The following is a 72,089-nucleotide window of genomic DNA, read 5'->3' as shown; positions in this document are numbered from 1 at the left end:
GAATTCCGAACATTGTTGGTCCACAATAACCTACCTGACCTGGCGGAGACCTGTGCTCCGAGGAGTGCTTTCTCTAGTTTATTATCAATCCAATCAGACTACAATCATGTGGCCAACTACTTTGGTTACTTGAGAAAAAAAATATGGTTTGCCTTATGACTAGGCACAAAAACACCCAGTTCTGAATATTACCTGTTTCTGGCAGTTTGGTGCAACATTTTCTTCCAAAAAATATATCCTCTTAACTGGGATGAGAACTCGACGAGAGTGTATACCACCGCATCGCTGCTCTGCCCCTTTACTGTTAAAAGGATAGGCTTTTTTGTAACACAGACCATTTTAAAATATTGATTCCAACATAAATTAGTTGTGAAAAGCTCAACCTTGCCGATAGCCTTAGTACTGTGGAATGTTCTACCCTGCTTCATCCTCTCACTGGGCTTTAAACACAGTCTGACTGGGGCAAAATGTCAGTAGACAGGCCTCCTCCTGTCTCCTTTTCCAGACACTGAAGAAATACCAATTTAGGGGGTTCACAACATGAAAATGTATGAGAACCTATCGATCCTTGTCTTAGTGATGATTCCATCCATTATTTTTTAATTAATTATTTATTTATTTTATGTATCAGCGAATCAACTTGAAGTATTTTTTTTATAACAGAAATTAGCGATCGACAAGCTCACAATGTGTCGCATTGTGACACACTGTGAGCTTTTAGATCTACTATTTTTGCTATATAAAAATAGACATTTGAAGGGGGGAAAAGAGCACATTTCTCCCCCCAAATCAATTATTTCTAATGAAAGTCTAGAATCGGTAGTTCTATGAACTGTTGCACCCCTACTCACAACATACTCATGCATCTTCATGCATTCAACATTGATTTAGAATATGAAAATAGGAAATATCTTTGCAAATTTCCCATACTGTTTGTAAAGTTCAGTGGTGGAAAAAGTACTCCCATTCTTTACTTAAGTAAAAGTTTCAATACTACAATGTAAAAAATACTCTGTTACAAGTAAAATTCCGGAATTTTCCTGAGTAAAAGTACAAAAGTATTGGTATCAAAATGTACTTAAAGTACCAAAAGTAGAAAGTACTCATTATTCAGAATGTCCCATTTCACAAGTTTTCAAATGTATAAAATGTATGCAAATATTTTGAAAATAGCAGATCTACAAGCTCACAATGCGTCACATTGCGACGCATTGTGAGCTTGTAGATCGGCTATTTTCAAATGGCCGAAATGTATATAGGGCTGAAGTGGTTAATGGAGTAGAAGTAAAAGTATTGAGAATTGGATGTACCCCATTAAAGTCAACTCAACATTGTACTTAAGTATAGTAGTTGAGTACATTATTTTATACCACTGGTACACTTTACTACCGACATTTCAGGAGAGCAGGACTGTTGCTTCTTTGGCTGTAGCCTGGAGTGCAAAAGTCAGCAAGACAGGGCCGCAGGAAGGGTAGTGCGAGCGTTGCGGCCGCACAGGGCCCCGCACTTGGAGGAGCCCTGCAAAAAAATTAATTTAAAAAAAAAATGTAGTGAACAGAATCACATTTATTAAGAGTTAAAATAAGTTATTAAGCGCAAATAACCACCAAAAACTCGAAAATATCCGCCCAAAACCGCAAAAAAAGCTCGCGCGCGAGGCTGGGGGGCGCGCACGCGCGAGGATGGGGGCGCGCACGCGACTTCGCACAGGGCCCCGCATTTCTCCCAGACGGCTCTGAGAGACCAGGACAGATGTCACCTAGTGATCATCACACTGGCAGACGAGCAAACATAAAGTCAATATACTGTAACCTTGATAAGAAGCATGGTTTGTGACCAGTTCTTTCCGGTAGAACATACTGTGTTTCCCCATTATTATTTTTTGAAGAGGACATCTGTCATGGTTTTTGACAGCTTAAATGATTGCACCGGAAGGATTGTATTGGAGCCTGATATTGAGTTATATGGCCGCTGCACCACTGATCCGATCAATGGAATTATGCCCATGTATTTATCATAATTTGACCAAACACTTGATACATGTATGGGGTCTAACTTAGAAAGAGCAAACCTGTCCTTTTAAGGAGGTCTTTTATGCTTTTACATCTCTATAGTGAGCTCTGAAGTTCATCTTAGGTTTGCCTCACATTTCTGTGGTTTTGCCGTAGTACCTTATAAGGCAAATCTACAAAGCAACTAGTGGGGGGAAAAGTACTCAAATGTTTTACTTCAGTAAAAGTATCAATACTGCAATGTAGAAGTACTCTGTTACAAGTAAAAGTCCGGAATTCAAGATGTACTTGAGTAAAAGTAGAAAAGTATTGGTATCAAAATGTACTTTAAGTACCAAAAGTAAAAGTACTAGAATGTTTTAAAATAGCAGATCTACAAGCTTACAACGCGTCGCGATGTGACACGTTGTGAGCTTGTAGATCGGCTATTTTCAAATAGCCTAGGTATAAAATAAGGCTAAAGTGGTTAATGCATTTTTTATAATGTAATATATATATACAAAGTAAGTACTAGTAACAAAGTTTTCAAATAATTGTAGTGGAGTAAAAGTACAATATTTGCCCTTGAGATGTAGTGGAGTAGAAGTAAAAGTATCGACAATTAGAAATACTCTGGTAAAGTAAAAGTAGCTCAAACTTTTACTTAACTACAGTACTTCCTCTGGGTGTCTGTTTTGTTTAGGCAGTAGGTGCTCAGATATAAATATAACTTTAATCAAATAACACTGTGGAAAAGTGGCGGCACTCGGCAAAATAAAGGATGCAAGACCGACTCAGATACACATTCTCATTTATTGGGAACGCTTACACGTTTGGGCCTCTGCCTTCCTCAGAGCAGATTAAAAAACGTTTTTAATCTGCTAGTTACTTTACACCACTGAATGTGGAACATCCATCCATTTTATTTATTATTTATTTTATTATTATTATAGATTTTTTTCGCTGTAGATAAGGTGTCCCTTTGCAGTTCTACGAGTTCTGAATTCTATGACTCACTAGCAGGCAGTGGTGTGTAAAGTAACTAAGTACATGTACTCAAGTACTGTACTTAAGTAAAATTTTGAGGTATGTTTTACTTGCTTTAGTATGTACAATTTTCAATACTTTTACTTCTACTCCACTACATCTCAGAGTAAAATATTGTACTATTACTCCACTACAATTATGTGAAAACTTTAGTTACTCTGAGTCGTTACTTTGTAGATTTTGATTATTATTACAAACACATTACCCACGTCAGCCCTATATATATTTCGGCCATTTTAAAATAGCCGATCGACAAGCTCACAATGCGTCGCATTAAACATACAAGTAAAGCTTGTAGATCAGCTATGTACAAAAGATTCTTCATACATTTTGTACTTGTGAAATGGGACATTCTGCACAACGAGTACTTTTACTTTATAATTCTCCTATAAATATTGATACACATGCACTAGCCACAACTTTCCTTGACAGAGCGCCGAGAGGAATAACCCTCATGTTTATCATTTGGTAGTTCCAATTAAAATGAGGTTATTAAGCTGAGCAGTGGAGATCACACCTGCATGTGCGTGGTTCAATTTGGAGAAATTGGCTGATCTCCTATTAAGCATTTTCCAGTTTTTTTTTTGCTAAAAAGGCAACTTTATATATATTTTTTGTTGGTGAGGTTCATTCAACAACCAAATGGGTTTTAGTTTATTTATTTGTAATCCTTGTAAATAAAGATGCAGCTAATAGAAGCAGTGGTGGGAAAAGTACTCAAATAGTACATTGTTACAAGTAAAAGTCGGGAATACAAATTTTACTTGAGTGAAAGTACGAAAGCATTGGTATCAAAATGTATTTAAAGTACCAAAAGTAAAAGTACTAAAATGTTTGAAAATAGCAGATTTACAAGCTCACAATGTGTCGCGATGCAACGCGTTGTGAGCTTGTAGATCGGCTATTTTCAAATAGCCTAGGTGTAAAATAGGGCTAAAGTGGTTAATGTATGTTTTATAATGTAATAATTTATATCTGCAAAGTAACTAGTAACTAAGTTTTCAAATAATTGTAGTGAAGTAAAAGTACAATATTTGCCTCAGAGATGTAGTGGAGTAGAAGTAAAAGTATAGACGATTGGAAATACTAAAAGTAGTTCAAAATTGTACTTACATGTAAGTACAGTACTTGAGTAAATGTACTTAGTTACTTTACACCACTGAAAGAAACTTTCTTTAATTCACTCAGTGGAGAAACGTATAAAAAATTTTTTTAAAGGCACCTTACAATGTGCAATAGTTATTGTTTTGTATTTTTAGGAGAAAAAAAAATACTGCCACTTATATTGTTATTTTATTGTTTTGTTGTTGCTTCAGAGTGAAGGAAACTCTCTTATACTTATACAAATAATTGGATGTAACAAATAATGTTGAAACTTGAACGTTAAGCTGTCAGTTTTTGACAGATTGTTTTTCTCTCAGTCCCGTATCATTTGTGTGGGAGGAAAATGTGTTGAATAAAACGCTGCCTGGAATTTCACGTCAAATATTGTTACTAGTATTAGATGAGGGTTGAAAAGAAAAGGGCATCGATGTGGTGATGACTATAAAACTCTGCTTTTCAAATGAACAAAGGATTAGAAGAGAAAAGGGAAATATTCAGGTATGGAGAATCACACTTTGAACTGTTTATCAAATAAATAGAATACAAAATGACTGCTTAGCAGAAGATACCCGTGTTAACCTTTATTTACTTAATATGTCGGTGTCAGTGCATGGTGCATTGGTGGAAAAAGTACAAAACGTACTTAGAATTCCAAAAGTAAAAGTACTCATTGTGCAGAATGTCCCATTTCACAAGTTTAAAATGCATTAAAAAAAATCTTTTGAAAATAGCCGATCTACAAGCTCACAATGCGTTGCATTGTGAGCTTGTAGATCGGCTATTTTCAAATGCCGAAATATATAGGGCTGAAGTGGTTAATGTGTGTTTTGATAATCTAAATCTGCAAAGTAACTAGTAACTAAAGCTGTCAAATGATTGTAGTGAAATACAAAAAAATCCTCAAAAGTGTACTTAAGTACAGTACTTAAGTAAATGTACTTAGTTACTTTACATCACTGAGTGCATGTAGAATGCTTTTATATGGCATTTCTATTAAACTACAAAAAACGCCTTTCAACAATATGTTTAAATCACAGAGGAGGTCCGTCCGGCGTCTCGTCTCTGGGTGATTGTACAGTTTTAGGCATTCCAGATGCTATTCGTCATTGTGACATTTTATCAGCCTTTAACGTACAACAGTTGAGACGTATAATACAAAAAAGAACATTGCCGTAAGCGAAACATACAAGCTGTGGATCAGACGCCTTCTCATGTTAGTGACATCACAGCAAGATATGGTATAAAACAAGACACAGAATCTAATAACGCTGCGGCTTCCCAGTGCAATTCAATTAGTTTGTATTCCACTGCGCTCCGACCACCTGCTGTGTCGTCCTAGTAGACTGTTAACATTTTCGGACGGACGAAAACATGTTGTATGGAATAGCATGATGGATTATTAAATTAACTCTTTAACTGACAGACTTATTTCTGGCTGCGTGCAGCCACTGCCAGCGATTTTTCGATTTTCTTACCTTTTCAAGTAGTCACAGAATATTTATCTATTCTACAGTATGATCGATCCCCTGATTGTTGGTAATCACGGGAGATTTCACTGTGCTTCCGTGAAAGAAAAAAAAAGTCATTTCGACCCTTTGCGACGTTCCCCAAAAATACATAGTTAAACACAGGAGGCCAGATACAGGCGATTAACCAAATACGTTAACCAGGAAGTGAATGGAGCAGTACATCTTGGGATCACGTGTTCTCCTGGTTCTGCGTGCATCTGGGGATGAAATTGTCACTCATGTGTTAGCGAAGAGTGCCATCTAGTGGAAACACCCCAAAATAATCGTCAAAACTGTCCGTGGCAGTGTGGGCCTTTGGAAAAAAAGTCGTAAAATTAATTTTTAGTGAATGAGTTCAAATGTCAATTCATTACTGTAGTGGGAGCATTGCTTATTTTCATCATTTTATATTGGGCTACAGTGATATGCATAATGAACAATGCCTATCGTGACCTTTGTGTGCTAACGTTGCTGAGCTGTGACTGGTATATAGGAGCAATCAGCTGAGCTGTGTGGTTCGTTGCATGCACATGGCAACATAAGGCCGTCTCCCCACAAAAGTTGACCAATCCCAGCACAGCTCACGGACGTGAGCAGTGCTGGGATTGGTCTACTTTTTGTGGGGACAGAGATACAGCATGCCAACCCCTCTATTTTGACTGCTGGGCCCCTTCTCTGAACATTTTTAGGCGGCACACACACTCTAAAACATGGAAATGTCTTTGTTAAGCTGAAATATCCCTTTAACCCATTCAAACCGGGAAAGCTTTTGTTATTTTAAAGTGGTTATTTTAACCATTGTTTCATACTTTGGCTATTCAAAAATAGCAGCTCTACAAGCTCATAGTGCTTCCTGTAATGGCATAGCATAGATCTACTGTACCATTTTTGAAAAATGTTGTGCAAATCTTTGAATATATATCTTTTTTTAAAGCGATTTTTTTTTAACTCATCTTTCATGAGGGTCCCTAGAAGAAGAAGAATATTTTGAGATGAGGGTCCGCGGCCGAATACCTAATATATAATTTGAGGGGTCCCTGACATTTTTAGAATCGGCCTCATGCAGGTCTTAATGAGTTAAGAGGGAAATGTGTGTGCTTAGCATTCGAGTAAATATATGCACTGTCTCTCACTCATTGGAATCTGTGAGGTGTGCTGAACTCTCTCTCTGCTGCCAGTGGGGCTCTCTCTCTCTCTCTCTCTCTCTCTCTCTCTCTCTCTCTCTCTCTCTCTCTCTCTCTCTCTCTCTCTCAGGTGTAGCTGAAGGATGGTGATGGAGAGCTTGCATCAGCAGTTAGTATATTGCATGTGTTCTCCTCCATCTTCTCTGTCCTCACACTCAGTTCCAGTAAAAAACAAAAAAAGGAAAGAAAAATAATCCTTCACTCTTCACACTATTCTCTGAAGCTCCTCAGATTAACCCATTAAGACCTGGAACGCATCTGTGTCATTTTTAGATTTCTTTGGCTATTTGATAAATAGCAGATCTACAAGCTCATAGCGCGGCACCGAGCTTGTAGATCTGCTATTTCTGAAAAATCGTGAAAATGTGTGCAAATCTTTGAATATATATTGTTTAAAGCGAACATTTTAACTCTATTCTTTGCTTCTGGGGGTCCCTGGAACAAAACATTTTGAGATGGGGGTCCGCGAGCCAAATACATAAAATTTTGGGGGTCCTTGACATGAAAAAGTTTTGTTCCGGGGACCCCCCCAGAAGCAAAGATTTGAGTAAAAAATGTAGTTTATAAAATATATATTCAAGGATTTGCGATAATTTTTTTACGATTTTTCAAAAATAGCAGATATACAAGCTCATAGCGCGGCACTCGGTGCCGCGCTATGAGCTTGTATATCTGCTATTTTTGAATAGCCAAATAAATCTTAAAATGACACAGATACGTAACCAGTCTGAATGGATTAATTGCTCTGAATAATAAACAGAGTGACGTAAACAACAGAGGTCAATGCAGTACATGCAGTAATTTATCTTTTTTTTTTTTTTTGCTGTATCATCATAAAGTGCCAGATTTGAAATAGCAAGCAGATGCAGTAATTAAGAGATGCGCTGAAATAAAGACATTATGGGTTAGATTTACCCACTCATCACTCTGCTATACAAAGGGGAGCCCAGGTTCCCCAAAACACATGGCAAAAACAATGTGTTTTGTCTTGTTTTGTTTTTGTTTTTGTCAGCCACTCAACCGCCCAGACAATAACCATGCAAATTCACTATTGTTTATGGAGGAGAATGAAAAAGAATGGACTGTGTGTGAGCCATCAGTATGTGTTCCTATTATTCACCACCAAGATTACAACTCCACTACTACTCCACTACTACTGCTACTACTCGGTGGAAAAAGTCATACTCTGTTACAAGTAAAAATTCGGAATTAAAAATGTACTTGAGGAAAAGTACAAAAGTATCGGTATCAAAATGTACCAAAAGTTGAAAGTATTCATTATGCAGAACGTTTCAAGTTTTCTAATGTATAAAATGTATAACAAATCTTTTGAAAATAGCAGATCTACAAGCTCACAATGCGTTGCATCGCGACTCATTGGGAGCTTGTAGATCGGCTATTTTCAAATGGTCAAAATGTATATAGGGCTTAAGTGGTTAATATATGTTTTGTAATAATAATAAAAATCTACAAAGTAACTAAAGTTTTCAAATAATTGTAGTGGAGTAAAAGTATAACATGTGTCTCTAAGATGTAGTGGGGTAGAAGTAAAAGTACAGAAAATTGGAAATACTCAAGTAAAGAAAAAAATACCCTATGTAGTACGTACACTTGAGTAAATGTACTTAGTTACCTTACACCACTGCCACTACTACTACTACTACTACTCTGTATTTGAGCTATACCTTTGGCAGGACCCAAGGCCAGCTGAGGTGAATTTCATTAGATTTTAGTACCGTGCGGCTTAACATTATGTGTTATTATTCATTTGAAATATTTGCATGACCTAATCTTTCAAACTCTTTCATACATTTCCTCCCAAATCTTATGAGTGTATATTGAACTGTCCAAATACCCCAAAATAAATAAGAGTTAGATCTCCTCACACTCCTAGCATGTAGTTGGAATGTTTTGGCATTTTGTCAATGCCTGACAAACAACTCAACATCCTCACCGTGGGCCGCGTTGACAGCAGAAGTGTTCGTGTGGAAATAGAGGTGAAATACCGCTCAATAATTTCAGAGGAGTAATATGTTTATGCCGTGCGGTCGGTGCAGTGAAATGAAAAAATGTAAAACATTACGTTCTGAACATTGTCTCGCATATGTAGTCCAGTCAGGTCTGGTTTGGCAGCACTGTTGTATTAACCCATTAAGACCTGAGGCCGATTCTATAAAATGTCTTCTAAATACTAACAGTTTTTTGAAAAAAAGCCTATGTTGCTACATCAGTGGTTCTCAAACTTTTTCATGTCAAGGACCCCTAAAATGATATGTATTTGGCTGTATTTGGCTGGGCCGTAGCGTGACGGTCGCGGGTTCGACTCCCGTTCCCGACGACCTCTTCTGCGTGATCACTCCCCATCTCTCTCACCATTTCCTGTCAGCCTACTTTACCTATCCCTCTCTAAAATAAAGGCATAAAAAGCCCCCCAAAAAAAAAAATATATATATATATATATATATATTCAAAGATTTGCACACATTTTCACGATTTATTTTCATATTTTCAAATAGCAGATCTACAAGCTTGTAGCGCTATGAGCTTGTAGATCTGCTATTTTTGAATAGCCAAAGAAATCAAAAAAATTACACAGACGCGTTCCCGGTCTTAATGGGTTAAGTTGTAGCTGGTTCTGAGGATTAAATGTTTAAAAGTGTATGCACAATGCACATCCTATTAATATGAGCAGTGGTGTCATGCCCATGAAACTGATGGGGCATTTGCCCCTCAGATATTCATTTATATATTTAATAAGCTCAACAGACCTTTAATAAGTCGCATTGTGAGCATGTAGATCGGCTATTTTCGGCAAACATTTCTACTTGGTGTAGAGGGGGGAAAGGAGGGATCCAAGTATAGGACCCTGGGGCACCCGTCTCCGGACAACAATTTGTACAGGGTTTAAGTGGTTAAATCTTCTTACAGTTGGCAGGCTTGAAGTTTGAAAGTGCAACTTTAGAAGTATAATTGTTCATAGTGAAAGTTGTGAACTGCACTATTGTGGCCGAGCAAATGTATAAAGTTTAAATACCCAAATAAAGAATACATAATGGTGTAGTGGACATTAAGATGTCCAAGCACTTTGTCCTCACACAAAGACAGCCATTGTTCCATTGAATCTATAAGACTTGATATAATCTCTAAGTAAAGTGCTTCACAGCCGTCGGAAAATGTGAGAGTTCAGGTTTTTGTTTTACTTTGACTTTCAGTTCACTAAAGCCAAGCGTTTGTTCTTTTGTCCCCCATGGCAGCTTTCAATGGTTAGCTTAACGTTAGAGAGACTGGCAAGTCTTTGAATAGGACCAACATGAAAGGGAGAAGGATTGGTGATGCATAGGCTACTTATGCTGCGTTCACAAGGGCAGATACAAAGATACAAAGATACACAGGATATTTGTCGCTCTGTCGCTTTGTAAAAGATAAAAAAATTAAAAACATCACTTGAATGCACCTGGGACGTATCATCAGTGTTTTAGCCTGGGGTCATCGGGTGTTTCGGGTCTCGCAACATACACCCTCGCCCAGGTGACCCAGCCAGGGTTGATCAAGCCCCGACTTACGTCCCAGTAGCTACCCACGGTCAGTCCTCTTAGGGCAAGACATGGCCCCTCAGTCAGCTTCTCCGGAACTACTCTGCCAGGACCGGGGGAGGCTCTGGCACGTGGAGGGACTATGGCTCTGTGGATGGCCTCCTGTACGGGCCTGAAAGGTCCTCCTTAAAGGCCTCACCGTGGGTTTGTTGGGCTCCTTCCTCACGGAAGACACAGGCTGGGGAGCCAACCCATACTGCTCTCTGGTGCCGTCTACATTCCGGCTGTCAACCGTCTCTCCGGTGGTCACCAGACTGTTCCTGGTTGTCACGTTGTATCTGTGTTGTATCTGTGTTGCTCAACACGGTCGTTTAACGTCATCAAACGTGCGTCTTGTCGAGCTACAGTTGTAGTTTTCTATCTTTGTGGAAGTTGAACCCAGCTCAACTTCAATTTGTTGCTTTGTATCTTTTGTAGCAGCTACAAACGTCGGATGTTGCTTTGTATCTTCATGTCGCTGGCTTCCATTGAAAATGAATGGTAGACTGTATCTTTGTATCTGCCTGTGAACACAGCATTATCCGCTATGCATCACCAAGCCTGTGTAACTTCACTGTATACTTCACTTGAACCCTACTTCACTGACCGGGGTCCAACAGGGCTCTATCCTTTGGATAAAAGCTATATAAATGCACCATTTACCATTTACCATTTAGTATTTCAAGATGCTGAACAGCAACAGCTTTCTTTCTTTCTGCAGTAGCTTAATGGGCAATGTGAGAAAATGCCAAGGAGAAGCATCTGCTTGTTTGTTTGGGGATTATGTTTGGAGAGAGACCACAATAGGGTCAAATCTATTATTCGACGGCGCACAACACAGAATCCCAGCCACCCATGCATCACTAGAGGAAAAAACATGCAAAGAAATCAATATGGTACTCACGCACCTCCCCTCAGGGATACTCTCTCCTCATTCTACCACTAATACACTCTTATCAACCCACATAAATGTGTCCTGAAAGCTCTACAAGCTCTACAATGCGACGCACTGTGAGCTTGTAGATCAGCTATTTTTGGGCAAAGGAGAAGAGGAGGAGGACCACGTACGTACGGTCACCAGACACCAGTCAAATAGGTTTAAATGGAAATTAAACTAAGGAAATTGTACTGTTCTGTACAGTGGTGGAAAAAGTACTCACACCTTCTACTTAAGTAAAAGTATCAATACTGCAATGTAGAAATACTCTGTTACAAGTATAAGTCCGGTATTCAAAATGAGTAAAAGTAGAACGTATTTGCATTAAAATATACATTTTGCACAATGTCCCATTTCACAAGTTTCCAAATGTATGAAAATGCTTTGAAAATAGCAGATCTACAAGCTCACAACGTGTCGCTATAGCGACGCGTTGTGAGCTTGTAGATCGGCTATTTTTGAATAGCCTAAGTATGCATAGGGCTGAAGTGGTTGTATGTTTTGTAATGATAATCAAAAATCTACAAAGTAACTAGTAACTAAACTTTTCAAATAATTGTAGTGGAGTGAAAAGTACAATATTTGCCTCTGAGATGTAGTGGAGTAGAAGTAAAAGTATTGAAAATTGGAAGTACTCCAGTAAAGTAAAAGTAACTCAAAAGTACAGTACTTGAGTAAATGTACTTAGTTACTTTACACCACTGCTGTTCTGTTTGTTGAAAGCTAAAACAAGACGGGCAATAACGGCATGGCTTCTTTGTGAATGTCTTCAGGCTCAATCACTCCTGCCCAAATGAATGTGCAGTTGTGCAAACATGTTTGGTATTGTTGTATTAATGCAGCAGACAAGTAGCTCTTTTGTTTGTTTAGGACTTTAGCCCTAAACAGACTTTTTGAAAGGTTTGCCCAATTAATTTGAACCAGTGCCACTTCTGAATGCCACAAATTGTATTAAATTGGAGCTCTCGTGAAAGCCAACACAGAAGGCTTTCAAGAATTGTTCATGCATGTTCAAAGAAACTGTCATAATAAAAAACCCTTGCATCAAATCATCAAATAAAATGATGTGATATTTTCACACAAAAAAAAACATTACTATTATTGTTATACATTTTTTATGATATGATTTTTCCAATAAACGGCAATCTATTAAAGTTTTGCTGCTATACCATGGTAGAAATAAAAAACCTACAGTGCCCTCCTTGCCTAATGCTGATTATACTGAGTGTGGACTTTAATGATTTATTTATTATTTATTTATTACTATTTTAATTATTTAAAACAATATTTGCACCAAAGGAGCTTAAAAGGGCTTATTGCTGCAGAATAACGTTCCAGCTGGTGGAGTTATCCGGGTGATTTCACTGCCAAAAGTTTGCTGAAGCTTAGTAAGCTAGTTTGGACTTTACAATAATGGCCAATGTTTACATAATGAGATGAGCTAAATGTGGAAGTGGGAAATTAACACGCTAACTGAAAGGAGGTGCACGTGAACAAGTTAGAGAGTCAGAGAAAGGAGTTGCATGTGAACAAGTTAGAGTCAGAGAAAGGAGTTGCATGCGAACGTGTTGACGAGAGTCACAGAAAGGAGGCCTCATGTATTGGGCTGCAACTGTCAATTGTTTTCTTAGCAATTATTCCTTTGATTACTTTTTTGATTTAATCAGAAAAACGACTCGATTAACCAGATCTACAAGCTCACAAAGTTTGGCGATGCAATCCATTGCGATCTCGTAGATCTGCTATTTTCAATACAAATGTAATGGTTTGAATCCTTTCGCCAATAACGACGTGCCCATAATAGAGATTGATTACTAATAATATTATCTAATTAAATTATTGATAATTGATATTTTTTATATAATCAATTAAACCGATTAGTGCTATTAACTGTTACACCACTACTCTCATGCCAGCATCCCTTTTGATTGTAAGTGCAAAGTTCAGGCTCGAAGGATGTCCCATGACCAAATTATATTTGGGACAGAGAACACTAAATATTACAAATGTTGTATCAGGCAGTTTTTTGTCAATCGTATCCTAACGTAATAAAGTGACATTGTCGCTTGGTATCTTCAGCTTCAGAAAGCAGAAGTTTGGTTTACAGGCCATGTTGAAAAAACACTTATCTCACAGTCTGCAGAATTAGTATTAGAAATGGGGCGCTTGCATAACATTATGTTACCAAACTCCTTCCGATCCACAACTGACGGATGAGATTTAATACCCTAGCAACTTTCAGCTGCTGCTGAGTTGAACATAGCGCTCTGTCAACTAATCTTTCCATCTTCACCTCAATAAAATCGCTTCCCGTGCCCTCTAAAGTTTACTTTTCGGCTTATTTCACATGTTCTCAGCTTTACGCTGTACAAATGCTATACGCTGGTCTCGCATATAGCCAGACTTTCAGCAATCTCCGCCGACTGATAAGTCTGGTGACGTTCTAACTCTGTGTTCGGCTACAGGTAGGTGGCAACAATTCAGAGATAAAAAATAATAATAAAAAAAAATGCATTGGAGAAGCAATGTGAAGTACAGAGGGCGGTCTTTCTTAATCTGGGTGGAGCCATTCAGTCGTGTGGTAAAGGCGAAATGTTTTACTTAAGTAAAAGTAACGATACCACAATGTAAAAATAAAAGTTTCAAGTGAAAGTCCGGTATTCAAAATGTACTTGAGTAAAAGCACAAAAGTATTGGCATCAAATTGTACTTAAAATACTAAAAGTAAAAGTACTCATTGTACAGAATGTCCCATTTTACAAGTTTTCAAATGTATAAATTGTGTAAAAAAAACTTTCTTCAAATTGCCAAAGTATATATATACTGTAGGTCTGAAGTGGTTTCGTGATAATCAAAATCTACAAAGTAACTAGTAACTAGAGTTTTCAAATCATTATTGTGGAGTAAAAGTACAATATTTGCCTTTGAGATGTCGTGGAGTAGAAGTAAAATGATTGAAAATTGGGAAATACTCAAGTAAAGTTAAAGATACAACATTGTACTTAAGTACAGTACTTGAGTAAATGCACTATAGTTTGCTTTCCACCACTGTAAAATACTGGCCGTATCTTTGTCTCGGGTTGCTTTCGCCGGGCGCCCAAGTCCATACAATGACTTTAGATCCAGAAGATTGGTTGTCTGGCTATATGTGAGATTAATGCCATGTGTACGTTAAACCCATTGAGACCTGGAACGCATCTGTGTCACTTAAGATTTCTTTGGCTATTCAAAAATAGCAGATATACAAGCTCATAGCGCGGCACCGAGTGCCGCACTATGAGCTTGTAGATCTGCAATTTTTTGTAAAATTTTGAAAATATATTTTTTGTTTTTTTCCAAAAAACATTTTAAAGAATCGCCTCAGGTCTTAATGGGTTAACTGTAGATATGGCCGTGGTGCATCCGGCTTTGTCCAGTGATACGAACACAATTTCCCCGTGTTCGGGGGAGGGGAGCCGAGCGGGGGGAGGGTGATATTGTGTGTATTCCTACGGCCTGGGGTGGCACCTGTCCGCAGGGAGTGATGGGAGGGAGGAGTAGGATGGAGGCTCTACGTCCTCCCAGTGGGGGCTCCTCACTGGCAGGTGAGTCAGTATGATACAGCAGTGACAACACACAGAAATGAGGGCAGGAATGATTTGGCCTAACGACTAAATTGGGGAGAACATTTGTAAAAAGCTAAAACGACATATATATATATATATTGATCCAGGCCCGGCGCCAGGATGAAATGACTAAGGGTGCAGTTGAAAATTGTGAGGGTGCACACCAGTGGCGACGAATGCACGCGCTCGCTCGAAAATTATTCGGTGGATTTGGCCGTTTTTGGGTGTTTTTTTGTTACTTTATTTCGGTTTTAGGGTTAGGGTTAGGGTTAGGTTAGGCTTATGTTATTTAAGTCTTATTTTTGCCTGATTTTACTGATTTTTTTATCAAAAAAAATAATTATAAAAAAATACATTTCCATTTTTTTATTTTTTTTTAAACATAAACTGAGGGTGCCAGGCCCCCTCAGGCACCCCTGTGGCGCCGGGCCCGTAATGATCCCCATGCATAAGAAAAAAATATGTTTTTGTAATGCATGGGATCAATATATTTGCCTGGTTCCAGACAAATCTGCCATTGCAAAAAACATAAAATAAAAGAAGCCCTCAGCAGTGATATTGTCTGGCCTCGCCAGGCTAGATCAATATATATATAGTTTTTCTCCCCAATTTAGTCGTTATGCCAATTAATTCCTCCCCTCATTTCTGTGTGTTGTTATTATGTAGATATAGATGAGGCTATAATAGTAGCAGTCTACCTTCTGTCACCTCTGCAAATGACAATGAATGCACACATTCTCTCAGTCTGCAGCTGCTTCTTTGTTTCTGTGTAACCACATGAACCATAGTGTCCTTATTCTGGGCTAGAATAGCTCCAATCGGAACCTCTCCCTCCGCCGTATAGCTCCGAGATGAGGTTCCACATTCCCGGGTGCCGTTAGGTGGCGACACCGGCGAATATTTTCCGCTATGCATATCATTCTTACCCTTTTCCGCACATCGTATCCAACAAGTAAAGGTCAGCCCCCCTGCTCTCAGATGTTTTACATTTTAGTGCTCAAGAAATTTAACCGACATGCTTGGAACAAACATTTAAATCGCTTTTTTTGGTCAGCCTGTGGCATATTTCCCCACTAAATAATGATTTAGTCAGTTTAAATTATAAATAATGTAAACGCTTGTTTCAACCCGTCGCTTAGATTTTCTTGGCCATTCTGCGAAAATAGGTGAACATTTTGGCAAACATTGCCGATTGGTGTAGAGGTAGAGGGGGGAAAGGGAGGGGGACAAGTACGGACCCCTGGAGCACCCTGGTCAACAAAGGGTTTTAACCCATTCAATCCCTGGAACCTCAGGTCTCTTATGGGTTAAGTACTGTACTGTACAGTACATTCACAGATGCATACAGTGCTGTGTATGAATCTCTCTCTCTCTCTCTCTCTCTCTCTCTCTCTCTCTCTCTCTCTCTCTCTCTCTCTCTCTCTCTCTCTCTCTCTCTCTCTCTCTCTCTCTCTCGCTCTCTCTCGCACACACACACACACAGACGAATATTCTAATTTTCCCCATGGAATCATTTTGCATCACAGGGCCATTTTCATTTTCATTTGTTTTATGTCTCTTACTTGTCATTCTCTTTTATAAATGTGCCACCATATACCATTGTTTTCCTCTTTGAGGCATGTTTTCATTTAGCCGCTGTTATCCAATTTAGTTTTGTTTTGCCTGTCATTTTGATTCATTTCTCATTTCTCGTTCGGGGTGAGATGGTGTTTATTATAAGCATTTTGGGATTTTTGCATTTTAAAGATGAAGCGAAAAATAAACAAAATAAAAACCCAAGTCATAGTAGACATGACTGTTCTCTCTCCATTGTCTCCCCTGGGAGCGGAAATTGTCTCCCTTGTTAAGCAGAAACCTCATATCTACCATATTTCAACTTTTTCGTAAATTAATGCCCTACTTCAGGGTAGTCGCACAAAAGTAGGGAAAATAGCAGATCTACAGGCTCACAACAACGCATCACATTGTGACGCGTTGTCAGCTTTAAATCATCTATTTTCATATTATACAATTTTCTTTTAAATAGTAATAAAAAAGGAACGGTTTTGGACACACAAGGTTTCCTCCCAACAGTGACGATATAGTAGTTCTCTCAGGCATCTTTCAAACGAGCTTTAAAGCTGTTTGCCAAGACCTATGAAAACAGCACCGCTAGAATAATTCATATCGTTGCTGTCGGGTGGAAACCTTGTCCGTCCAAAACCATTCTTTCTTTAAATTATTTATTTTAACCCATTAACTCATTCAGTGCCACTGGCCAAAATTAATTGTAAAAAAAGTGCCATTCAGTGCCACAATCAAAATTCATTGTAAAAAAAAAAGTGCTTATGAGCCGAGATACAGCCTTTTTCAGTAAGAAGTTAAACAAGAAGTGAATGGAGCAGAACATTTTCAAATCATCATATCTTGGGTTCTGAACAAAAAAAAACAAAAAAATATTTTGTTTACGTTTTAGACGTCCAGTGGCACTGAATGAGACCCATTAAGACCAGGAGAGGCATCTGTGTCATTTTTTTATTTGAGCTAAAAAGCATTATTTTACACAGATATACAGATATACAAGCTCATAGCGTGGCACCGAGTGCCGCGCTATGAGCTTGTATGTCTGCTATTTTTTTTTCATCGTGAAAACTTGTGCAAACCTTTGAATATGTCTTTTTTTAAAGCAAACATTTGTAACTCAAATCTTTTCTTCTGGGGGTCCCTGGAACAACATGTTTTGAGATGGGGTCCGCGGCCAAATACACATCATTTTTGGGGGTCCTTGACATGAAAAAGTTTGAGCACCACTGATATAGAAACATACGTTTTTCAGAATACTTTTGGGATTTAGAAGACATTTGTGGAATCGGCTTCAGGTCTTAATGGGTTAATACCATGAAAAATGTTGCATACAAAAAAAAAATTGGGACACAAGGTTTCAGCCGGACAGCAGAAACCTTGTGCGGCCCGAACACCTTCGTTGCACCGCCGATCCGACTGATATGGCTATATATGGAGATTTCTGAGGCAACGACTGTCGTCTTATTCGTATCCACGCAGCTGTGCAACTGGAAAATGTGACGCATATCGCGTAGGAGCACTAACAAGTATTGCACAATAATGTAGTTATATAGGATCGCTAATAAGTATTGCGCACTAATCTAGTTTCATGCAAATACAAAGTGTACAGTAAATATGACAGCATGAAATGTAGTGTATTGGATTTCCCATGGCATGCATTATTATTTGTGCATAGTGGAAACGGGTATACCACCTTCAGCTAACCTGGGACTACAGTTATGCACAGTATATTTCTTGTTTATTTTGCAATTAGCCACTTAATTAGTTGACCAGGGTCCCCCAGGGCCTCTATGCCTCCTGTTCTCGCTCTACAGTAAATTTCTGTAGTGAATATATCACAGAAAATAGGCAATTCACAAGCTCACAACGCACCGCGTTACGGCGCGTTGTAGATTGTCTATTTTCACTGAACTTTTGCCCCCGGAATAGGGATGCTGGGGTTTGTCCACATGGCCTAATTGTGCTCAGGATGTGTATGTTGTGCGTCATGCTTGTTTGTCATCATAACAGTGTGTGTTCTACGGTTTAATGCATTCCCACTGGAGCAAACCCAATCATTTGCACACCATATATCACACCAAGAAGCAGTGTAACTAAAGGTCCCTTGTTATTGAGTCATAAATTAAGTGCCCATTTCCTCAGACAAAATTCCATCGACGTTATGAGCAGAGCCACGCCGTGCGATGCGTCATGGACGTGACAAAGTCAGTAAATCAATTTAAGGCAGTCTGAGTCGTCTTCCTCACATTGACAGAAGATTAATTTATTCATCTGCACGTATGGCCATGTCTGCACCCCTCCGACTGAGATCACAGTGGATTTTAGTATCACCAACATGCTGATGGAAAGACTATTTTATTAAGTCCATAAGGGGAATGTTTGTTGATGAAAGGAAGTGCAAGTGGCATTTTTTGTTTAAGATAAACTGTTAAAGAACACAACTCAGACAGTAACCATTGATATATAGAGAGGATTTACACTAGTAAATCCTGAGGAGAGTTGACACAGAGTTGAGAGCCAGTTCTCTACATTGTAACTGCTTTCACTTTGTTTACAATTTCCCCATTGTGATGAATGAGAAAGCATGTGACCTGCTTGCCAACATGAGTATAGACGCAGGGCAGAGTCAGTGTTTGCTTCCAGGCAGCAGTAGGTTAGTCATTGTTACTGCGATGCGTCTGATTCACAGGGCAGATGGAGTATGAGGGTATTCTGCACTGACTTCTCTTCTTTTGTTGACCTGATTCTCTTGGCACTCCATGCAGAGTTCTTCTTCTATCTCACCTTGCACCGTGTGCTCTTCTGGTGCATTGTGGGTTGGTTTGATGTCAAGCAGTCATCAAATGTTTCACATGGGCTTGTTTTGTGTATTCAATCAACTCTCTTTACTGTACATCCTCGCCTGCGTGCGTGCGTGCGTGCGTGTGTGTGTGTGTGTGTGAGAGAGAGAGAGAGAGAGACAACAAGAGAGAGAGAAAGAATTCGACATGTGTTCGGTGTGTGTGTGTGTGTGTGTGTGTGCGCACACATTTGCACGTGCATGCGTTTTATTAATTTCCGTAAATGACTTCATCATAACAAGAGTGTCGCACAAAATAAGTGAAAATAGCCAATCTACAAGCCCACAACGTGTCGCACCTCGACACGTTGTGAGCTTGTAGATCGGCTATTTTCACTATTTTTAATTAATAAAAAACAACGGTTTTGGACATACAAGGTTTCCACCCTAGACACCAACAATACACAAAAACAAAGCAGTAGCCGTGGGACTGAGATAATGTGTGCATAGTCATGTTGTGCAACAGCAGGTTGGACTGCTTGGTAGTAGCAGCAACAGCAAACCAATCAGCCGCAGCGGCGGATGTTTGTCCAGATGTGGACACTTCCTCTGCCAGCCTCTTTGTGTGCGAGGACGCAGTAATTACTGTTTGCACCAGACCAAGCAATTGACTGTTGGCCACTCTTCACCCTACGATACTAACTCTGCCTGCTGCCCTGGCAGTGTTTTACTGTTATTATCAGAGGTGGAAAGTAACAACGTACATTCACTCCAATCTGGGAACCCATTCGGTAAAACCTTTTTTGTGTAGAAACAAGAACTTGGTTTGAATCCTCCCTAGGTCTGTCACGATTACACATTTAGGTTGACGATTAATTGTCATTCAAATAATTGCGATTAACGATTTACTTGTGTGTTTGGCCATTGAACACTGGCCTTTTAGGCTTCCTTATCAAAAATCGCACAGGGCGGACAAATAACATAAATATAGAAATAAATTATTGACATATTTAATAATGTTATACATGTACAAATAGCATAAATAGCTGATCTACAAGCTTAAAGCTTGTAGATCTAATTATATTACAGAACATGTATTAAACAATTAAGACATATTTTATACTTTGGCTATTCGAAAACAGCCGATCTACAAGCTCAACACACCTGTAAATGTTTAGTATATTTTTATGCCAATCATTTTGCACTTTTACTTAATTAAATACAGGCCTTTTACTTGTAATAGAGTATTTCTATATTCTGGTTTTGCTACATTTACTTGAGTGAGAAATCAGAGTACTTCTGTCCACCACTGACTGTTATTGATAAAGTTGATAAGGCGATGCTTGGGCATGCGTCTGGAGGATTAGGTGTGAAATCCCCCCGGGAGGAGCAGCAAGCTGACAGCATGCTGCACACCCCTGACTATCAAGAGTTCAGGGACAAGTTGGCTCCAGAGCAGGACCGCATGGGGCCACATGGGGATAGTGATGTTTTTCTCCAATTGGACCCTTGCAACCCTATAGACCAATTATTTGTTTACAAACATTGAGACTGGACGCACAGGTGACTGTTTCATGTAATCAATTCCCAACAGATCCCCAAACATGTTGTTTTGGGGTGCGCTGGTTTCAGTTCATTCAACCCCCTCTTGTGTGTTCGCTAGGGAGGTGCGACCTATAGCGAGACATACTATATACTTCACCCCGCAGCGGTATTGCGGGGTGAAGAACAGCTGACATGCAAGCTCACAACCGCGTCGCAGATGCGACCGTTGTGAGCTTGGAGGTCTGCTATTCTCGGCCGATCACTGACTGACGTCACATCACGGGTCAAGTCCATGGCGGACAGGCCAAGCGTTGTGTGACATTTGTGCAGCTTGTACTGATATAAGCAGTAGAGCTCACAAAAGCAAGCCATTCTTTTAGACAACAGACGTGGGTATGATCTTGTGTGATATGTTGCACTGGACGGGCCAACTGGAAGCACCGAGGATAGACTATCATGTGTCTGTCGCAGTGGGGCACAGGGTGTTCTCTTTCGGAGGGTACTGCACCCACATGATCGACACCAGTACGACGATTGATGTGCATGTCTTCAACACTGTGTCTTTGCGCTGGGCGAAGTTGCCCCCGGCTGAAAATGGAAGAGAAGATGTTCCCTCCATGCGCGAGAGACACACAGCCGTGCTGATAGACGATATTGTCTACATCTGGGGTGGGGTTACTTACACAGTGAGGTACTGCAACATGCTTTATGCGTTCGACGTCAACACCCACAGATGGTTCAAGCCCAGGATCTCCGGGACTGCTCCAGAGGCGAGGTACAATCATTCAGCTTGTGTCTTGGAGAAGGTCATGTATGTCTATGGAGGATACATCCAGCTGACTGGATTAACCGGTGGCATTCACAGGTTGGACACCGCCACAATGGTCTGGTCTTTAATTAACACCGGAGGCACCCTGGCACCCGTTTCGTTATTTCACTCTGCCACCATCATCGGGACAAAGATGTTTGTGTTTGGGGGACTTTTTGCGAACAACAACATCACTGTGTTTGACACAGAGACCAACTGCTGGCTGAGTACGTGTTCTGCACAGCTTCCTCCTAAAGGATGCAGGGGTCACTCAGCCTTCGCCTACAACGGAGAGCTGTACATATTCGGCGACTGCTACCTGGACCAGATCTTCAATTACCTGTGGAAATTCAACCCAGAGACCTTCTCCTGGAAGAAGGTTGAGCCCAAGGGGAAAGGCCCGCGTTGGATGACTAGGGTGTGCTGTTGCCTGGTTGGAGATTGCGTCGTCCTCCTCGGAAGAAACGCGAACAACGACCTGTACGTCTTAGACTTAAGTCCTAGTCTGAAGACGTTGTGCAAGCTAGCAGTTATTCAGTACCGTCTGAAGCAGTCAGAACTCCCACATGACATCAGGTGGGAACTGGCAGCCATGACTACCAGCAGCAACAGAGACAGAATAAACAAGACCAGGAGTCTGGTTCTGCCAGACCCAGAATAAATTCCTAGTACGTAACACACTTTATAAGTTGAAATCTGAAGATCAGAGCACTACGTCACGCTAAGCTTGGCCAATCGAAAAGAGGGACCGGGAGGAAAAACATTGAACCGGGAGGAAAAACATTGAACCGGGAGGAAAAACGTTGAGAGGGACAGACAAAGCCTCATGTAGCAAAAACATAGACCACTAAACAAATGAAAACGCACATTTGATGACAACGGCAGAGAACACGTTACAGGCAATAGAACAGACCAGAGGGAAAGACCAGGAGATTGCCTCCCTTGAAGGGACAGTTCACCCCCAAATTGACTTTTTTTTTCCTATCGATTACACACCCCATGGAGACAGATACTTTTGTTTTTGTCACATTCCTAAGCCAATAAATTGATGACCGTGGCAGCGGAGACATCAGCATCTTTCTGCAGGTCATCAAATTATTGGCTTAGTTAGGAATGTGACCAAAACAAAGAAAATCTCTTAATTCAAGGCTTCATGGGGTGTGTAATTGATAGAAAATGAGTATTTTTTGGGGGGTGAACTGTCCTTTTAAAAGGGGGTCTCTTCATTCAGCTGGGAAAGAAAACAGGGCACGGAAATATACTCAAGTGAAACTCACCAGGATCTAAGCAGCAGCATCATAAAGGAGAATAGAGCAGTGATTCTCAGACCTTTTCAATTCAAGGACCCCCAAGTTTACAATACATTAGGGCCACGGACCCCCATAACTCTCAGAGTGTGTACACACATTACGGGCCCATTTGGTTCCATCTGTATACACTCTCAGAGTTAGCAGTCATTTAGGTGGGGTCGGGGACCCCCTGGAAACCTCTCAAGGACCCCCACTTTGAGAACCACCGGAATAGGGAACTCTTACTACATGGCTAATGAGAAGATCTCTATCAGGAATTAATGTTGAAGCAAAGTATGCTTTTGGGCAAAGGAACATATCCACAGTTATGGAAGAGGACTTCACTAAACACGTATAGCCATACTTTAAAAGAGAAGAAATGGGAGTGGGAGACCTTTTTATTTATATATATATATTTTTTTCTTCTTCCTATATCTCATGGAATAAATCCCTATTACCCTTTTTTTAATAAGGCGTTTCATGTCTTCATTTGGTTTAATTAATTCATATCTGACAGACAGACAGTGAGCTGTATTTACTAGAGAATTTAAAGCTATCAGCCTGTCACTCTGGTTTTACCATAATGATGTGATGAAGGACAGTCCTTCAGCCCTTTCACCATTGCCACGTCCCTTTTTCATGTACGCACACAACCCCCAAAACATTGGCATCATGGCCCAGACAGACAGAAGGATGGAAGGATGTACAGAGAAGAAAGGGTTCCTACACTTTTCAGGCCGCGACCCCCCAAAATAATCATATTTGATTGGTTCCACAGATAAATACCCGAACTACAAGCTCACAAGTTAACGCCTCGCACTGCGAAGCCTTGTGAGCTTGTAGATCGGCTATTTTCATAACGTTTGCCTCTTTCTTACGTAATTTTTGTAGGCCAATTTGGGTTTAAAGAGGTCTTAAAAGTCATTAAATTGTCACTTTAGAAATGTGCAGACACCCTGTATACACTTATACTGTATGTTGGGGTTTGTTTACTGTTGAGTGAGAGAACAATGTTGCACATTAAGCTAATCATCTGGGGACCCCCCTGGGCCCTGGTCCCAACCCCCAGTTTACGGAACCACTGCAGTGGTTTTGGGCTGCTCTGAGTGCACTCTTTCTAATTGTGTTTTGCTCAGGAATACTGCTTTAAAAAATGCTATACTGATTCTGAATGCAGGCTGAAAAGTGACTTTTAGTTTAAGCACCACTGATTAAATAAATACTGTCGTTATAAGAAAAAAAAGAGGGAAAAAAACATTAATTATTAATCGGCGTTAAGCGTGTAAGGTGTGGGTTTTATGATGCATAAAGTGCAAAATCCTTTAATTCCCTCCTATGCTTGTGCTGTGTGATTAGACACCTGTGCACGCTTTATAGAAATTAATAATTTGCCAGCAATTAATCATGTATGAAGTTCCATAATAATAAAGCTTCCATGGACAATCCGGTTATAACTTATACGTACAAATCCCAGCATTCCATGGAAGGGAAAATATTGCTAATAATAATGCTGTAGGCTAATATAATTTACATACTGTACTTTATATCGTCTCTGTCGGGTGGAAACCTCAGATGTCCAAAACGGTTATTTTTCAGGATTCAAATTCAGAAATAGCAAAAGTAGCAGATCTACAAGCTCAAAATGCGTCGCTTTACGCCCCGTTTCGAGCTTGTGGATCTGCTACTTTTGATAATTTTATACGACGCTGTACTATGATCCAAGTAGTGCGTTAATTTACGAAAAAACACACAAGTTATAATACGGAGATAAGAGGTTTCTAACCCCGACAGCAACGATATAATATACATACTGAATAAAATCTCACTTCACTAAACACTATCTTTATACTGTCACCATTTGTACTATAGTGTTACTACTTATTCTGTACTTATCCTCTACCCTTCCCTTTGTTTCATCTTTACTGCGGTGCTGCTATGACAACTGCATTTCCCTGGGGATCAATAAGGGTCCATCTACCAAAAATATAAAGATGATAACAACAGGCATTTTGTTTTATTTGTTTATACGTGTTTTCTTTTGCTATGAAGCATACTTAAGCCATTCAATCCGGGAACGCACCTGTGTCATTTGAAGATGTCTTCGGGCTATTCAAAAATAGCAGATATACAAGCTCATAGCGCGGCACCGAGTGCCGCGCTATGAGCTTGTAGATATGCTATTTTTTTGAAAAATCGTTAAAAAAATCTTTGAATATTTGAATATTTTTTTAAAGCGAATTTTTTTTACTCCAATCTGTGCTTCTGGGGGTCCCTGGAACAAAATATTTTGAAATGGGGGTCCGCGGCCAAATACATATAATTTTGGGGGTCCTTGACATGAAAAAGTAGGAGCACCACTGCATATAGCGACATACTGTTAGGATTTAGAAAACATTTCTAGATAATGTATTTGGCCGCGGACCCCCATCTCAAAAATATTTTGTTCCAGGGACCCCCCAGAAGCAAAGATTTGAGTTAAACATGTTTGCTTGTTTAAAAGATTTGCACCAATGTTCAAGTTTTTTTTTTAATAGCAGATCTACAAGCTCGTACAGTATATCTGCTGTTTTTGAATAGCCAAAGAAATGTTAAAATGACACAGTCATTCCCAGTCTTAATGGATTAAGAGAGAATATTTGCTTATGCAAAGAAACAGCCGCAATGGGACTAAACATGGTAAGTAGCTTGCTGATAATAAACAAGAACTCTCCTCTCTCTCCTCTCCTCTCCTCTCCTCTCCTCTCCATAAGGAGGCTTGTGTTGGAACATTACTCAGATTGGAAATTATGCACTACTGGATATTGGATAGCATCAGACGGCTGTCTGCAGGAAGCTTGATGGTTGTGCGGGGCGAGGAGCCAGGTGAATACGTGGGGTGTAACGCGGGGAGGGGAGGGCGGCGAGGTGGCAGGTGTTGAGTGGCCTGGCAGAATGACCCTGGGCTGTCAGTCCCACTCTTTTATGAAGATCCCCGCCGTTTGATTGATGGAGATGTGACGGAGGTGCACCGGAGCAACATGCCGGTCCTCGGAAGAAAATTAACTTTCTTTTGCCAGGATGAGCCAGCGCTGCTGACGTCTACGGCTGAGACGCTGACGTCTGTAGCTGAGCTTTACACATAACACATGATTACTTGCATGATGCCTGGTACAGTTCTTTGTGAGTCACAATTGTCACATCGAAAGTGTATATGGACATGATGAGATTTGTTGACTCAACGTCAATTCTGTGAGTTAAATTTGGTGAGGGAAGACTGTCACTTCAGAAAAAGTTCTCAGATATTTGACTTAAGTAAAAGTATCAATACTGCAAATACTCTGTTACAAGTAAAAAAAAAGTCTGTAATTAAAAATGTACTAGAGTAAAAGTATTGGCATCAAAATGTACTTAAAGTACCAAAAGTAAAAGTACAAACATTTTTGAAAAATAGCAGATCTACGAGCTCACAACGCAGCTCACAATCAATACTGCGATGTAGAAATACTCTGTTACAAGTAAAAGTCTGCAATTAGAAATTTAAGTTTTTATTTAATTTAAGAGTAAAAGTATTGGCATCTACAAGCTCACAGCGCGTTGCGACGCGACGCGTTGTGAGCTTGAAGATCGGCTATTTTCAAATGGCCTATGTATAACATAGCTAAACGTTACATCTACATACTTAGTCGTTGACGGTTGAACTAGCTTAGAATATTAGTCATCATGGGCTTTCATCAGCCCTGGCAAAACTCAAGCCCATATGGAAAGACAAAAACATCAGTCTGGCATCCAAGGTGAGACTACTGTGCTCACTTGTCATCTCAATCTTCCTGTGTGCTTGTGAAACTTGGACCCTTACAGCAGAGCTGCAGAGGAGAATACAGAGCATGGAGATGAGATGCTACAGAAATGCATAATGGGTATCTCTTTAGACTTAAAATGTAGGGCTAAACTGCAAAGGTAAATGGTGCATTTATATAGCGCTTTTATCCAAAGCGCTTTACATAGATTGTGCATTACATTCAGTCACCCATTCACACACCGATTGGCGGAGGAAACCATGCAAGGCACCAACCTGCTCATCGGGAGCAATTAGGGGTTCAGCGTCTTGCTCAAGGACACTTCTACAGTAACGCTGTGGGAGCCCGGGATCGAACTGAGAACCTAGAGCAGGGGTGGGGTAACTTTGATGATGGAGAGGGCCACTATATTTCCACACTCACTCCAGAGGGCCACATTGCATATACTGTCGGGCTAATCTGAGTTCCCAGAAGTTTTCGCCAGGCTCTCGCATACAAACGGGAGGGGCGAGGAACTTCTGGGCCAAAGCCCTGGTATTTGTGGGCGGGATGTAACTTTACGCTCAGAATCTGAGCGGACACGCCTCTTACCGGTCTGAGAGCTGTGCAACTCGTCTAAAAAGTCCGACGAGAGGCAAACAGCAGTACACAACAATGGCGGCCGCAATTTCTCAAGGGGAAATTGCTTCCCGTCGCTCCTATTTACATGCAACACCCACTGCATGTGGATCCCGCCCCCTTTTCTTCATTGGCTGTTGATTTGAATCAGAAAGCAGTGGCCGCGCCCCCTTTTTTATAGGAATCCTGAAAAGTAACATTTTTATTTAATTTCAAATGCTATTATACTTATGTTAACTTTTTGAACTTAATTACAAAAGACAATAGCATTTTAATACTAGTCATTGAGCTACTAATATAGACTGAAGTAATCAAAGCGGGTCATGTTTGGAATTGTAACAGCTGAAATCAATGATATATCAGTAATCCGATATTAACCTGCGGGCCGCATTAAGTGAAGGTGGGGGGCCGCATGTGGCCCCCGGGCCGCCCGTTTTGCCCATGTATGACCTAGAGGTTTCCATCCGGCCGCTCCACCCCTGAGCAACTGCCAGCTCGGTCGCCTCTGGACTATAGTTGTGGGCTCAAACAGGAGCAACTGGTCGGCCAACCTCAGGGCCCTGGCTGGGGTGTATGGCTCTATAAGATCAGAGAGATACTGGGGGGGGGCAGCCCATTTTGGGCTTTAAAAACAAATAATACAATCTTAAAATCAATTGTAAATTTGACGGGTAGCCAGTGGAGTGAGGCGAGGACCGGGGTGATATGATCGATCGCGCTTCCTTTTTGTAACTTCCTCGGGCGCTACTTCCGCTTACACACTTTTTGTAGCCATTCTTGCTCAGTGTTCATACTCCAATCACTGGTCTTCTACAGGTGAAGATGAAGCTGTTCCATTTTGCACCCAATCCCCCTCATTAAGTTGTATCATATTAGGACCAGGGCTGGGAAGAGGCTCAGGTGAGCCGCGATAGAGTAAGCAATTAAGTGTGTGTGTGTGTGTGTGTGTGTGTGTGTGTGTGTGTGTGTGTGTGTGTGTGTGTGTGTGTGTGTGTGTGTGTGTGTGTGTGTGTGTGTGTGTGTGTGTGTGTTCGTTCATATGTAGCATACATACACAATACCCTCCTGTTGGCAAATGGCTTAAATCCATCATGGTTACAGCTTCCAGTCCACAGATTTAATTTAGTATCAAAGGCACCGCCGCTGAGAATGGTTCAGCTAATATAAACTTCTCTCCCACACAGAGAATGATACAATCACACGCACACACTCGCATGCACCATGCATGCATGCACACACACACACATGCACACACAATTTGCTACTAGTAAATAGTGTGGATCCTCAGCTGATTACACCCGTTCCCTACTAAACTACATTTCATTATAGCCTTCTATACCGTTAACCTGACCTTGATTCTGACCCTGATCTTGGGGTGGGATTAGACAATTTATAATCATCATAATTACTGCCCTTTGTAGTTTTTTCTGGAACCATTGTTGTGTCTCGACATGTTGCAACGTTACGTAAGGATTCTCCATCTTTCATTTTACCGCAGATAAATTACCACGGTGTGTTTGGTAGTAATTAAGGGTGCCGGCTGCATCCACAGGGTGCCTACGTACGCACACTGGGGTTTCCCTTTGATACGTCTGCTTCAGCCGTGCTGCTAGCCAAGTTTTAATGAACGTAAAATGAGCTGAGCGAATACTCATGTAGCCATGTGTATTCATGTTTTACTTGTGCAGTTTCCAGGAAGTGAATGTGATATTGTTATTTTTATGTTTTTGGTGTCTTATAATCCCGTAAGTCTTATGATGACAAGACACGAAAAATGCATTCATTGTAGCCAAACATTTTTATCATTGTTTGGTGGTCTCTGTTTCAATTCTTAGGTGATAGTAAAGCTCACGGCACTCTGGGCAAGTAGTCTGAGGGAAACTCATTTGGTGTACGTCAGTGCATGGTTCTCAAAGTGGGTTCTCAGGGTTCCTTGAGAGGGGTTCCGAATGGACCCTTACGGGTCTGTAACTCTAAAGGCGGTTACACACCGGCGAATATGCGAATATACGCAAAATTCGGACTCGTTCCGAATAATTAAAAGGCGCTTTTTTCGCTCCGCGAAACTGGTGTGGAAGCTTGCATTGACTTTATAACCCGTAAGGGTCCATTTGCACACTCTGCGTTAAGGGGGTCCTTGACATAAATTTAAAACAAATTAAATAAAAGTTTTAGAACCACTGGTGTATGTATAATCAACTCCCACCACCACCACCACACTTGTCTCATCACAAGCCAGTATATAAACACCTACTTTAATATTTAGTATAGAATGGGATCGGTGCAGAAAGACAAACAAAACAAACAGATGCAGTAACATGTGAATTTTTTGCAGCTCATTATGCTAGAATGCCATTGCTTGAAAGTGATGGAGTGGCAGGAACAATGGCTGTGCCTAAACACTGCTGTTTACAAGTAGACAAACATCCTGCGTCGTTTTGATATGGTAATCGATTTCATATCATCATTGTGCATTGTAAAGTCATATTCTCTAAAATGTCTTTTTCTTTTACTTTTTTTGCACAAAACTGAGCAGAAGCTAAACCAGTTGTCTGTCATGTCTCTGTATTTTGTCTGCCTTAATAGCAGTACTATTTTGATTTTAAAAACAAATATTTCTCTAAATTTGTCTCTTCTGTCCCACCCCTCTCTCTTCTCCTCTCTCATTTGTATTTAAAGAAGGTATTGTGTGTGTGTGTGTGTGTGTGTGTGTGTGTGTGTGTGTGTGTGTGTGTGTGTGTGTGTGCGCGTGTGCGCACGCTCGGGTGCGAGAGTGTCTTAAAGTTAAAGGTAAGCCTATACTTGTAAACAAGTGCACACTCCACAAGCCATTTGCCTTTGCATCCCGACACGGATCATGTCACACATGGCTTTGGTTGTTTAAGTGAATCCGGCGGACGTTAGGCAGCTTTTATAATCTGTATATATCCAGCCGCTTTCCACTCAGGCTCTCCCATGCATGCTCCACCTACTTTCCTGTGTCACCACCACCACCACCGTCACGTTGTGATCCTAGCCAGGGGTTTAGTGTCATCGTAGCCATGAACTGAACCCGCGGACAAGCTGCGGATCATTTATGTGGTGGCGGTGGTGTCACATAGCATTGGCCCATGAGCCATCTGTGTTCCTATGTTTAGTGTGAGTGGTGGTGGTGCTGGCGGAAGCGATTGCCCCGTGTTTGGGATTACAGAACAGGATTAGACCCCTTCTCCTTTGATCTGGAATCCACTGCATTAAGGGTGTGAATGCAGACAACCGACCGAACATCCGCCACCACTATTAAAATCTGTTCAGCCTGTTTGTACCAAACTTACAGCAGGCTCCGTGAACTGTAGTCTGTAATCTGTTTCTGCACAAATCACTAATTTCCTGTCACATTCAGCCGTGGACAGTAACAGAGTACTTGAGCAAAATGTTTTGAGTATCTGTATTTTACTTGTATTTTTGGTGCTTATGAGCACTTGATCTAGCCTTGAAATGTAGATGTTATTTAGACAGATGCCAGGTTCATTTGTTGACCCGGCATCCTATACTGTATAGTTCCTATGTACATATTATTTATCTTTTTGATAATATACTGTTTAGACTGATGATATAGCTTCTTGTTTTACCTCAGTAATCCTAGATTACTGAGGCACTACACTGTCTCTGTGTTTACCTTGCTTACTGTAAGTCTCTCTGGGTAAAGAGCATCTGCTAAATGTGTACATTTGTATTTTAATTTATTTAGACATTTCATTTAGAGGATAAGCCCCTTGAGATGCATCATCTCCTTTTCGAGGGAGTCCTCAGGCACAACACACAAACCATAACAAAATAGAACATGTCAATAGACATAACAATCAACTTAACTGCATCAACAAGGACAAACGGTACACGTAGGGGACATACACACCAACTCCCACCAACTCAAACCACACTACATCTGCACTACATCTGTACCAGTATCATCTAAAATAAACACCAAAAGAAAAATAAACAAATAATAATAAAAGAAGAAGAAGAAGAAAAGCATTAAAACAAACATTGCACTTAAAGTAATACTAGGTAACGTTTTCAACAAAACTAAAGTTAAATTGTATATCTTTTGCGAGTGGCAAAAGTTTCACAACACCCACTCCGTGAATTTCACCCCCGGAAGCCTTTTATTTATATATTTTCTATTGAACGTGTACGGGGGGACTTTCCCGGGAAAATGACGTTCCTGGCCAACGTCATGACGTCGTGGCCGACGTCCTCAGGAACTACCGCAACGGTTTCCTGTTTGGCCAGGAACTACCGCGCTATTAACAAAAAGGAACCTCACGCTGATTTTAAGAGAATGTAGGATTGGAAGATCGAAAAAGAACAGAAAAAGAAAGCACAGCTCATGGTAACTAATGCTCCACTGGCTAAGAGAAACGATCCGTAGATAGTATAAAACAATTAAAAGATCGCTTTTTGAAACGCTTCCGGCTTCCGGTGAAAACGAATGGAATTCTGGGTAATCGAGGACTAGGGAAATTGTATGCAGTGACGGTAGTGACCAGCAGAGGTTGCTAAAAATCGTTATTTGTGATTCTGCATTGTACAACTTTAAGAACATCTATTAAAATAAAATTAACACTCAGGTTTCAGGTCAGCAAGCAAAGACGTCTTGAGAGTATTAAATTAAGTAATTGATCTGAATTAAATGGGCAAGTTGTCCCAGTCTGACGGTGCTTTGAATTAAGCACATGTCCCAATGTCTTTAGAAATTTGGGGCACAATAAAATAAGACTATGTCTAAGAGAATATGTAGAGGTAAATGGAACTAATAGCTGTCTTACATATATTAGATCATTCAAGTGAATAGATTAACAAAAGCAACCAATGAAAATGTCTCCTGGCTTGGGGCGATAACCAATTTTAGAACATTGTAAACGACATGTAAAGATGTGGCCCGGACCGCTGACCTAGCAGTCCGGGCTCTTAGGCTCCAATGTAGCTTGACGTCGCGGGTTCGGGACCTCTCCCTCTTTACTGTCACTCTTCACTTAAAAACTCTCAATATAGGCAGAAAAGCCCAAAATCTTTTAAAAAAGAAAAAGAGTGAAGATGTGTTAAAGTAGTCTTCTGATAAATAATATCACCATAATAAAAGTTGCTGAACAATGTGTTTTCGTATTGTGAAAGTAAAGCAGTGTATTGACCTGTACATTATCCTCAAACTAATATGTATTTTACTTACTAAAAAATGAGACCTAAAAGAAAGAATCCAACTAAAGTCCCAGATATTCAAATGTGTCAACAGAATTAAGGGGAGACCTATCAGCCAAATCAGCAGGAACACAATTAAGATGATATCTAGTACCAAACACCATACTGCAGGACTTCTGCTTGTTTAAAATTCAATTGTTATTCACAAGCCATTCTTGAACCAAACCAAATTGTAAATGACTTTCGCTCCAACTTTCAAAGACAAATATTGTACTTTTTGACTGTACATTATGCATTAACCACTTAAGCCGCATTTCAGATTGTGAAAATAGATCTACAAGCCCACAACATGTAAAGGTTGTGAGCTTGTAAATCTGCCATTGTCACTATTTCTTTCTGAAAATGTCCACCACAGCAATGCACTGTGATATTAAAAAGAAAATGCACTTATACAAGAACATGTACTAAATATATCTCATCTCACACTCATTGCTTGCCTTTACACTGTCCAGCTTTTATTGCAGTTTTGTGCCTCTAAACCAGGGGTCTTAAACAGGGGGTCTGGGACCCCTAGGGGGTCCTCAGAGTTACTACAGGGGGTCCGCCAAATCTTTGTGTTATGATCTTTATTTTTTTTTCCTTAACCACTTGAACCCTAATATCCCTTTTCTGAGGAGAACTTGAGCCAAAAATAGCAGATCTACAAGCTCACAACGCCTCGCGCTGCGAGGCGTTGTGAGCTTGTAGATCGGCTATTTTTGGCAAAGAGGCGTAGAGGGAAAAAAAGAGCAGACCAAGAGAACAAAAAAACGTTTAATCTGAAACACAATTTTATACAATATAGAGGAGGGGGTCCCTGCTTCATCTCTCTCTCAGCTAGGGGGTCCTTGGCCTGATAACATTGAAGACCCCTGCTCTACACATACAGTGCAGGCGTCTTTTATATCTACAGTATGTTAGCCAAGAGTTCAAAGACTGTTGCCATTTTTTCCATTACAAGGTCAAGGCCATGTTTTTTTTTCATTACTAGGCCATGCCATGCTGTGAAATTCACTATTCCTCATGTCCTCATAAACTAGCCTGATTAGATGGGAACCAACTGTGAATGATTTCAGCCCCGTTGGACATCTGGTGTTGTTGACCCCATTTGACCTGGACCATGGAGTGGGCCTTAACCCATTCAATCCGGGAAATGTGCTTCTGGGGGGGTCCCTGGAACAGCATATTTTGAGATGGGGGGAGGGGGGTCTGTCGACAAATACATATCATTTTGGGTGGTCCTTGACATGAAAAAAGTTTGAGAACCACCAAAAAAACGTGGGCCGTTACATTTTCAGAGAGTGTTTATTTGTATTATTAATCAATCGAATGTGTTCCGGCTTGGATCAATGGAGCTAACGTAGTTTGCTTTAAGTTCCTATATTGGTATCGCTATGAAAAGTCATTTTTAAAAGTTTTAAAGGAAAAAATACCATGACTAGTTTTTTTCATTAAAGGGGTAGTTCACCCCCCAAATAACTTTTTTTCTATTGATTACTCACCCCATGGAGCCTTGAATTCATGGATATTTATTTGTTTTTGTCGCATTCCTTCCTTTATTATTTGATTATAATAAATTTTGCCCCATTGATTCCGGTAGGAGACACAAATGCATTTGTGTCTCCTACCGGAATCAATGGGGACACATTTATTATAATCAAATTATTGGCTTAGGAATGTGACAAAAACAAAAAAATATCTATGAATTCAAGGCTCCAGATGGTCAGTAATCAATAGAAAAAAAGTTATTTTGGGGGTGAACTACCCCTTTAATGTTATTTATATTAACTCTCTCAGTGCCAATGAAATAAAAAATATTATGTTCCAACTGTGCCAGCAATGTTTTTTTTAAATAAAACAAAATAATAATAATAAGTTAAACAAGAAGTGAATGGAGCAGCAAATCTTCGGATCACAATATATTGGGTTCTGATTTTTTTATTTATTTTTTGTATAAAAATAAAAACTCTGGATAACTCTAAGCTTGGCACTGAGAGAGTTAATGTTATATTATCAATAACATATTTTTGTTTTGCCAATTATGTGGGGGGCCCACTTGCAGTATGTTTGGGAATTGTTTACTTATACAACTACACAATTTATACAAGTTCATAGGCATAGCCACTAGTAATTTTTACATTTGTTTTGTCTGTTTGACAGCATGCTGACCATTTTCCACATGAACTTGCAGAGACTTTAAACTTGATTAACGCGTAGAGTAAATCCAACACATTACATATTGTGCAGTTCATTTTAGTCAAAGTCACGTTATCGTTGTGTTTTAATGCAGTTTAAAGTGCAGCTTATATTTGAAAGGTATAGTCCCTAGAGAAAATATTGATTCACAAAGAAAATTCACCTCCATTACTTATTAACCACGCAATAATGTTTAGCCAACATTGACTCAATTATTCAGGTAAGTTTGGCAAAGTTTCAATCACTTAATTTCAAATAAAGCCATTATGTATAATAATTATTAGCCGATGCTGTGAGTAGTATGATCCTTTATGTTTAGGAATGGAATCGGTGCATGTTTTAGGGATGGATTTGGTGAGGTTAAATAAAAGGATCAGAGCGCCCAAATTGGCATTTCCTTTACTAATTCCATTCGGAATTCCGCGGCTGAATATCCACTTCCTAGCTTGTTTGCTCCAGTATATTACCTGCTAACCTGCACAATTGTCATGAATCTATAGCTATTAAACAGCAATCAGTGTATACAGGGCTGCCCTACCATTATGGGGGCCCTTCAGTGGAAATTGTTAAGCTCCCCCTCTGCCTCCACCTCTACAAACAACATCCCCTTTTAATTCAATAACATTTTCCCTTTGAAAACAAATTGCTCCTGCCATATAGACACTTAAATAAACACAAAGACATTGTTAAATGCAAGCACAAATATGTCTGAAGTGAACAGCAGCTTACTATATCCAAGGCTGGAGGTAAGTCATTTCATTTAATCGGCGTGCTACTATAATTGAGTACCTCGTTTCTGTACTTGTAGGTTTGAACTTGTTTAGTTTTTTTCTGCTCCCAGTCAAAACTCATAATGCCTTTTAGATTACAGGATACAATTTTATGTGTTATAGCCTCTCCTTTTACAACTGGTGGTTGGCAACGACGTGATGCCCAGCTCTCAATAAGATTAAATAATTTTTACTAAACTAAACCATGCTAATGATGCCTATAACCTTATCTGTAATTAATGAAACCCATTCCTAAACTTAGGCAGAACTCAATGTGGAATTCTTATATCCAAAAGTTATAACCAGTCGGGGTTACCATTGGCGTTTAGCTTAATTAATACTGTTTCAAAAAGCTGTCAACTTGACCTGAATCTACGGTATGTTTGGAAGCGCTGCACCAGATTAAAACGTATTCACATACAGTATGCATGACTTTTTTCAAACAAACTGGATCAAAGTACAACACACATTTTATCCTCTCCATGGAGAAAATGTGAATGAAGAGAAAGCTGTCTGAGCCAGGAGACGTTATCCTCAGAAGGACTTGATATGCCGGGCCAGCTCTAGCTGCTACCGTAAGGTGCTCCTCTTCTAGAAAAGTTGGCAGAAGAGGGATGCTGAGAGTGCTATTTCCAGCACACATGAGATGGAGAAAAATAAGTTTGCAAAGCCCAGGGTATCTCCGTCTACAAAAGAAACGTCTTTAGAAAGTAGAACTGTGGTATACTGCACAAAACACACACACACACACACACACACACACACACACACACACACACACACACACACACACACACACACACACACACACACACACACACACACACACACACACACACACACACACAGGAAAGTGACACTGTGAAAAGTCACCTTGGTGGTAATCCAATAAATTAACTGTGGGAGCATGATTCAGTGTGTGTACTCTACTTTTCTCTTTTAATGTAGCTCTTCTGTCCGGCACCTGGGATTTTATCTTTTGGATGTGCATGCTTTGCAAACCTTTTTCACGCACGCACGCACGCACACACACACACACACACACACACAGAAAGACTTAGTTTTTTCAATTAAAATCCAAATTGTATACATAGATTTTAACTGTCTGTAGGTGATTAGTCTTGGTGGAATAGCTTGATCGGGGCGGATCTTCACAGTGCTTTTTACACTTCCACATAAATGCCTACCTGAGACCCAGACCACTAGCGTAGCGGTCTGGGCACTTAGGCTACAATGTATTCTGACGGCGCGTCGCGGGTTCGAGTCCCGTCCCGACGGCCTTTGCTGCATGTCACTCCCCGTCTCTCTCTCCCCGTTTCCTGTCAGCCTATACTGTCCTATCAATAATAAAGGCATAAAAAGCCCCAAAAATAAATCTTTAAAAATGTTTTTTAAAATAAATGCCTACCCGTGTGTCTGAAATGATATCTAGCTGTCAGAAAAGGTAGATGATGTTCTGTTGTAGCCTATATGCTCTAATCTAAATGGGTCGGTGCAATGACCACCTTGTCAGTTAATGTGAGGTTGTGTGGAGTGAGTTCTCCTGAATGTAATGTTGCTACAAAAACCAAAGGTGACCTTATTGCAGCATCTGCAGAAGATGTTACTAGTAACATTCGGTGAAAATAGCCGATCTACAAGATCACATGCTTTGCTATTTTCTCCAAAGAGATTTGATATCGGCTACAGTAGCCTGGAGCAGTGGTTCTCAACCTGTGGGTCGGGACCCCCCACAGGTTCGGGGGTCGGGGGGTCCACAGGTGACAGTATATAGTGACAATTTAACACATTGCGTGCTAATCGCGTAGTTCTACGCGAACCTAAATAATTGCGCAGCGTGCCAGTCGCGTAGATCTACGCGAAGTGGTCCTTTTTTCTTTCTTTTTTCTCTCGCAGTGACACATTTCATTGTAGCACACCGGAAACGGAAATGAATGTCAATCGAAGATTTTCGTTCCCATCCGCCGCCGCTCTAAATCTTCCGCTAATCCGCCATTATCTCGCTGTTGTTTTTCTCCGCGCTGAACGCTGTTTAATAGAAACTGCGACTACTGCAAAATGGAATGTCGCCGATTGAAAATGTCTTCTCTGGGCCACTCACACAGCTACCCTGTGTGTCTACAAACAGTTTAACGCGCGATCATAAGGTATTTAGCGAGGTCTGTGGTGACGTGAAAAAAACAAATAAAACAACAATAAATCGCTGGCACTGGTGAGTACATTATGATATTAAACTCTGGCATGGAATGTGTTGTTAAGGATTTCTTAACACAGGGTTAGGGTTACATTAGAGAAAAAGACATTAAATGAAAAAAACACCATTACTGCACCAAAAGTAATCAACAAACTATACTATAAAAACTTGTCAAACATTGGCCAAATAATCAAATGATATAAGAAAGAGGCAAACATTTTGAAAATAGCCGATCTAAAAGCTCACAGCGCCTCACAACTTTAACAATATTTATCTGTGGAACAGAGTCAAACTAAATGTAATGCCTACAATTCCAAGTGCTTGTCAGGGTGGGGGGTCCCCAGTTCAAATATGATTATTTTGGGGGGTCACGGCCTGAAAAGGTTGAGAACCACTGGCCTAGAGTGGAAAAAGAGGAGCGCACGAAGTATAGAGCCCTGGCCCCTGAGGTACTCCATCCAATGAAGTATATCTCGTTTAAGTAATTCAAACTTGTATTTTTGATTGGCGTCATATACTGTAGGCGTCATATAGTTTAAATCAAAGCCTGTTTCACAAGATAATATTCTGGCTTCCTATAACTGTTGTTGTTGTTTGTTGTCCTTCTTTGTTATTTCCTCAACCAGATCGAGGCGGATTGAGCCAGCTCTAATCTGGGCGGCCCAGATATCACTGAGGCGACGTTTGGCTGTCAAGAGGTTGGTGCTGCCCGCTGCCTTATCTCATTTAGACCGGGAAAAGACATTCTAAATTTCTTTGGCTATTCAAAAATAGCAGCTATTTTTGTGTGCAAATCTTTCCATATAAATATATATTTTTAAAGCAAACATTGGAACTCAAATCTTTGCTTCTGGGGATTCTACAAATGTCTTCTACATTTTTGGAAATATGAATGTTTCTATATCAGTGGTTCTCAACTTTTATCATGTCAAGGTGATATGTATCACCAAAATGATATATATTTGTGGTTACACAGATGCGTTCCCGGTTTGAATGGGTTATAATGACCACAGCTGTTGCTGTGGCAGGCAGAGAATCAAACCAAAGGCAGCAGCTTATTGGATTTTATACTTTCCATTAGCTGTCAACACCATCTCACGTCCAGGCTTATACTGTCCAGGTGATTTCCTCAATAATTATTAGTTAATTTATATTAACCATTTAAACCCTCTATAATGTGTTGTCCAGAGTCCCCCAGGGGTCTATACTTGGTCCCTTTCCGTTTCCCTTCTACACCAAGGGCCCTATTTTTGCCGGTGCCTTATCCATCATCCCTAAAATTCTTCTGCTATTTTTTGCTATTTTCAACTAGCCGATCTACATCGATACGTTGTGAGCTTGTAGATTGGCTATTTGAACTATTTGAAAATGTTTTTAAAAAATAGTGAAAAATGGCAAAGACGTTTAGGGATAATGGGTGAGGCCACCGCACCGGCTAAAACAGGGCCCTTAATCTCTTCGCCGAAAATAGTGTTGTAATAATACATACTTGTATGCTATTTCCGCTTAATGTTCTATTTTCACCAAAATAATTGCCCTATTATTATGAAATGCACGTAATGGGGACGCTGGGGTTCATGTCTGTGGTTAATTTGGAAGCTAAAAAAACATAATTATTACATTTTTCACCGGGGTTTATATTTCATCATCATCTTTTAGCTCTTTGCTTTCCAACTCCTTACAGCTATTTCATTATCTCCTGCCTTTGTACAAACCTGCTCCTCTCTCTCTCTCTCTCTCTCTCTCTCTCTCTCTCTCTCTCTCTCTCTCTCTCTCTCTCTCTCCTCTATATTCATCTTCCTTCCTTCCCTCGCTCACAGCTTCTCCTCTCTTGGGGGGGGAGCGCTGCAGCAGATGCTCACAGGGTCTAAATACTGGATGGATTACAGGAACTAACAGATGCTTGCTGCTACTGTTTGCACCGGCCAGGGCAACCAGCCCAAATCAGGCATGAACAAGAGAGGAGGGGCTGCTGTGTGGAACATTTTGTGTTTTTTTCCTGTGGGGTGGAGTTGTGTAATACTCTTTGAAACATCTTCCAAAAAGCCTTTGATGATGCTGTGGAAGCAGCGCTTCTCTGGAGGCTATTTAACCCATTAAAACCGGGAAAAGCGCAGCATCTGTGTAACCACTTTAACCATTACTCTATACTTTGGATATTGAAAGAAATTGCTATTCAAAAATATTTCTATTAAAAAATATACATACATATACAATGTACATACATATACAAGCTCATAGCGCGTCACTTCGTGCCGTGGTATGAGCTTGTAGATCTGCTATGTTTTGAAAAATCTTGAACATTTGTGCAAATCTGTGAATATATCAAATATAAGCGAACATTTAAATTTTTTTACTTTTGGTGGTCCCTGGAACAACATATTTTGAGATGGGGCTCGGCGGCCAAATACACAAAATTTTGGGGTCCTTGACAGCTTTTTCAGAAAACTGTTTTGATTTAGAAGATATTTTTTAGAATCGGCCTGAGGTCTTAATGGGTTAAACCACTTTCACAGTCAGTCGTATCCCTCTTTTTGGGCCACGCTGCCATGACAGTCGGTGAACATTCTCAAAAAAAATTCAAAACGTTTCCAAAAAACTTCACAAATGTCCACATTTTAAGCATTTTTTTAAAATCGCAAGTGTGTCCAGATTTGATGCGTTGTGAGCTTGCAGAGATTTTCAATATTTTTCACACATTTTCAATAGCAGATGTACAAGCTCGCAGCGCGACACGAAGTGACGCGCTGTGAGCTTGTACATCTGCTATTTTTGAATAGGTTCAAATGATTGTGATGCTATATTAGCACATTGTGCTGGGGACCCCCTGGAACCCCCCCCCCCCCCAGGGACCCATGGGGGTCCCCAGACCACATTTTGAGAACCAATGTCCTAGGATTGGCATGGATGACACCACGCCCCCCTCCCGCTCCCTCAGGTCGGGTGATGCCAACCTCCTGGACATCCCCTGGACAAAGAAACAAACCTGGGGTGACAGGGCCTTCTCGGGGGCTGCCCCCTCCCTATATGGAACTCACTCCCAGCTCACATCAAAGCTGCCCCCACCCTCGCCACATTTAAAACACACTCAAAAGGTATGTATAAATGGTATATTATTATTATTATTATAATTATTATTACAATTATTGAGCAGTTTGACCAGTGGATGCCATCTAATGCTATCTCGTCTTGCTGATGACATCCAGGCTGAATGTGTCAGAGTCAGAGAACGAGATATAAAACATACAGTGCGCCACTCCAGACTGTTCTATGGCCCTCAAGGGCCGTCCTACAAACCAAGCATGGTAGCAATAACTAGGCTATAACTATTATGATAATTATATGAGCATCCACGTTGATGTTGTCATAGGCGAATGGCCATATACTGTAGCTGAATGGGTAGACAGACTCAGAAGGTCACTGGTTCGCCCCTCGGCCTTGCTATGTCTATGTGTCTAAGTGTCCCTGAACGAGACACTTAGCACCCTAACTGCTCCCTCAGTGGCTCCTAATCATTAGGATTGGTAAATGCAGAGGACACATTTTCACGTACAGTATAGGTGCAACTGTGACAAAAAAATACCCCTAAAGGTGTGGCGACTAAATTAATAATTAAGTCATGTCAATCGTCATTATTTGAACCTCCTAGTAACTCCAATATCTAAAACAAAGTGGCCCTTAATAAGGGCTGTCCACACTAAGCACAAAAGCTATAACTATAACTATAATTACTAGACCATACCCGTTGGGGGATATGAGCACCCACAATATATGCAATGTGGGTAATGCGCTGCGCACAGACAGTAGATCAGACCCCCCACACACACACACAGCCGGACCCGCATGTGCGCACGTCCCGTCGCCGCATAGCCGTGGGAAGTGGGAAATAATAAAGTATGAAAACAAAACAAACATTTTTGCATAATGTGCCTGTTGTTGTTGGTCGTTATTTGGGGGGGATTTAATGCAATACGTTTTCTGGAACCGAATTAACCTAAATAAATTAACAAAATAACCCCAGAAACCGCAAATCTTCGCACGTGCATGCATGCACATACAGCACCCTTAACCTATAACGTCTTCCCACGGCCCTGCCCACATACATATGTGGATACATATGTTTTTTTTTGGTCATTTTTTCGTGACAAATTGTTTTTAAAAACATAAACAATGTCTGGTTTATTTTTTTTTATTCTCACATGGAATTTGGATGAGGCTGGAGCCTTGCCTTTTTTCCTTTTATATTTGATATATTTAACTTCAATGTTATAATGGAAGTCAGTGGCAGTCAGATCGGGCTGAAACCTTGCCCAAATATGGAGTCATTATGTCATAGTTGACTGACATCACATATTAGTCACATGAAGTCTGACATCCACATGAGGCCACGCCCCTTATTGGACCCCGTCTTGTTTATATTATTTATTTGTTGCTGTTGTTAGTCATGGCTTCCAGTTCCCACCTGATGTTGTGTGGGAGTTCTGATTGGTCCAGATCGTACTGAATAACTGCTAGTTTGCATAATGTCTTCAGACTAGGACTTAAGTCTAACATGTACAGGTCAGCAGGCGTGTTTTCTCCTCTAGAGAGGATAATACGATCTCCCACAATGCAACAGCACATCAGATACATCCCACACGGTCTTTTCCCTTTGGGCTCAACCCTCTTCCAGGAGAAGGTCTTTGGACTGAATTTCCACAGATCATTGAGGGGAGTATGATTACCGTTTCTTCCACCAAATATGTACAGCTCTCCATTGTAGGTAAAGGCTGAATGACAAAAGCGTTCTCTTGGAAGAAGCAGTGCAGAAGGTGTGTTCAGCCAGCAGTTGGTCTCTGTGTCAAACACTCTGATGTTCTTGCTAGAGGAGGCTACGCCCCTGCCCCCACATACAAACATCTTTGTCCCGATGATGGTGGCAGAGTGACATGCAGAAGTAGGAGGTGGAGTGCCTCTGGTGTTAATTAAAGCCCAGACCATTGTGGTGGTGTCCAACTTGTACATGTCATTAAGGTATATAGCCCCATTGTGTCCTCCATGGACACACATGACCTTCCCCAAGACACATGCTGTGTGGTTGGTCCTCCTTTCTGGAACAGTTCCAGAAACCTTGGGCTTGAACCATCTGTGGGCGTCGACATCTAATGCATACAGCACGTTGCAGTATTTATTTGTGCCATACATGTATGTATAACCCCCCCAGATGTAGATTATGTCTCCTATCAGCACAGCTGTGTGGCCGCCGCGACTGGATGGAACCTCAAGGTGACATTCTCCTCTTCCAGTTGTCACTGGGGTCAACTTCCTCCAGCGTAAAGCCACTGTGTTGAAGACGTGAACATCAATCTGATCCTTGTTGACGTTACGGTACCCTCCAAATGTGTAGACTTCGTCTCCCACGGCAGCAGCAGCAGCCTGACTATCTAACACTGGTAATGTGTTCAGATGCAGCGTCCAGTAAGACATTTGTCACAACAGCTCCTCCAGAGAGCAAATTAGATTCTTCAAGTCTCATTGTGTAACAGAATGGAGTCCTAATGTGTGCTCTACCACTTATATTGGTTCAGTGGCACAAGAGTCATGCAAAGTTTGTCCAATCCGTTGATGGGTTGAGCTGGCCAATCAAGGAAATCGATGCCTGTTGATGTCCCTAATATGGTATATTGATCATCATAGCAACCCCAGCAAGACAGGCTCTACACAGCAGACAGACAGGCTCTACACAGCAGACAGACAGGCTCTACACAGCAGACAGACAGGCTATACACCGCAGACAGACAGGCTCTACACAGCAGAGAGACAGGCTCTACACAGCAGACAGACAGGCTCTACACAGCAGACAGACAGACAGGGCATCCTCAGAGTTACTACAGGGGTCCGCCAAATCTTTGTGTGATATGATTTAGTTTTTTTTATATTAACCACTTGAACCCTTGTATCCCTTTTCTGAGGAGAACTTTAGCCAAAAATAGCAGATCTACAAGCTCACAACGCCTCGCAGCGCGAGAGATCGGCTTGTAGATTGGCTATTTTTGGCAAAGAGAAGAGTTATAGGTGTAGTGGGAAAAAAAGAGCAGCAAAAGTTTATCTGAAACACAATTTTATACAATATAGAGGGGGTCCCTGCTTCATCTCTCTCTCAGCTAGGGGGTCCTTGGCCTGCATCGCAATGCGACGCGTTGTGAGCTTGTAGCTTTAAAAAAAAAAGCCTATATTGACATGGCCAAAATATGGGCCAGGTTTATCACCAGAGACATTTGTTTTATCTGCTCCTTGGAAATGCAGGTTCCACACAGAGATTCCAGACTCATAGTGATATTAGTCTGGCCATGCCAGGCTAGAGACTTAATACATTGTCAGATACTTGAATGTGTCCTTATATTATCATCACTTTACCCACATACATAGCCGTGGGAAGTGGGGGTGCTGAGGGGGCTGCAGCACCCCCTGAAAATAAAGGATGACAAATTTGAAAAATATATATATAAAAAAAAAGAATTCAAAACATTTTTGCATAATGTGCCTGTTGTTGTTGGTAGTTATTTGGGGGGGATTTAGTGCAATAAGTGTTCTGGAACCGAATTAACCGAATTAAATTAACAAAATAACCCTAGAAACCGCACATTTTTGCACGTGCATGCATGCGCATACGGCACCCGTAACCTATAACGTCTTCCCGCGGCCCTGCATCGCCGCGTCCTGGACCCACAGTGAACACACACACACAACCGTAATAATGTTTTCTTAGTGTACACGGCCCGTAAATGAAAGTCCTTTAAGTTTAAGCACGTTCTCTGTGTGTGTGCCCTGTGCCAGACGGCAACAGTCGAACAGAGTGGCTCTATGGATTCTATACCTCAAGCCGAATCCTGGAAGCCACAGTAAATCTCACGTCCCTCGTGTCCTGTCAGCTACGCTGGCAAAACATCATTGTTGATCAGGATGTCCACCTGTTGCCTGTCCTGACACTTCTACTGTAATTGGTCATCCACACGGGAATGGCCAACATAATAATTGGTGGGGCAAAAAAAATCAACTTCATGGTGTTAATAATTATAATTTGTTTACATCAAGCCTGATTACCTTGAGGTATAAGTGCATTGGACGTGTACCCTAGCGTCCCTATATTCTGGGCATGTCATAAATGGGCAACATTTGGCGAAAATAGGCCAACATCTGGTGTAGAGCACTGTTTCCCAAACAGTGGGTCGGGATCCATGTGTGGGTGCGAACCAATTTTTATGTGTCGCGAGTATGAAATATCCCCCTTTTTTTTTCTTCTTTTTTTTATTACTATTTTTATTTCAAAAGATTAAAAAAAAATGTCATGCATTAAAAAGAAGAAATTCAATGTTTTTTTCAAAAGAATTTCATAAATTCCACAAATGTAGCTTTCAAGCGGAAGTGAAAATAGCCGATCTACAATCACACAACACGTGCTTATAGCTCTGCTATTTTCACTTGTTTGGGTCCCGGGGCGGGGAGACATCAAAATGTCTCTTTTGGGTCACAGGCTAAAAAGTTTGGGAACCACGTAGTGTAGAGTTAAAAAAAAGAAGGGGGACCAAGTATAGACCCCTGGGTCACCCCGCCGCCGGTCAACTAAGTACACAGTTTAAGACTTAAGTGGTTAATGATGTTCTTCTGGCGTTGCCATGCCTGGCACCCCGGTGGATTAATCAATGCACAGAGAGGCTACAGAGGCATTACTCCACTGATCCACGTCAACCCCCTGAGTCAACCCTCCTCACCTGCTCCATCTGTGGCTCCAGGATCGCTGCTCTTCACAGCCTCATGGAGATGCACCGCTGCCAACTACTACTAACGTGTTTCCCACATAATCAATGGCAAAACATCTTTTTTTTTCAACGGCATGGATTAAATTACAATATGTCCACATTGAGGCATTGAATGCAGCCACTGACATTTCAACAACACAGTTAATCCATTAAGAGCTGGATCACATCTCTGTCATTTGGCTATTCAAAAATAGCAGATATACAAGCTCATAGCGCTGTATGAGCTTGTAGATCTGCAATTCAACTAAAATAAAGCATTTGAGTCATGAATGACTCACTGCCAAAACAGCAATAATTCAGGAAATAACCAGTATCCTTCTGAATAGGCTTAATTCACGTGACGTCAGTTCACTTCCGGGTTTAGTGTTAGTGGTGATGTACTGGGATTTCTCCGTCAGGCTAAACAGTGTGTCTCCAGAACAAAGCCAGCAACTATTCGTGTTTTATGGTAAAGTAAATTCTACTACTGTTTTCTGTTTTATCATCTTGTTTTCTTGATTGAACTATCGTTTTTTTACATTTTAAAATTCGGAAATTGCCTTAGATTGGGTTGAGAATGTATGCTAGCAATGCTAATAATATTAGCCCTGCTGTCTGCCTGCCTGTGTAACACTTTTTTTTATTATTTTCTTTTTTTATAAATGATGAAGTGGCGATGCCAGGGTGTAGGTTTTGTTTTAAAACTACAATGTATTTGTAATCAGATATAACATTAGTGTATATCCATTATAACCCAGTGTGTTATCCTTTGTATCTCACTGTGTGTGTACATATAGCTATAACCAAATGAACCCGACGTATTTTCAGTGGTGGAAAGTAACTAAGTACATCTACCCAAGTACTGTACTTAAGTACAATTTGTAGGTACTTTTACTTTACTGGAGTATTTCCAATCATTACTTTTACTTCTACTCCACTACATCTCAGAGGCAAATATTGTACTTTTACTCCACTGAAATTATTTGAAAACTTTATTAACTAGTTACTTTGCAGATTTTGATGATTATTACAAAACATACATTAACCACATTACACCTTAATACTTCTACAAGCTTGTGAGCTTGTAGATCTGCTATGGGACATTCTGCATAATGAGTATACTTTCTACTTTTGGTACTTTTTAAGTACATTTTGATACCAATACTGTACTTTTACTCAAGTACATTTTGAATTCCAGACTTTTACTTGTAACAGTGTTTCTACATTGCAGTATTGATACTTTTACTTAAGTAAAAGAATTGCGTACTTTTCCACCACTGCATGTTTTAACATCCCTGTGAAATAAGAGATGATTAGGAAATAACCTGACTTGATGCATTTCATGTTTACATGCAGATCTGAGAAGTTGAATGATAGACAAGTAGAGTATTTTATCAGGCGACACTATGGAAATGATATTGCATGATTTCAAAGCCTAGCTCTCATGAAATAATTTGTGAAGTTGCCAGAGCACTTATGCTCAGCTAAGGTTTTCGTTGTACACCTGCAACAACTGATTATTTACAACTGATTACTCCTTCCTTCAAGGTACCGGGCAGGACTGCATGACAGTGGTGTGTCCTCCTCCCTGAGCCAAGACAAGGTTTAACCTACCTCAACTATACAGGTATATGAATTGTTTGATTAACTGATAGAACGATAGACAAGTCAGATATTTTTTGAGGCGACACTATGGAAATGATATTGCATGATTTCATAGCCTAGCTTTCATGAAATAATAATTTGTGAAGTTGCCAGAGCACGTATGGTCAGCTGAGGTTTCCGTTGTACACCTGCAACAACTGATTATTTACAACTGATTACTCCTTCCTTCAAGGCACCGGGCAGGACTGCATGGCAGTAGTGTCGTCCTCCCTGAGCCAAGTCTGAACTTGACCTACCTCAACTATACTGGTATATGAATTCTTTGATTAACCACTAATAAGGTACATGAATCCTCAGTGGATACTGGATATCGATAATTTTTTATCATGTTTCTAAAAATGTATAGTCACTCACCATACTGACTCTTAATCTCCTGATTGATTACGTTATTAACATTTAGAAAAAGGTACAGTGGTACGATTATACAGTGAAGCTAAAAGGATAACACAAAAAAGCCCAGAGGACTTGTTTCCATTGCTGCCATTGTATCACTGGAAAGATTGTTCTCAAAATCTTAATCTAAACCATTTCCATGCAGATCATTATTGTTGCTATTTCTTTTCAGATTATGGAATTCACCAAGTCCCTATCACATCTGCCGCAAATGAGGTTCAATGATGTTGAACGACTTGTTGCCAAGTTTTCCCATACACCAGGTTCCAAACAGGAAAAAGGCTACAAGTTCTACTTCGAACAGTACCTGTTTGATTTTGAAGGTAAAGTGCTTTTGTCTTTTTTTATGTTGTCTTTCTGTTTTCCAAAATAAAAACATTGCATATAGCATACCATATTATTGATCAGGTTACTGTAGCACCACCTGCAAACTAACACCTTTCCATACTACTGGGGTAGTGGTTCTGAAATGTATAGGCCTACATATTAAGCCGTGGACCCCCATCTGAATAGGTTTTGTGCCAGGGACGCTGCAGAAGAGAAGATTTGTGTAAAAGTTTTTCATAATAATTCTTAAGATTGTAAGTACATATTTGAAGATAGCAGATCTACAAGCTCACGGCGCTGAGCTTTATAGTGGTTAAACTGATTTTGATACTATATTCATTAATTTTGCTGGCGACCCCACTTTGAAAACCACTGAGCTATAGACGAATCCACAGACGCGCTGTCTGCAGGCCGTCATAACTGCTGTGTCAAGCGGCTGCCGCTCCGCGACACTGCAGTTATGACGTGTCTGTGGAATCGTCTATAGAATATGTATCATAAAATATAAGTCAGTAATATGCCTGGTTAATCTTGCACACTTCTTCCCAAACAATGGAACACAGTCTCTAATGTAGTTGATCATGGTGTGGCGGTGAGAGGACGATGTTACCGGTCAATGAAGAAAAATGAGGAAGCTCACTACCTACAGGTTTCTCAGATTGTTAACCTGCAGATGGTTTTCCTGCAGATGGTTTTCCTGCAGTTGGTTTTCCTGCAGATGTAGTTCCCTGCGTTTGCAGATGTTTTTCCTGCAGTTTCCTGCGATTGCAGATGAGACTTTGCAGTGTTCCCACAATGTTGCATGTACTTCAGTGTGTTTCTCAGTCTGTCAATGATTTGTGTAGCTAAACTCCCCAAAACAACTTCATACATATAAGACATATATTTAAAAACATTAGTGTCTTTTTTTGGTGGACAAATAAAAGACTGAGAAAGATTCTGTGAGATCCAAATATATTCATTGGGCCCAGACAGCTGGCGTAGCCGTCTGGGCACCTACAGTAGGCTGCTAATGCCGCCTGACAGCGTATCGCAGGTTCGACTCCCGATCCCGACGACCTTTGCTGCGTGTCACTCCCCATCTCTCTCTCCCCATTTCCTGTCAGTCTACTGTACCTATCAATAAAGGCAGAAAAAGCCACAAAAGATACATACTGTATATTCAAGTTTAAGGGTTGTTCACACCAAGCAATATAACTATAACGATAACTATTGTTCACCATTGTCTATTATAGTTATGATGTGGACACTGGCATCCACTTGAGATTGAACTTTTTTTTTGTGCTTGGTGTGAAAGGCCCTTATATACGGTATACACTCAACTTTTGATGTGTAAATGTAACGTGCACAGCAACAACACTCATTGTTATTTCCCTATTAACAGGTGACACTTTCGCAAAAGGTTCCTGTGGAACTGGAAAGCACGTCATGCTCTTGCGCTGCGGGCAAGGCACTATGTAACCACATAGTTGCACTGCTTTTTCAAACGGCACACTACAGGTACGTCCCAAAAAGTTCATTAAAAAAGTGAAACTTTCATATATTCTAGGTTCATTACACATAAAGTGAAATATTATATGACATGAATGAATGAATAAATATAGGGAAAAAACGTTTCAACAATATACATTTTTTTGGGATGCCAGCACACAGAGGAAGGCTTGACGCAGAAGACCTTGGGGTGCTGGCTATTTTTCACATTTTATGAGTCTTTTTGAGCTGTGCACCTGGCAAGTTGTATCTAAAATGTACTGAGTGCTTGTTTTTCGTTTCTGTTATGTACCTGTATAGTACCCTAGGAGTCAAGTCTGTGCCATTGCCTCTGGCATGCACCAGCTCCCTGCAAAACTGGCACCGGCCACGTACACAGGTCAGATATGGATTTTTGTTTGATGTTGAACAAGTTCAACCGTTTGTATTGTCTTGTCTATTCATTATTCAACATTATTATATTATAGGGTATTGCACCAGAGGCGACAAATGACATGGAGGTGCGGAAACCAGTGCGAAGGACAAAAGACAGTGTCAGGACCGGTGTGAAGTGCACACTGTACAGAGCATATGCTGGTGAGTATGAGAATGAGCTCCCACCTGTACAATAATTCTAATGCATTTCTAACATACATTAAATATACCTTTCTTTAGGAATTTATGATTTATTATTAGTACCAGGGTTTGGCGGAACCCTTTTTTATAAAATGCAATATTTCAGGGACAGTTTGCATGTAAATGAAGAAGAAAGGCCAGCACTCACAAACGAGTCTTTCTGAACTTTTTAGTCATAATATCAAGGCCTGTGCCATGATATATAATGACAAAGTTCAGGACTTGTTTGAGTGCTGGCCTTTCTCTTTATTTACATGGATTTCTGTTGAACCGTGCACCTGGTAAAAATAAAGGAAAAGTGTATTGGACTGAATTGTGCACGTTTTGTTTCCTCCTTTGGCAGTTTTCATTACAAACATGTACAGGGAGGTGATAACTTATAAGTGTAGGTGTCTGCTTTAGTGTAGCCTCGATCTCCAGACTTTTATTGTTTAGTTTTGCTAAAAAATAAAAGCCTGGACCATCGCGTCGGTGTACCCGGTATGAGGAAGTGTTCATTTCCCCAACCAACCAGAGTGCAGTGGGCGTCGCTCGTAATGTTGTGTTAACGGGGCGGGGGTTGACGGACAGATCGGTGAACCAATGGGATCAGGCGCAATCTCTCTCCGGCTCTATACACCCGTCCCTCTATACACGAAATCAGGAGCGTTGGGGCAGCCTAGCTTTAGTGTAAAAGAGCAGGTGTCATAATATTATGATAAATCTAAATTTGACCTCTCTCCCTTTTTTCTGTCAGGGCCACTTCCAGATACAGATGTCTTGGCAAGCGGGGAGAAATTAAAAGACCGGCGTCCACAACCCGGCATTTGTAAACTGCTCCATGGGCTTAAGGACCTTCAGATGGTCGATTCAAAATTTGGTCCAGTGCCATTTGGGTCTGTTCTGTCTTATCAGTGCCCTCCTGAAGTAAGCAGAGACATTATTAAACATCCTGGTGGCCCGGAGTTCCCTCTGTTGCCTGTAGATGGTTACGCCTATACCTGTACATCTTCAACAGCTTTTCAGCCCAGCTACAAGCAACAATGCCACTTGGACAGCTTACAGGTGTCAAGGGAGGTGTCTGCTTCTATTGAAACAGAAACCCGCCAGCAGTCCGAATGCAAGCTGTGGACCGAGGTACGCAAGCCTAGACTTACAGCCAGCAGATTCCGGGAAATATGCCATGTTCGTGGGGAGTCGTCCGCAAAAGCCTTGGCAGCCCGCATTCTAAAAGGAACTCCACAGACAGCGGCCATGAAAAGAGGACTGGATCTGGAACCTGAGATACTGAGGCAATATGCAGACTTTCTTGATGTATCTGTGACACAGTGTGGGATCATAATCCACCCTGACGCACCTCACCTTGGAGCTAGCCCTGATGCTAAGGTCTATGACCCAAAAGTAACACCACCATTTGGGCTGGCTGAGGTAAAGAGTTGTGATGTTGAATGCAAGGCACAAGTTAAACACCTTAACACAGTACAAGGCAAGGCCTACCTTAAAAAGAACCACAAATACTATTATCAGGTTCAAGGTCAACTAGCCTTAAGTGGTCTTCAGTGGTGTGATTTTGTCACAGATACTCACACTGAATACACAATTGAAAGGATTTATAGGGATGAGGAGATTATCCAGTCAATGCGACAGAAACTTGATGAGTTCTATTATAATGTGTACATGGATGTCTTCTTAACCTGTAAACCTAAGTAAATGTACTCAAGTTTCTTACTTTACCTGCGTTTCTCTCTTCTACTTTTCCGTTCGGCTGTTCCCTTCAGGGAGAATCATCTGCCTCATCACACTGTCCTCATCACACTGTCCTCTGCATCTTCTTTCTAGTATTTAAAATCCTCCACCTTCTGTAATACTTTATATACTTGGGCGATTTGAAAATAGACGATCTATAAGCCCACAATGTGTTGTGTTGAGATGTGTCTACATTGAACATGGGACATTCTGCTTAATCGATCGGTACTTTTACTTTTGGTACTTACTTTTTTGATGCCCGTAGATTTGTCCTTTTATGTGGTATGCAGGCGTGTCGTTGCCCGTCCATCTACAAGTGCTATGTTTTCTAGTCTGCAACCATACAGTAACCCACTTTCAACCTGCCATCCCTATTTTGGACATGTTACTATAGTATAGGTGAATAAAACACTAGGCATAAAGTATTTGTGACAATCTGTGTGATATTAAACATATGTTTGCAACATAAGTTTGTTTTTCAATCACTTAATCCAAAATGTGTAATGAAAAAAAATTGCCATTTTGACAAGTTGAAGTTTAACAGGCCTTTTACTGGACATAGTAATTTTACAAACAATACAACTTAAATTTGTAAAAATGTATACATTCAACATAAGCAATGTTACTTTTCAGGAAATGGATCCAGTCAATACATCCAGTCAATACTTCTCATTGGCTCAATATTTATAAAACCCAGACTTAACCAATTGAATAAAATAAATCTACAACCTCAACACGATTGTAGATATGCTACTTTCGTACAACATTCTTGCATGATGACAATTTATGAGAACACATTGAAATGTGGAGATACAAGATTCCTGAATGACAGTGATGATGTATTTAAAGTCTCTAGTACCACACAAAGATAACATTTTACCCTTTTTTCTTAGATGTCGAAATTCATGAAATGTATCCATGAACATTTGCAAAAAGAAAAAAACAATGCAGAAAAGTCCCTACCTACCTAAGTTAATCCTGCTTCATTGACCACTTACTGGTTGGATTTACATCATATTTGCACAGATTGTCTACAGGTAGGACCCCAACACCCAAAACAACCAGAAAGATATGTCAAAATATTCTGTATTGTGAATCAGCAGGATTTTAGGCTCGTAGGCCTTGTTAAATATTATAGATGTTTCTTTTTTTTTCAGAGTTACTTCTATTCCTAATATATTACTGTAAAATGCCTGCAAACAAAATGACTGCTTACTAACAGGACATGTATTCTGATACCATGTTTTTACCCACTTCATATTCATGTGGAATCTAAGGATATTTCTCAGGTAGGCCAAATATCCTGATGCCTCAAAACAGATGGAATGACAAAATATAGTTCTATAAGCCTTCTATGGTAGCCAGACTTAAAATGCAGTATGGGCTAAGTAGAATACACTACTGTGTGCCATTCTTAATGAATAATCATCAATCAGCAGCTTATTCTCAATTTCATTACTTTCATTGAAATTTCATTTCAGTCAGTCAGGGGGGGGACTGACTGACGGGGGCCAAACCGTTTTCCATAAGCTGCTGATTGATGATTATTCATTAAGAATGGCACACAAAAAGCGTATTCTACAGCATGTACTTAAGCCATACTGCATTTAGGTTGTATGGGCTTATAGAAATATATTTTGTCATTCCTGAGGCTTTGAGGTGTAGAGATATTAGGCCTACCTGAGGATCATAGATTCCATATGAATATGAAGTGGCAGGGTAAAACATGGTATCAAACTGTATTCCCTGAAGCAGTCATTTTGTTGTATTTGTAGGCATTGTACAGTATTAATAGATCAGGATTAGAAGTAACTCTTTAGTAACTCTAAAAAAAATGATGCCTTTAACCAGGCCCAAGAGCCTATAAAACCCTGCGGATTCACAATACAAGCCAATTTTAACATATTTGTCTGGTGGCTTTGGGGTGTAGGGGTCTTACCTGTAGACAATCTGGGCAAATATGATCCCTTTTTCATGCAAGGTGGGGGCAGTTCTGCATTTTCTTGGTGCAGAAATTTTATTGAAGAATTTCATGACCTTTGCAGTCAATGTAAATAGTTTGATGGTTGATAGTTAGATGACAAGTCAAAGTTATGAAAAAACAAGGTCAGGTTTTGTTCTACCTCCGACCAAAATCACAAGTGAATATTCCTATTTCTGCCTTGAATAAGGCCTTATATTATATAAAGGTGCTGCTGGACACTACCTGTACGAGCATCTGTGTATAAGTACAGTGTGAAAACAACCAGCGTGTAGAAAATGAACTCCCTATTTCAGGGTAGGTGTGTTTTTGCAGTGGTGAGCCACTTCATGGATGAATTTCATGACTTTTGCAGTAAAAGTAAAATTTGGGACAATCCATTTCACGAAGAGGACATCTTAAAGATATGGGGAAAAAAAACAATGTCACATTTTGTTTTACCGCTCAAGGGTCCTTCTGGCCGATCTTCAAGGTCACAACATTTTTCTGTTCTGGCCCCACAGTGGTTGAATGAACCTCTTCAGGAAACACTACCCTTCCTCTTCGCCTTGCCTACTTGTTAACTAGTTGTACAAACTATTGTTTTATTGGATCTTGTTTATTCTATACACTTATTTGGTTTAGCACTTGCTCATTTGCATTTGATTTTCCTATTTTGCCTCATCTGTTTATGAAAGTAGGTAGCTGATATATTGCACTTTTACTTTAGCGCTAGGTATACTCTTGGTTGCTTGTTTTAGAAGAGAATGCACTTAATACTTCTGGTGATTAGTAGTTTTGTTCCCTACCTATGTTGAATGCACTTATTGTAAGCTTTGGATAAAAGCGTCTGCTAAATGACTGTAATGTAATGTACCCCTGATAGAAGAGTAGGACCAGTATTACTGGTGAATATTCCTCAGAAAAGTCCACTTTTTGCTATTTCCACCCATAATAAAGCCTTATATAAAAGGCTGTAGACCATCTGTGCAAGTATGATGTGAAAACAACCAGCAAGTAAAATGAGAAAGGATTGGCTTGGAACGCCCTATTTCAGGGTAGGCGTTTTTTTGCAGTGGTCACTTAATGGATGAATTTCATGACTTTTGCAGTAAAAGTAAAACTTCTGACCATCCATTTCAGGAAGAGGACATCTTAAAGACATGAAAAAACAATGTCACATCTAGTTCTACCCCTGATAAAGAGTTGGACCAAAGTTAGAAGTATATATTGCCCAGAAAAGTCAACTTTTTGCTATTTCCGGCTATTTAAGGCCTTATATAAAAGGCTGCTGATTCACAATAGAACCACATATTGGCATATAAAATATATATCTTTTGTTACTTTACACCACTGGTATTTCTGCATTAATTAAATACAAGTTCTATCAATTCTGAACCTGGAGACTGGCAAGTCAGCCACTGCTGGCTTTAGTAATATATTTTTTAATCAAAGATTTGCAGCGGACAAAGACAAGTCTTGTGACGGACAAGTTTGTCCGTGTACGGTATCCTTAGCGTGGCAGGAAATCACACACTGGTTTGTTTACACAAGCCACCTGGCTGGTGCCGTGCCAATAAATGCATAAACTTCTTATTTAGTCTACACATTTTTACAATATTGGAGCATGTAAGAATGTCTCATATTACAGCAACAATACATTTTAATCTAAATCTAAAATAATAAAAAAAACATGTACATTCCCATATAATGTTTTCTATAGCTACAGGGAGCCACAAGGGAAGGGCTAAAGAGCCTCATGTGGCTCCAGAGCCGCAGGTTGCAGACCCCCGGCTTGGGGGAAAGGTGACTTCAGACTGGTTTGTCCCCTTTGATATCCAGAGGCCCCTGATAGTTAGACAAGATGCAACAGATGCTCCACAGCTGGTTGACTGAACCGGTCATAGACAGAGGAACAAGTCCATCCCAAACATGGTATTCCTTCACTCTGCGTATGGCCCTCTCTACCAAAATTCTCAGACGGGCGATAGCCTGGGTCTTATGGGTGTCCTCTGTGCTGAGCTGAGCTGATCTCTTCAATGGAGGGATAATGAGAGTGGCCCCCACGTCGGACAGCATCTTCTCTATCAAGAAACCCTTGTCAGCCATTACTCCATCTCCGGGCTGAAGTAACCGTAACAGCTGTGATTTCTTGGTTATTTCTATGTCAGAAATGGAGCCAGTGTACAGTTTTGACACAAATGTGACTACCCCACATGGGGAGATTCCAATCAGCCCTTTAAAGGTGGTGTGGTTTTTGTAGCTGGAAAAGGTTTCTGATTGAAGTGAGAGGGAGGATGCGGTTTCACAGCGTATCTCTGTGCAGTCTATTATGACTCTGACTTGAGGGCAGTAGAGCTGGAACTTGTCAGGCATTGTAGATTGCACTTGCTCTCTTGTCATCCACAACGGTAGTGAGCCAAGAACCAGAAAAAGGTAGCTAGTCCACGTTAAGATGATGCGACTAACAGTAGACTGGCTGACCTTAAATATGGAGGCCAATGTTCTCTCATGAAGCCCAGCTGCAACACGACAGAGAAACATGAAGAACTCATCAATGAGTGGGAGCTTGCGATGAGGGCTACAGGTAGGTTCATCTTGTGTCGTTCGCTGTGCCTTGGACCAGTAGACAAGTTTTGAAGCAGAGGGCTTAATTGACTCCCAAAACACCATAAAAACCTCCTTTGAGCTGAATCTGGTGTAATAACGGAAGTCATTATCTGTGACACAATACTGGAAAATCACCGGCTGCTGCACATCAACTTTCAGCTGACCGAGTTCCATTTCCAGGAGTAACACTTTAAGCTCCAACTCCCGAATTCTTCCAGAGGCAGTGTCCAGTTTACCTTAAGAGGAAGAAAAAGCATACATATCACTAATCCATCTATACATTTTACAATCTAATACACTACAAGTCTTTAGCACGCCTACTTTTCAGCTCAGGGACAGGTGTATTGGTGGAGCAGACATTAAACATAAATCACCTGCAATAACTGTTCGGTCAAGGACCTTCCTCAAATGCCTTGACCGAAATATTCAATTATTCAATCCTTTTTTACAATATTATTAACTAACTGCCATGTATCTTTTCTGTAAGACAACATGTTTTTACATAGTATGTTTTGTAATACTAACCAGGAGATGGCCGACAGTCATAATCATGATCTTTGGCCAATGCACCTGCAGTGCCTTGCCTCCTCTGTACTGTCTCCTGCCCACTGCCCACTGTCCTCTGACCGCTGAACTGTCCCCTGTCTTCTGGATTGTCCTCTGTCCTCTGGACGGCTCCTTGACCTCTGCAGGCTGTGCTGTTCCCTGGGACAGACATCTCTGCAGAGTCATCCAAGACAACAGCACACAGACGCTTGTGTGCTCGCTGGAAAACTGGCACCCGAGGTTGTGAACCTTTCCCTAGAAGTGTAAGAAAATGTTGACACACTTTATTGTGATGATTTTAGGTAATAATTTGTCACACCCAAAAGATATCCCAAATATCATAGGGTAAGTGATATTTTTTTGGTTAAAACTAAAAGTTTTTTTTGGTGAAAAGGTTAAAGCTCTAAATTCTCATAGTAGCCTACTCATTGCTATAGAGTGCTTAGTAACAGGGGTCTCCTGGTCTCTCCAGCTCTTTAATAAACAGAAAATACTAGCAGGTAGGTTGCAAATTTCAGGAGAGAGTACCAATTTATTAGCTTAAATGTTATAGTGTTCCAGTTCCATTGGATAAAATCGGTAGCCTTATCTGAAAATACATTTTCTGTTTACTAAAGAGCTGGAGAGACAGGGAGACCCCTTTTACTGAACAAACACCTAATATCAGCTAGTTAACACCTATTTTAACAAAGCAATATCACTTAACCTAACTTTAACATAACAAGTCAATGTGAACTTTGTTGTAAAAGACTAATAGGTTTAACATTGTCGTGTGTTAATTACCCCATTCATTCCAGTGGAATCTAGAAGGCACTGCTCCTGGTTTAATGTGAGTGCGTCCGTTGATTTTGGTGGACTTCTTTAGATCCCCAGGATCAAAGTGTTCACTGCACACAAAGGTGCTCCCACGAGCTATTCTAAATGTTGGTCCCACATCTCGCTTGATCGCAATCACCCATTTTGCACGTAGTGCTTTATCCACAGGGAACTCGTGGAAGCTCATATGGGGGGATTTGCGTTTGTTGTTAGCGCAGTGAGGAACACTACAGTGGTGTGACATACTGCTGTTGAGAGAGAGAAAAGGGCAACAATGATTTATCTCTAAGGTAATGTTAGCATTGATATATGGCAAGTATATATTGCAATAAAAAGCAAATGCTAAAAAAAAGTTGCCTAAATGTGTTACACGCACAATACATGATAAACAATAATCAATATCCAGTATCCACTGAGGATTCATGTATCTTATTAGTGGTTAATCAAAGAATTCATATACCTGTATAGTTGAGGTAGGTCAAGTTTAGACTTGGCTCAGGGAGGACGACACGACTGCCATGCAGTCCTGCCCGGTGCCTTGAAGGAAGGAGTAATCAGTTGTAAATAATCAGTTGTTGCAGGTGTACAACGGAAACCTCAGCTGACCATACGTGCTCTGGCAACTTCACAAATTATTATTTCATGAAAGCTAGGCTATGAAATCATGCAATATCATTTCCATAGTGTCGCCTCAAAAAATATCTGACTTGTCTATCATTCTATCAGTTAATCAAAGAATTCATATACCTGTATAGTTGAGGTAGGTTAAACCTTGTCTTGGCTCAGGGAGGAGGACACACCACTGTCATGCAGTCCTGCCCGGTACCTTGAAGGAAGGAGTAATCAGTTGTAAATAATCAGTTGTTGCAGGTGTACAACGAAAACCTTAGCTGAGCATACCTGCTCTGGCAACTTCACAAATTATTTCATCAGAGCTAGGCTTTGAAATCATGCAATATCATTTCCATAGTGTCGCCTGATAAAATACTCTACTTGTCTATCATTCAACTTTTCAGATCTGCATGTAAACATGAAATCAGGTTATTTCCTAATCATCTCTTATTTCACAGGGATGTTCAAACACGCAGTGGTGGAAAAGTATCAATACTGCAATGTAGAAACACTGTTACAAGTAAAAGTCTGGAATTCAAAATGTACTTGAGTAAAAGTACAGTATTGGTATCAAAATGTACTTAAAAAGTACCAAAAGTAGAAAGTATACTCATTATGCAGAATGTCCCATAGCAGATCTACAAGCTCACAAGCTTGTAGAAGTATTAAGGTGTAATGTGGTTAATGTATGTTTTGTAATAATCATCAAAATCTGCAAAGTAACTAGTTAATAAAGTTTTCAAATAATTTCAGTGGAGTAAAAGTACAATATTTGCCTCTGAGATGTAGTGGAGTAGAAGTAAAAGTAATGATTGGAAATACTCCAGTAAAGTAAAAGTACCTACAAATTGTACTTAAGTACAGTACTTGGGTAGATGTACTTAGTTACTTTCCACCACTGAAAATACGTCGGGTTCATTTGGTTATAGCTATATGTACACACACAGTGAGATACAAAGGATAACACACTGGGTTATAATGGATATACACTAATGTTATATCTGATTACAAATACATTGTAGTTTTAAAACAAAACCTACACCCTGGCATCGCCACTTCATCATTTATAAAAAAAGAAAATAATAAAAAAAAGTGTTACACAGGCAGGCAGACAGCAGGGCTAATATTATTAGCATTGCTAGCATACATTCTCAACCCAATCTAAGGCAATTTCCGAATTTTAAAATGTAAAAAAACGATAGTTCAATCAAGAAAACAAGATGATAAAACAGAAAACAGTAGTAGAATTTACTTTACCATAAAACACGAATAGTTGCTGGCTTTGTTCTGGAGACACACTGTTTAGCCTGACGGAGAAATCCCAGTACATCACCACTAACACTAAACCGGAAGTGAACCGGAAGTTGTCTGACGTCAGCGTGAATAGGGAGTTCGCGATGTCGAAAACTGATGGCAAAACTGATACAAATCTTTTCTGGATTCAAATTCAAAAATAGCAAAAGCAGCAGATCTACAAGCTCAAAACGCGTCGCTTCACGCCATGCTTCGAGCTTGTGGATCTGCTACTTTGGATGCTTTGATGTGATGCTGTAGTATGATCAAGTAGGACGTTAATTTACGAAAAAACACAAACAGTATGGAGATAAGAGGTTTACACCCGACAGTGACAATATAATTATATATAAACATCCCCATCTGACCTAAAAAAAAAAGATGGATGATGGAGGCAGTGATGGTGGAGAGTGGAGAGTGGAGACCAGTTGGGTAAGTGATGATGCCATATATTATCAGGCCACTAATGGGCAACAGAGTAGCTCTGCACATTTATGGAGCGGAAAATAAAAAGGGCTTAAGCATAGGCTACTAGATGGAAGAGGTTATGCATTCGCACTAGTAGCCATCCAGCTACTGTATGCCAAAAAAAGATAGTTGCTAATGGGATCCCCAGCTAAATGTGGTGCTGCAGCAGCCGCACCACGACAAGAGATGGAAACACATTATTGTGACACCACACAAACAGATGAAAAACATTAGTGACAGGATTCATGAATGGATGGATAGATAGAGGCTCTACTTACAGTACATCATCCTCTATAGGACTTTTAGCTGGGAGGGACAGGCATTCCAAATGGATAGTAGAATAGATAGAATAGTCCACACTCGTTTTTTTTTTTGGTCATTATATTTACACATACGTGAAATGTGTCCTCTGCATTTACCCATCCTATAACTACTAGGAGCAGTGAGCGCCATTCTACGGCGCTCGGGGAACAATTAGCGGTTAAGAGTGACACGCATCGACACATTGCTGGCCTGGCCTGGAATCAAACCTGGGACAACCTGAGCCTCTGGCTCTCCGGGCGGGCGCTCTAACAACTCAGCTATGGCCGCCATAGTATGGCAAGTCCATGGAGGTTCTGTCCCTGAGCTCCTCAGAATAACATTTAATCAGATTTAATTAGAAAGAAATCAGCAGAACCTACAGTCACTGGGATTGTTAAAACAGTACAGACTTCCTAGAAACTCGCAGTGATGCATTTGTTCTCAGCAATCATCATCTTTTTTAGCTATTTTAGCTGTTCTCTCACTTTTGAAATAGTTTTTTCTTAAGCACCCATGGAATTACAACAGTTAGTTGCAAATGTTACGTTATTTTTGTAAATATCCACCACCAGTTGGTTTGCTTGCAGAACAAGTTCATTATGTTGCAGCCTAGCTGCTATCAAACTCACAACAAGTCGCATTGCGACACGTTGTGAGCTTGTAGATCGGCTATTTTCAAATATCCGACACTCATGTGGCCTATAGTCGCTTCTTTTTGGCTTGTTTTCATAGACCTAGTTGCTTATTTCTCGCGCAAGATCTGGCAACACTGGTGCATTCCAAACACAGTAGAGAAAGACCCAGTCATGATTTCATTGTTGAATGCATTTTTACAGAACATTTTGAGGCATTTCCTGTCCAGCTGAGCTGTTGGCCACTCGGCATGATGAGTTCCACCTGTGGAGAAAGGCAAGCAAATGTTGGGTGTTATCATGATGGGAAGTGCAATACATTTAAGGGCAAGTGCAATACCGTGTTTATTTATGTATTTATTGTATGCTCTATTCATGGTGTGCTCTATCTAATACACCCCTTTGAATGGTATAGTCCAGGCTGGCTCATTAGCTCAGCTGGACATAAAATGCTGCCACTTGCCAGAGAGTTGACCGAGGCTGCTGAGGGTGAAGAGCTAAAATTGGTGTTCTTGTCCCTATTTGTAGTTTTTATGGTGAATAAATACACCTTTTTGGTTGAACAAACTTCATATGGCTCTGTATGGTCCTCTTAACACACATGCTTAAATAATGTACAATGCTGCATTACCAACATGATTGTACCTACTTGTACAGGTACAGTTTGACGTTATGTTGTTTGGCTATTGCTAATGCTCCTTGTTCAGTCCTAAAATAAATAAATAAATCATAGACACGCAACAGCAGAACGTTGTTTGATTTGCTGCACTTGCACATATGCTATTTGTTTACATTCTATTAGGCTACTTGGCCATATTGAGCTGTCATATGGACTTGTTATTGGCATGCAGTTCACAACTGGCATTTGGCTAGTGTAAACAATTTAGATTTGGCTAAACGATTTAGATGGTGTTTTCTGTTCTTCCCTCAGAGGCTAAAATCGCATAAGCCTGAATGTTAATATGTCTACAGTTCTGTCAGTTTGCTTGCTGAAAGTGTGTTGCCAGATTTTGCGAGAGAAATAAGCAGCCAGGTCTATGGAAACAAGCCCCCCCCCCCCCCCCATTCTGTTCAAATTCAAATACATATTAATTTGGGGGGTCCTTGACCTGAACATGTTTGAGAAACACTGGTTTGAAGTCATATCCGACAGTTATGCCAATATATGGTCATTTGCATATATGGGACCGACCGACTTCAAACTCGGCACGCGCATCGGCAAGGACTCGGGGTAGTGCGGTGCCCACCGTCGAGTAGTTTGGATATCCAGAGTAGTCCAGAACCGCCGATCCAACCAATATCAGGAAGGAAGCCCAAAAAAAACAATATTTACAAGCGACTTTACAGAAAAACAAGCCCAAGTCACTTATAATAAGCGGACATGGCAACACTGCCTTTAACCACTTGAGCCCCAGCATCCCTATTCTGGGGGGATACATTAACCAAAATTAGATGATCTACAAGCTCACATCACAGATCGACACATTTTGGAGAAGTCATTTTTCTGTAGTGGGAAAATGAGCCCACCAAGTAGCCTAATAGCAACTCATGTCCAGTTTACCAAGTAGGCCTATAGGGGATTTAAAAAAGTGTTTAACAAAGTAGTAAAAATACCCCATCTGCAACACAGTGAAGGGACTCACAACTCACAGTTATGAGCTTGTAGATCAGCTATTCTTTGCTGATTTAACCACCCTCTAAACTTCAGTTGGACCTAAGTTGACTCTGCACTGATTTTGTCCCCGTCTATCTACACCAAATCCCTTCCTCTAAAAATAGCCGATCTACAAGCTCACAATGGGTCGCAACTCATCACAAGCCTTTAGATCGGCAAATTTTGGCTAACGTTCCCCTGAGAATATTGATGTTGGGGTTCAAGTGGTTAAAAAATTGCAATCTTTGAAAAAGATTTGAACAATTCTGCCTGTCACTGTCTGTACATGAATGAAATGCCTCCGATAGTTACAGCATTGTTGAAAGATAACTGCTTTTCTATTGTCCTTCTCTGCCACAGAATAGTGCTGGCTAATGAGTGCACCCATGTTACCGAGTTGAGTCTGCTAGCAAACAGTAATGGGGCTGAAACTCCCTGGAGACCAACACTCTTCACCAAGACGGCCTTATCTCCTAAGAGTCAAGCTCGCCTGGAGTGGGTGAGTGCAATTTTAGACACTAATTGTAATTAATTGTAGTCCATTCAAATTCATATTTTTTTCCTTTGCACTTGACATGGCAGATGCATGAAAGCAAGCGGTTATTATTAGTCTTCAAACGGCAGCTGAATGCAAATTAAAGAAGGACTTGTCTTGTACGCAATAAATTGAAGTGATAACAACAGTGGTACCTAACTGGATATCAGTGGTGTAAAGTACATTGACTCAAGTACTGTACTTAAGTAAAATTTTGAAGAGTTTTTACTGTATTGAAGTATTACCAATTGTCTATACTTTTAATTCTACTCCACTACATCTCAGAGGCAAATATTGTACTTATAATCCACTACAATTATTTGAAAACTTTAGTTACTATGCAGATATACATTATTATTATATATATTATATTATAAATTATTATTATATTATATATTATTATAAAACATACATTAACCACTTTAGCCCTATTTTATACCTAGGCTATTTGAAAATAGCCGATCTACAAGCTCACAACGCGTCGCATCGTGACGCGTTGTGAGCTTGTAGATCTGCTATTTTCAAACATTTTAGTACTTTTACTTTTGGTACTTTAGTACATTTGACACCAATACTTTTGTACTTTTACTCAAGCAAAATGTTTTAATTCCGGACTTTTACTTGTAACACAGTACTTCTACATTGCAGTATTGATACTTTTACTTAAGTAAAACCTTTGAGTACTTTTTCCACCACTGCTGGATATCCCTGTAAAAGAGCCAATAATGGATGGAGGACTAGAGTCTAGACTGACTCGATATTTATACATTTTCTTCTTATTCACATTCCAACGCACGCACGCACACCAGTTTAATAGAACCAGCCAGCCGCTCTGCCATAGTTAACAGCAACAGACTGTCAATGTTCTCTTTAGGGCTACGCCAAATACCCCCCATAGCTCCCTTTCATAACACTGCCATTCCAATTCTCTATATCAGCACAACACACTTGTATACAGAATCAATATCACTCCTGCTCTCGGCCATTATAATGCGGAATGAAAAAATAACCCCCCCATTGATCTTCATCTCTTTTCTATGCCTATACATCCGTGACCCAAATCTCTCTTCTCCTCCACCATTGGAATCCTTCCAATAGATCCCATAGATTCCCACGACAAGCCGCAATTAACAGTATTTACTCTCCGAGGCTGCACACAACAATGCCGCCGTGCACAGCTGAGTGGGTCCGTATGAGCTCATCAATTTAAGAAATACTATAGCGGAAAAACAATGACAGCTGGGCCTATAGTGGTCGATGCTCTCTTCATGCTGGAAATACGATGGGATTTATTCCTGCTGTGTGAATGGCTGTACGGGCTAACGAGTGAAGTCTGATTTACACTTGGTTACGGAGCCTCTGTCTCGCACAAAAAAGGAAAAAAGATTGCTGATCCTCGACGCGTTGTGTGAGTTTGTAGATTGGCTAATTTTCGACGCGCCAGACACCGGCACGCGACTAGCTATAAACCAGCAGGCATGAGGGGGGATGAATCTCTTGCCGCGATATTATTGTATTTCATTTTCTTTCTGCATAGGGGGAAAACAAAACTTTATTTCACCACGGAAAATAATGAAACTCGGGAATGAGAGATAACCTTTAATGGTGTGTGTGTGTGAGTGCGTGCGTGCGTGCATGCGTGCATGCGTGCGTGCGCACCCACGCTCACTAGCCATTAATCCATTAAGACCGGGAAAGAATCTGTGTCATTTTTTGATTTCATAGCACGGCACCGAGTGCCGTTTTATGAGCTTGTAGATCTGCTATTTTTTTTTTTATTGTTAAAGTTTGTGCAAATCTTTGAATATATATATTTTAAAGCAAACACTTGTACCTCAAATCTTTGGAAAAATTTATATTTCTATATCAGTGGTTCTCAAACTTTTCCATGTCAAGGACCCCCAAAATTATATGTATTTGGCCACGGACCCCCATCTGAAAACATGTTGTTCCATCGACCCCCATGAAGCAAAGATTCAAAGGTTCATGATTTTTCTAAAATAGCAGATCTACAAGCTCATAGCACGGCACTCGGTGCCGCGCTATGAGCTTGTAGATCTGCTATTTTTGAATAGCCCAAAGACATCTTAAAATGACACAGATGCGTTACCGGTCTTAAATGGTTAATGGTGCATGTGTGTGTGTGTGTGTGTGTGTGTGTGTACCGTGTGTGTGTATGTGTGCACCCACGCTCACTAGCCATTAACCTGCAGGAAAATAAGACGCAATCCATGAGTCACCACCAAAACAATTTTGTTTCAATTAGGTTAGTGTGGAATAAAAGATTGTTTTGGGAAAGTAATTTGCAAGCAATGAACGTAATATAATTTCAAGGAGGGGGAGCTGTGAGTTTCGCACAAATGTAATTCAAGAAACAGATACAGATAAGAGATGGCTTGATTGCAGACGCTGTGCTGAGGGCAATATGTTAAACATGTATATATACAGTATGATGTATTGTTGTGATATAATGGAAAGAGAAAAATGCCATTAGACATTTAAGTGGCAATATCCTTGACATATAGGATTACATAATATGACATAAATTGTGTCTATTTAGATGGATGTTAGTTGTGTTATTCAGATGTATGTTTGTAACCTGTTCACTATGTGTTTTATTTAGATAGATAGATGTATGATGTTTGCTTGTCCACGGATGCTGATGTATGCACGTTGTTTGATCACAAAACACGATACGTTGCTTGACAAACTCGGCCAATTTAAGGGTGCAAAGGTTAATTTGGTTTCTATACATTATTCATTAAGTTGTTGAATTGTGATATTATCGAACATATCTCCCCAAGCATGTATTTAGTTCAGTCTGACCACCAACCGTCATTGGGGATATCAAAAGCAGAGGCGTAGAAGAATTCCTCCCCCGTCCCCCCCAAAGCAATTCAAAACCCTGGCATTATGGAATCGATAGAATAAAGAAGAAGTTATCGCATGCATGTGTGTCTATAGGAACTGCTGTGGCCAGGAGGGAGTTGTTAGAGATGTTACGTGTGTCTGTCTTTGGGGGTCCTTTGAGAAATCAAAGATAAGGGCAGTACATCCTGGGGAGAGAGAGAGAGAGAGAGAGAGAGAGAGAAAATGAAAAAAAGAAGAGGAGGAATAGCAGTGGTGGAAGAGGTAGGCTACTCAGATGTTTTACTTAAAGTAAAAGTAGCATTACCACAAGTACTCTGTTATACAAGTAAAAAGCCTGTACTCAAAATGTGACTTGAATAGAAGATCTCGTGGAGCGTTGTGAGATTGTATTTTCTAACAGACAAAGTATAAAATAGGGCTTAATTGGGTAAGGTACTGTACTTTTTGTATTAATAATCTACATCTACAAAGTAACTAGATATGGTTTTCAAGTAATTGTAGTGGAGTAAAAAGAACAATATTTGCCTCTGAGATGCACTGGAGTAGAAGTACAAAATATAGATTTATTTATTTTTTAACATAGTCAAGTTAAAGTAAAAGTGCCTACACAACAGCACTTGAGTAAATGCACTTACTTACTCTTCCCCACTGAGGAATGAGTAAATGTACTTACTTACTTACTCTTCCCCACTGAGGAATGAGTAAATGTACTTACTTACTTACTCTTCCCCACTGAGGAATGAGTAAATGTACTTACTTAAGTTACTTACTCTTCCCCACTGAGGAATGAGTAAATGTACTTACTTACTTTCTCTTCACCACTGAGGAATAGGAATTGACAGAGAGAGAGCGAGGCTATCAACTGAGAGCGCTAACACCTGTTACAGTTTGTATGAACAGCTGTCACTATGGCAACCTCTGGGGTGAAAGGCTAGTGGTGGGGCTGCAGGCGTGTGGGGTCTGATTGCACTGGAGGTATTAACACCTAGAGCCCCGACCCATGGCACGTCTTTGGGTCCGATTCCCAAGTCAAATTAAATGTAAGATTAGGATATATACCAGCAGCGGACCTAATACAGTACTGTACATATAATCTCAAAGTGGTTTTCGATGTCGCCTGGAGACCTGCGTTGTTGCATCATCATATCCTTCTCCCTATATCTGCCCTCGGTTTTCTGTCTGTCCGTTTCCTTTCAATACGTAGCTTCCAGGCGGTAATGCATTTAGTTCTGTTTCTTTAGCATGTGTGTCTGCCTGCCTGGCAAGTTCAGCATTCTTCTTTGTACTGTATATAAAAGGGACATTCAGGTTGAACCGCATGTACCATGCACCTTCCTAGCCCGCCTAACCCATTAAGACCATAGGACCCGATTCTATACAAAATGTCCTCAAAATCCTTACAGTTTTCTGAAAATCATATGTTTCTATATCAGCTGGTGCTCAAACTTTTTCATGTCAAGGAAGGACCACCCAAAATTATATGTATTTTGCCGTGGACCCCCATTTCAAAATATTTTGTCCTCCATTTTGTCCTCCTTTGGACCTCCAGAAGCAAAGATTTCAGTTAAAAATGTTCGTTTAAAAATAAATATATATATATTCAAAGATTTGCACAAATCTTCACGATTTTTCAAAAATAGCAGATCTACAAGCTCATAGCGCGGCACTCAGTGCTTGATGAGCCTGTATATGTGCTATTTTTTGAATAGCCAAAGTATAAAACAACGGTTAAAGGGGTTCAAATCTTAGCCCGGACGGCTGGCGTAGCAGTCCGGGCACCTATAGGCTGCTAATGCAGGCTGACAGCGTGTTGTGGGTTCAAGTCCCGATCCCGACGACCTTTTCTGCGTGTCACCCCCCTTCTCTCTCTCCCCATTTCCTGTCAGTCTACTGTGTTCTATCAATAAAGGCAGAAAAAGCCCCCCAAAAAAATCTAAAAAGACACAGATGCGTTCCCGGTGTTAATGGACTAATAACTTTTGTCCTGTGCTTTTCGATTCACACAAATCGTATTATAATAGACAAGATAGATTCCTCCCTCACTTATACTCCGTACCAGTGACTCATCATCTGTGACTCACCACTTACCACCGGGCTCTTTATTTATTACATTTCTCATTGCTCCCCCCCCCTCCCTCCCACCCTCCTCCCACTAGTGCCACGGTTCTCCTGAACAAAGTCCTTGAACACTGTTCAGTTCACAGTGTTTGCATTCACACTGTATAAGATCTGCTTCTTTGGACTGCAGTCCTCATGGGTGTGTGTGGGTGTGGGTGTGAGAATAAAGACAGCCTTCTTAACCCATTTAAGACCTGAGGCTACCAATGCCTTCTAAAGCAGTAGTTCTCAAACTTTTTCGTGCTAATAGGATAGGCCTGTCACAATTATTACATAATTGTCTAATCGCAATTATTTGAGATAATCGTTCCAGAAATATTCAGTCTGCTGGCCTAGAGGTCCAGGCGCATACCACATACACTGGTAAGCCAGTGTGACGGCGTGTCGCGGGTTCGACTCCCGATCCCGATGACTTTTGCTGTATGTTTCTCCCCATCTCTCTCCCCATTTCCTGTCAGCCTACTGTCCTGTCAAAATAAAGGCATAAAAGCACCAAAAAAAATTCATACATATTTAAAGAATCACACCCAGTGTGAAGTGGGCGGTGTGGTCACAGTGGTCATCACAGTGATGGAAGAAGTGATGGAAGAAGTGATTGAAGAAACAGTCACAGTCCTGAATAGACTGTGATTGGCCAATCACGGTGCAGGGTTAGGGGGGTACATTTGTGGCCAATCACAGCGCAGGATTTGGTGTGCAAGTATCCAAACCTCACATATAGGGGCGGTTTCACCGCCCGAAAAGTAGAAATAGCAGATCTACAACTATTTCCACAGTTGTTTTACCTTTTTTCTAAGTATAAAATGAATAAACATCAGTAACGTCAGTAATTTCTTTGTATATTTCAGTAATTTGTCACATCTGCCCGGTGCAATTTGATATTTTTAAACATAAATTAATTTGTTATTCATACGTTCCAATGTTCATGTTCATGCCAAAATACACAATTAAAACGTTAATCACAATGATTAGTGGGACAATTAATCATCAACTTAAAGGCAACTCCGCACCAAACAGACTCGTCCAGACTATTGCAGACTACTCCAGACTGCAACAGACTGGTATTCGGTTGGCAAAAGTTGCCATTTAAGTCTGTCAGCCGACTGGCCATTCATGTGCTAATTTGACTTTTAGTGTGCCAGCGTTGCCAGGTCTGCTTATTATAAGCGACTTTGGGCTTGTTTCCCTGCAAAGCCACTTAGGGATGTTCCCAGCGTTTTTTCTTCACTGACGTGCAGTGGTGTAAAGTAACTAGTACATTTACTCAAGTACTGTACTTAAGTACAATTTTGAGGTACTTTTACTTTACTGGAGTATTTCCAATTGTCTATACTTGTACTCCACAACAATTATTTGAAATGTTTAGTTACTAGTTACTTTGCAGATATAAATCATTATGAAACATACATTAACCACTTTAGCCCTATTTTATACCTATAAGCTATTTGAAAATAGCAGATCTACAAGCTCACAACGTGTTGCGATGCACGCGTTCTGAGCTTGTAGATCTGCTATTTTCAAACATTTTTGTACTTTTACTTTTGGTACTTTAAGTACATTTTTATACCAATACTTTAGTACTTTTACTCAAGTAAATGTTGAATTCCGGACTTTTACTTGTAACAGACTCAGAGTACATCTATTGCATTCAAGCCTGGAATTTCGTCATTTTAGGGGCAAGGCCACTTGGCCTTTGGTGTTGTAATTTTTTGGAGGGCACAAAGGCCAAATGCCAGGGCAGGAAGGCCATCCAAAAAAATAATAAATATTTTTAAGTCCAAAAATGATTTTTAAGTCCACGGAAATGCATTTAACTTGAAGGTTAAGGATGATTGTATTTTAATATATTATAAGAATAGTATAACTATCTGTGAAATATAACCCATTTATTTCACAAAATAATGTGTTGGCAAATGACCAATATTTAGTTATATAGGTCTCAATATGTCACATTCAGCCCTGGACTTCACTGACTGAAGTAGGGGTCACATTAATCACATTAGATTCACAGAATGTATTTTACCCACAAGTTATTTTCATTCAAATGAAATGTGAATGAACTTGCACTAATAATGACTTTAGTTGATTTTTCACTCTTTAAAATATAGTATTTCTTAATTATTAATCATTACAGCTTGTAGATTGGCTATTTTCACGATTTTAAATTGTTTTTAAATAATAATAAAAAAGGAACATACAAGATTTCCACCCGACAGCCATAATATATAGCCAATATATGGTATTTTTGCAGATTTCATTCTAATTGGCTACTATGCCTGAATATGAATCTCATGAGCCTGGGTAGGTCACCCTGGCTTGGCGGAGATATGCCCTAGGTAGCGCACACTCCGCACAGCAGCAGCAGGTGAAAGCAATTCACTTAAACAAGGGTTGTGTTGCACACCAAAAAACCATTCTAGCTGCTGAAAATTAAATAAACTTCCCATTTAGATCATTGTTGACAAATGAACAGGGGACTGGTGTCTTAAAAAAAAACGTATTGACAGGAAAATCGCGCATTGATACTTTTACTCAAGTAAAACATTTGAGTACTTTTTCCACCACTGCTGACGTGTACACAACATTTTTGAAAACTAATTTACAGTGGTGTAAAGTAACTAAGTACATGTACTCAAGTACAATTTTGAGGTATTTTTACTTTCTAGAGTATTTCCAATTGTCTATACTTTTACTTCTACTCCACTACATCTCAGAGGCAAATATTGTACTTTTACTCCACTACATTTATTTGAAAACTTAAGTTACTAGTTACTTTGCAGATATAAATTATGACATTATATTTTATACCGAGGCTATTTGAAAATAGCTGATCTACAAGCTCGCGACGCGTTGTGAGCTTGTAGATCTGCTATTTTCAAACATACTATAATATACTAAAACATCCTCAAATTTTTAGTACTTTTACTTTTGGTACTTTAAGTACATTTTGATACCAATACTTTTGTACTTTTACTCAAGTAAATGTAGAATTCTGGATTGTTACTTGTAACAGAATACTTCTACATTGCAGTATTGATACTTTTACTTAAGTAAAACATTTGAGTACTTTTTCCACCACTGCTAATTTACACACCTGCTCCCAATAAATTACATCACCACAGCGCAAAAGTAGGTCAAATCAATCAATCTCTCTCTCTCTGGGAGCAACAACGAGAAACAGTGAATGTAGGTTTTCATAGACATGGTTGCTTGTTTCTCTCACATAATCTGGCAACACCGACAGCCCTTTGTTGTCACTGCCACTGCTCTACCAGTCGGCTAAAAAGCTGAACATGTTCGGTCGGCTCTGGGTCGGCCGAAAAGGTCCCGACGGACCCCCCGACGGACCCCTAACCGACTGGACGACGCTTCCCGACGCCAAATCGGCCCAAAATCGGGCCGACTAGGATTGGTCTGGAGTTACCTTAACATTTTTAATCGTGACAGCCCTATAGCAAAGGATCCCCAAAATGATGTGTATTTGGCCACGGAGCCCCATAAAACATTTTATCGTTTTTGTAAATAGCAGATGTACAAGCTTGCACGCTGTATGTGAGCTTCAAATATGTAAAATCTAACATGACACAGATGCTCTCCCGTTTTTAACGGGTTAAACACATTAATAAAAGTATATAGGTGTATACACCCTGTAGATTAATACCGCCTGGTGCAGAACACATGGACACTGTCAATAAATAATAGAGTATATACTATACAATCATCCTGCCTGATGCAAGAGAGAGAGAGAGAGAGAGTATAGCAACGTATGCAGCCATCCCCAAAACACAACCAAAATGAGAACCTCCTCACACACAACTGATTAAATCGGTTATATATTACAACCGATTAGTTCCATTAACTGTTACACCCCTCCTCCCTGTGTCGGTAAACTTTTCATCAGAGCTACAGCTGTGTACCGACTGCCGACGTGTTTTCTCTTTACCGTGTAAAGTATGACATAAATAGTGACTCGC

The 72,089-nt window shown here is 40.3% G+C and overlaps 3 protein-coding genes across 4 annotated transcripts; 2 read left to right on the top strand and 1 right to left on the bottom strand.

The window, feature by feature from the left end:
* Window positions 1–21,230: 21,230 nt before the first annotated feature.
* Window positions 21,231–22,304, top strand: LOC308078985 (kelch domain-containing protein 3-like; the record flags this gene model as incomplete). The annotated part of the gene is made up of 1 exon (XM_080420323.1): window positions 21,231–22,304. One exon carries the CDS (start codon window positions 21,231–21,233, stop codon window positions 22,302–22,304), a length of 1,074 nt encoding a protein of 357 aa, XP_080276449.1.
* A 23,553-nt stretch (window positions 22,305–45,857) lies between these two features.
* LOC308078172 (uncharacterized protein) lies at window positions 45,858–52,107 on the top strand. Its single transcript, XM_080419297.1, has 8 exons — window positions 45,858–45,950; window positions 47,030–47,108; window positions 47,319–47,395; window positions 47,712–47,862; window positions 49,251–49,366; window positions 49,658–49,736; window positions 49,825–49,933; window positions 50,709–52,107. Exons 4-8 carry the CDS (start codon window positions 47,761–47,763, stop codon window positions 51,659–51,661), a joined length of 1,359 nt encoding a protein of 452 aa, XP_080275423.1. The 5' UTR covers window positions 45,858–45,950; window positions 47,030–47,108; window positions 47,319–47,395; window positions 47,712–47,760; the 3' UTR covers window positions 51,662–52,107.
* A 3,114-nt stretch (window positions 52,108–55,221) lies between these two features.
* LOC308078045 (uncharacterized protein) lies at window positions 55,222–59,581 on the bottom strand. Of its 2 annotated transcripts, none has more exons than XM_080419104.1 (6): window positions 59,499–59,581; window positions 58,377–58,455; window positions 58,090–58,166; window positions 57,597–57,877; window positions 56,793–57,068; window positions 55,222–56,503 (listed from the first exon to the last, which is right to left on the bottom strand). In XM_080419104.1, the coding sequence occupies exons 4-6, from the start codon at window positions 57,871–57,873 to the stop codon at window positions 55,470–55,472; spliced, it is 1,587 nt and encodes a 528-aa protein (XP_080275230.1). In that variant the 5' UTR covers window positions 57,874–57,877; window positions 58,090–58,166; window positions 58,377–58,455; window positions 59,499–59,581; the 3' UTR covers window positions 55,222–55,469. The 2 variants fall into 2 exon arrangements, with proteins under 2 accessions (XP_080275230.1, XP_080275231.1); XM_080419105.1 differs by having other exon boundaries at window positions 57,597–57,874.
* Between the last annotated feature and the right edge of the window lie 12,508 nt (window positions 59,582–72,089).

The sequence above is a fragment of the Gymnoscopelus braueri genome (assembly GCF_963280865.1).
Source record: "Gymnoscopelus braueri genome assembly, chromosome: 22".
NCBI classification, from domain to species: Eukaryota; Metazoa; Chordata; class Actinopteri; order Myctophiformes; family Myctophidae; genus Gymnoscopelus; species Gymnoscopelus braueri.
This window is presented reverse-complemented; position numbering and strand designations above follow the sequence as displayed.

Excerpts from the sequence above, each read along its gene's own strand:
- LOC308078172 (XM_080419297.1), top strand. The coding sequence starts at position 47,761 with ATGATGTTGAACGACTTGTTGCCAAGTTTTCCCATACACCAGGTTCCA. Across the intron at positions 49,367-49,657 it reads TTTCAAACGGCACACTACAG|TACCCTAGGAGTCAAGTCTG; the intron begins GTACGTCCCAAA and ends GTACCTGTATAG. Across the intron at positions 49,934-50,708 it reads ACTGTACAGAGCATATGCTG|GGCCACTTCCAGATACAGAT; the intron begins GTGAGTATGAGA and ends TTTTTCTGTCAG.
- LOC308078045 (XM_080419104.1), bottom strand. The coding sequence starts at position 57,873 with ATGTCACACCACTGTAGTGTTCCTCACTGCGCTAACAACAAACGCAAA. Across the intron at positions 57,069-57,596 it reads ATTCCACTGGAATGAATGGG|GGAAAGGTTCACAACCTCGG; the intron begins GTAATTAACACA and ends TTACACTTCTAG. Across the intron at positions 56,504-56,792 it reads TGACTGTCGGCCATCTCCTG|GTAAACTGGACACTGCCTCT; the intron begins GTTAGTATTACA and ends CTTCCTCTTAAG.